Source organism: Glycine max, chromosome 20 (assembly GCF_000004515.6).
Source record: "Glycine max cultivar Williams 82 chromosome 20, Glycine_max_v4.0, whole genome shotgun sequence".
NCBI classification, from domain to species: domain Eukaryota; kingdom Viridiplantae; phylum Streptophyta; class Magnoliopsida; order Fabales; family Fabaceae; genus Glycine; species Glycine max.
In genome coordinates this window covers 20,035,651-20,107,739 of record NC_038256.2, presented here as the reverse complement: position 1 = coordinate 20,107,739, position 72,089 = coordinate 20,035,651, and the positions used below count along the sequence as shown (strand labels likewise).

Here is a 72,089-nt window from a genome sequence, read left to right as displayed (position 1 = left end):
AGGACTCAAAGAGAAACCTAGAATGGCTCTAGAGTAAAGTAGAAAAACTCTAAAAAAAAGACTCAAGAAACCTCTAGTTTTGGCACTTGTTTTCACAATAATTTTCAATTGAAATTTCAGAACTAGGATTGGTATAAAATAGGCACCAATTATAGAACAAATTTTGAACCAAAACAACAAGCACACTTTCCTTTCACTTTTTTTTTTCCTGGACACTGATTTTTCTGCCAACTTGTGAGATTTTTATTATTTTTTCCTTTAATTCAAATCGCTTGGTTCTTTTTTTATAATTTTGGTCCAGATGTCTAGAAAATTCAGTAAAAGTTTCAGCTCAAAAAACGTAGTGACCAATTCCCAGTAATTTATACAAGTTCGTATGTTCAAGCTGCCAGCACCAGCGATTTCAACCTAGAAATCAAGAGTAGTGTTTATGTTGCTTAAGGCTTGGATAGTTACAATTTGTGTTTGCTTATGCTCAATTATCTTGAATAACACAATTCAATAGAGCTTAAGACTTATTTGATTCACAAATCCAGCCACAACTCAGCACCACAACTCAACTTCATCATAGGCATCATGTAGGAATCTTAGAAAACAAAAAAGAGTTCAACAACAAGACTACTTCTAGGAATTGATTTAGAACATGTTATGAACTAAATAACATGCATGAATTAGACTCAAAATTCAAAAGATAGGCTAAGAATGACAAGAATACATGAACAAATGTATCTAGAATTCAATCAACAAAATAAAAATTCAACACAAACTTAGAACATAATGTGACAATTACTATGACTAAACATGACTCTAAGACAACATGGATTAAGTGATTTACACTTAGATTTTTGTGTTTTTTTTTCTAATCAATATTTTGGAAGAAAATTTAGATCTAAGGTTCAGCACATGAATATTATGAATGAAAAATGATAGAACCTAAAATCAACACAAAAACAAGATTCAAGAGTAGATCTACAAAATTTGAACCATAGAAATGCAAGAACAAGTGTAGATCTAAGATTTAATTGGTTTATTTTTTTTTTTTAATCTACTCTAAACAGCACCAAACCACAAGACAATGGAGGATATACATGGAGAATAAGATGAAGAACAAGGAATTAAAGAGAATTCACCAAACAAAAAGATAGAGGAAGCAAAAGAACATCACCTGGATGAAGATGCTCTGATACCACATGATGCAAGCTCCATTGGAGCTTGTAGGCCTAGGATCTTCTTCATCAATGGATTCCTTTGCTTCTTGGAAGATGAATGGCAGCGGAATGGAGAAAGGAAGAGAGAGAGGAGACGCCACTTCAAGGAGAAGATGAGTCTAGAAGAAGCTCACCACCATAGGAGGCCATGGATAAGAGCTTGGAGGAAGAAGGAGATGAATGAAGGGAGAGGGAGAGAAGAGCACGAAATTTTGTGCTCTAAATGAGCTTTGAAATCTGAAGTTTAATATTCAAATGATCAAAGTTGAAAAAAAATGCACACACATGACATCTATTTATAGCCTAAGTGTCACACAAAATTGGAGGAAATTCAAATTTCACTTGAATTTGAAATTGAATTTGTGGAGCCAAAATTTCACTAATTATGATTACTGAATTTTAGTTATGGTTTAGCCCACTAATCCAAGATCAATTCCAAGATTCTCCACTAAGTGTGCTTAGGTGTCATGAGGCATGAAAAGCATGAAGGACATGCACAAAGTGTGACTATATGATGTGACAATGGGGTGTAGTAAGCAAATGCTCACCTCCCCCTCTAAAATTTAATTGGATTGGGCTTCTACCAATTCAATTAAATTTATTTCCAACCACACACATCAAATATCCACTTAGTGCATGTGAAATTACAAAACTACCCCTAATACAAAAACTAGTCTAGGTGCCCTAAAATACAAGGGCTGAAAAATCCTATATTTCTAGGGTACCCTACCTACATTATGGAGCCCTAAATACAAGGCCCAAAAATAATGAAACCTTAATCTAATATTTACAAAGATAAGTGGGCTCGTACTTAGCCCATGGGCCAGAAATCTACCCTAAGGCTCATAAGAACCCTAGGGCCTTCTCTTGCATCTCTGGCCCAATCTACTTGGAGTTTTCTATCCAATGCCCTTGCGGGGTAGGATTGCATCAACTGTGTAGCCAATTGTCCCATTTGATTAGTTAAGCTCTGAATGGAGGCTATGGTCTCTTGTTGAAACTGCATGTTTTGCATAGTCATTTGCCTCACAAGTTCTTCAAGGGAAGGTTGCGGAGGAGCCTCAACTGTTTGTTATTTCTGGGGCTGTTGCTGTTATTGTTGTTGCTGCTGGATTGGTGGAGGAACGTATGGTCTGCTTGGGCCAGCAGCATTCTGAAAATAAGGTTGTTGTTGTTGTTGCTGCTGTTGTGAAGGATTCAACCATCTAAGGTTGGGATGATTCCTCCACCCGGGATTGTACCTGTTGCTGGAGAGGTCATAATTGTTCTATTGTGGCTAATTTTGCTGCTGAGGTTGAGGAGGTCTATTGTAGATGTTTGCAGCATAAGCTTCAGGCTGTTCAATTGCTTCATATTGTTGCACATAAGGGCAAAGGTCTGTGTGGTGGTCGGCAGAGGAGCATAAACCATAGAGTCTTGCGACAGGTAGAGACTTCTGATTCAAGGCCAGCTGGGTTACCAGATTAACCAAGGCATCTAGTTTACCCTCAAGTTTCTTAGTTTCAGCTGATGAAGATGAATTCGTGGCAACTTCATGCACTCCTCTAATGACAATAGCATCATTTATGGCACTAAACTGTTGGGAGTTGGAAGCCATCTTCTCAATTAAATTTATGGCTTCAGCAGGGGTCATGTCTCCAAGGGCTCCACCACTGGCAGCATCAATCATACTTCTCTCCATGTTACTGAGTCCTTCATAAAAATATTGGAGAAGAAGTTGCTCAGAAATCTGGTGGTGAGGACAACTAGCACATAGTTTTTTAAATCTCTCCCAGTATTCATATAGGCTCTCTCCACTGAGTTGCCTAATGCCTGAAATATCCTTTCTGATGGTCATGATCCTTGAAGCAGGGAAAATTTTTTCTAAGAATACTCTCTTGTGGTCATCCCAGCTCATGATGGACCTTGAAGCCAGTCCTTTGCCACTCCCTTTAAAGAATAAGGAAAAGCCTTCAGAAATATGTGATCCTCCTGAACATCTGGGGGTTTCATGGTGGAGCAAACAATATGGAATTCTTTCAGATGTTTGTGCGAGTCTTCACCTACAAGGCCATGAAACTTTGTAAGCAAATGGATCAGTCCAATTTTAAGAACATATGGGACATCCTCATCAGGGTATTGGATGCACAAGCTTTCGTAGGTGAAATCAGGTGCAGCCATTTCCCTTAGAGTCCTCTCACGGGGTGGAGGTTGTGTCATGTTCTCAAAATGTTCAAAACTATAATGCTCAAAATCAGGATGTTCAAAATTACCAACCCCAGAATGCTCAGACTCACCAATAACAGAATGCTCAGGATGCTCAAAAGGTACAAAATGATGTCTAACTAATCTATGAAATGTCCTATCTATCTCAGGATCAAAGGGTTATAAGTCAGATGGATTGCCTCTAGTCATACACTACATTCAGCATGCACAACAAGTTGCCTTCTTATGCAAGTAACAGTGTAGGTTTGAACTACAGCTACCCTCAAATGACATCCAAATGACTTGAAATTTTGAGAGCAACACCCTAAAATCATGAAAAGATGGCACAAAAATTTTTAGGCAAAAATTCAAAGTCTAACTATGGAAACTACCTAAGGAAAGTTTAGAAAAATAAAATAATAAAACTTGAAAAATAAAAAAAAAAACTAGTAAACAGGCAATTTTGGCTAGCTAGAGTCCTCAGCCAGCCTTTGGCGGGCCGCCAAATACATATATAATAATAGTCATTCTAATACCCAGAGCAAAAGTTATGGCCGTTTGAAGTTTTGCTAAACACAAGTTCTCAAATTTTTTGGAATCTCTCAAATCTGGCCACACCAAGTGTTCCTGGTATTTTTCACACAAAATACGAGTCAAAAGAACCTACCACACCAAAATTCAGCCAAAAATAACAACCCTAACTATCAAAACAAAAATCGCCAATTAAATTGTCAACAACAATCACTAATTCAGTCGCTAATGGATTTGCACTACTAATGTGTTTCCCAGGTTAGCAAAAGTGGTCGCTAAATCCGTCGCAAAGCACTATTCACAGCAAAACACAAAACTGAAACAGGGGAAGCGCTGAATAGAAAAACTAAAACAAAACACCACACTAAACAAAATAACAAGACACTAACACAACACTAACACAACACGAAAGCATAAAACAACTAAACATAAAACATGAATCACTAGCTATTATGAACCTTTGGACACTGCTCCCCGGCAACATCGCCAAATTTGATCGAGGCCGTACTCGAATCAAATAAACATTAAAAATGCAGTATCTAGGAAGTGATCTTAGGTCGTCTCCCAACGAGCAATGGTCAACCAAACGTTCATAACAGATAGTAGGAAAATAGTAACGAATTGGGGGGGGTTGTTTGCTTCTGTAAATTAAACAGTGAATAGATGTGAATTAGAAAATATCAGAATTAAAACACGTTGCTTCCCCTTGATTCACAAGCAAGTCTCTTATCCTAGGTTACAAGAGTTTATCCTTTATCAGTTCAACCACTTAATCCAACCTTAAATTAAATTACTAAGCGAAATTTGACATAAGGCATTCATTATGTGATTAAGCAATACATACACCAATTAATCATGAACGATCATTAAGCATGAACATAAATTAAGCGTAGAGACAATTAATCAAGCACTAAGCATGCATGAATTAATAGCAACAAATACAGAGTAATTGGTGAAGAGGAAAAACTGATCAGAATTTAATAGTAATAATAGAACCTCAAAGAGAGCTGTGTTTGATCCTCAAGAGAAAACAAAGCTGGAGACTTAGCCTTCCATTAATCAATAGAAAACGAAATTGTAGTAGAAACGAAGAAAACTAGAATTATTCTCCAAAATGAAAAAGAAACTAAAACGAATTGAGAGTAGCACTCTAAAACTAAAACGAAAAAGAGAGAGAGGAGAGGAGAGAGAGAAGAGAGCCAAAACTAGAACCTTGGTGTTGTTATATAGTTTTCAGCCCCAAAGCTTTCAAATCTGTTTTAAATCCAAGCCCATAAATAAAAGAAAATCTAGATAAGATAAGATAAGATCTAGATGAAATAATATCTAGATGAGATCAAATCTAAATAATATCTAGATAAGATAAAATCTAGATAAGATAAAATTTGGTAGAATAAAATAGTCTACTCTCTTCAAGTCCAAGCCCAATTCTGGATTCAAGCCCAATTGCTTATAATTCTCCTGAAATTAAATTAAAAACACAAAATTAATCCAGTAGGCCCAAATGATAAAACTGCATAATTAATTTGACAATTAAGGCTCATCAGTAATTAAAATGGTGACAAAAAGGGTTAAGAAATATGAGAAAATGATGACACATCAAGAATCAACAACAAAGTCTAAAGAGAGTTAGGCTCATTCATGTGAGGAATCATGGTTTGAGTAGTTTCTCAGTGTAAAATCACTAGGATAACATTAAATAGAGAAAAACACATTTTATACAGCAAGATAAATTTAGTAGGACACTCCCCAATGCTCTTAACTTGATAGTTGTCACTTTTTATAACTTTAAATATTTTGTTTTCGTTCAAATAGGTTTTATAGAACTCAACATTTGCTTCGTTTAATCCTTATAAGTGTTTACATACTAAATATACATGGTCTAGGTGAAACAAATTCCCTAAGGATACAATACTCAGTCTTACCGTTTTATACTACTTGTGCGAATCGATACACTTGCCGACCAGCCTAACTGACCACAACCTCAATGGTGGGCGACAACGAAGAAAGGTGCAAAAGAAGAGGAAACGAGTCAAGGTACTGAGCATAGAAACGAGTAAGGTTTAGAGTGTTTGGATAACAAAGAGGTTTGGTTTGGTTGATGCAAGCAACTACCCATGCACCACTTTAGTGACTTTTTTAATCTTAATCGTTAATTTCGACCCAGTGGCTAAGATTCATTCCTCTCACTCTCTTATGATATGCCATATATATATATATATATATATATATATATATATATATATATATATATATATATATATCTTAAATAAAACTCTGGATCACTTGTCATCCTTAATCACACAAATCAATATTGTGATCACAAGTTATATAGTTGATCATGCGAGGCACCTTTGCATACTTGATAACAAAAAATTGCTTGAAGGATTATTGATTGGTGGTGAGGAAACTATTTTATGCTATGAAGAATTTCTTCTGAATCTCTGAATGGGCTAGAAGTAAATCACTGAGGTATAGAGATTGTATGTGTTATATTCGCCTCTATGTATAATTTCAAGTATCATAATGGATTGATTTTGTCTAGGTTTTATGCTATGTATAATTTCAAGTATCATAATGGATTGATTTTGTCTAGGTTTTATGCTATGTACCCTATTATCTTATAATAGTGGCCTTGCTATGGGTCAAAATTGGATTGATTTTGTGTTTTTATTTGAGAGTATTTGGCACTTCGCAATGTGTAGATTCGTCATTAGTAGAAAGGTGTAATTATTATTGACAATTTTAAACCGCCAACAATTATTCAATGTTTTACTCAAGCATTTTTTTATGGTTTCAAACCGCTAAAAACTATTGCACAAGTATCCAGTCCTTTAGTAGGCATGCATCAGATACATAAGTTTGGATATAATCGAACATTGCTCTAGGCCAAAATTTGACATCTTTTAATTTTAAGAGGATGAAAATCAAATTTTTCAAATTTTATAAGGACGAAAAAAATATTTAGCCAAAAAATAAATATTTCAAGAAAATAGTATTTATTGGGTACAACTTTACTAAAATGTTCTTACTTTCTTTTTGAATTTCAATAAATGTATTATCAAGTCTTTCAAGACAAATTTTCATAAAATTTAGCTTATAAAGAAAAAAGTCTTTCAGGACAACAATATTTATTACAAGGTAAAATTAGAATAGATATTCAATATCTCACTAGAAATTGAAAACGTTTGTCAACATAAGTCAAGTTAGAATGGAAAGAAAGGCTTCAACCCCTATTGTGCTTTTGTATTTGAAGTGGGGGGAGTGGGAACTCTTGCTCTTGACCATGGCATTGACCATGGGTTGAGGAGTTGGCCCTAGAACTTGAATTAATTTATGTTTTATGTTCAATTCAATTGGATGTGTTGTGAATTCCTTAAAGCATTTGATTTTTTTTATGGGTTGACAATTTGGTTGTTCTTGTGATTTTTCCCTTTCTTGGGTTCTTGCAATTGAATGATTATATTGTCCTAACCATGTTATACATAAATTGTTTGATATGCTCTTGATAATGAAGGAATTGATGAGTTAAATCAATTGTAGAATTAGAGCGTCTAAGCCAAAACTGTTAAGTAGAGGCTTGCATCATGAAGCATGGGCCTACATAACAAAGCACGACCATGCTTAACCTAAGCATAACCATGAATAATGAATTTGTGTACCTACCTTCAAGAAGCACAACCATGCTTCACGTAAGCACGAACATGCATAAGAAAAAAATTAGAGTAAGGTTTTAGGAATTATGCACGATCATGCTTCACAACAAAATCACCACTTTGGAATGTATGCACAGTCATGCATAATTATGCATGACAATGATTTGAAATGAGAACAATGCTTGGAAAATGAAGCACAATCATGCTTTGTGTTTCATGGTTGTGCACACCTTAAGGAATGTGGATTAGATGGAGATTCCTTCATTAGAAATGTAGTACTAGATGTTAGCTAACCGATGATTTTGGTCCCACCCAAAAATAAGATTTTTAGATCAAGATATCATAATTTTTATGAGCAAAGGTTGAACTGTTAGAATTACATAGCTAGTTTACATTCCTTCTAAATTTTAATATAGTAAATGATCAAACCGGCTTTTTATGAAATGCATAGATTAGGCTTGGATGGTAGTAGTAAGTGACCTAACCTATGAAGGGAGATGATAGGCTCACTTATGTGTGATGGGAAGTCCAGTGGGATTAGTGTTGCATCGGGATGTGACATGCATCATTTGCATAAAGTCTTCAATTTTTGTGAAGTATGAGTCTGATGGTAGAGGTTATGACAACCTTGATCTTAAGGGTTTCAGAGACCTAATGTGGGAACTCCATTAGCCCATGTTAATCCCAAAGGACTAGGGTTTACTTCGAAAGTTGGGTAACCATAACTTGTCATCGAGTTGATATCATTGTAGTGTAGTGCAACATACACTAAAGGCATTGATGACAATGAAGCTTCTTATAGGTAGACATTTGTGATCTATTTCAATAGTTTGAGTTGGCAACACATGACATATGGAGTAAAGTTAGGATTATATTGCACATGGCATTATATGATTTTTAGTGATTATTGATAAGCCTTTATGTTATTTACAATTGTTAAGGCAATGTATCTATATGTGTAAGAGTATGAGCGTGCTTATGCTCTACCTATTGTTGATGTTATACTTTGAGCACGACTTGAGAACATGTTCTCACCTCTTGCTTTTGCTGTTTGCTTGTGTTTGTTTAGGTTGAATGCCATTTTCAAGTAATATGCTTATGAATATTGAGTAGGATGATGGAGGAACAACTTTTTTATTTATTTAATTATGGTTGTTATGTTTTCCTTTCATAAGATAATAAGGTCTAAGTATTGTGGCATCAAGGCAATCAAAACTTTTATATTTTTAACTATTTTTTTAGTATTGCTTTCATTTGAGATGTATGACTTAGAGTGTCAACATTTATTAATTAATGTTCTTGTTTATAAAGTTTATTAAATTTGGAGTTCAATTTGAGAAAATGATATATATGTAATTTATTTTACCTCTAAGAGAAGTTTTCAAAGAAAATTAACCTTATTTATTTTCTGTAACATTATATTTATTAATTAGCTATGGGTAAAGGGTGTCATGATTAGAATCTTAGAATGGGTTAAAAATGATATAAGATGACACTTGGAAAGTAATGAAATTAAAACATTGTTAGGACATAAATACTAGAAGAGAACCCAGTCTAAAAGACTAGCTTATTAGGTTGCAAAGCCTCAAAGCTTAAGTACCGCATCAAGTATTTATTCTACTCAATGTTGGAGTGCTAACATTGTCACACCCTTTAAATCCAATGTCCACAATGACTTTTACTCTATCAACATTGACTCAATGGTAACCATTTTCCCTTTGACTATGACTTGACTCAAGTATCAATATCGATTTGGCTCCTTAATCTAAATTATAGGTAATCCTTTTTGTAGCCCAATTTTCAATGGAAGCAATAATTATTAAGACTTATGCTTCATTTGGTAGAGGTGAAAGAGGGTGAACAACGAGTGAAATAAACAGTAAAATTTTGTAGGAATCACACTTTTACTCTCTACTTTAATTCAAAACTTTCATTTTGTTTTACTTTATCTCTTTTCTTTTCACTCTACCAAACATATACACTTTTTTTTAGCTTAGCAAAAGGAAATATATTAATGACAAGTACAAGGAGTACCAAAAAGTACAAGTAGTCTAGAAAATACATTTATTCTCCCTCTTGGTTATCTACTGTTTAATTAATGGTCAACCAAATAGATAATAACCAACGGGGCCAAAAGAAAGTGCTAAAAGCAAACACAACCTCCAAAAGAGCCACCCAACATTAAATTAATTGTATTAAATACCCCTTCAATGCTTGGTCCTCAAATTCAGTTTGTCGAATTAGTCCCTCCACCAAGAAAACCTTAAATTTTAAATCACCTTTATTACTATGCATAATTCGCTCCTTTCCACATTTCAAAAGCCACAATTATTAAGGCACACAATGAGATTGGATGCCCATTGACTGAAGGAGAAATTAAATTCAATGTCTCTAACCTTCATCCACCACCATGCAAAATATTTGATGCCTTTAATCAATTTTTGGAAAGAAAAAACACCTCCATTAAACACACAATTGTTCCTTAACCTCCACAAACATACTACACCAACCCAAATGATTTTCCATCTGTCATTCCCACCCTATGTAATTTTGGCTTCGTAATGCTAAAGAAAGTGTTGTTGTCTAGACTCAAGGAGCACAGTTGCAATATACATCCAATTATAGTAGTATTTCCAAATACTATTAGACCTAGCACATGTGAAGAGAATATGGCTAGTTGATTCAAATTGTGCTTTACAAAATGGGTATAATATGTGTTCCTCCACCAAAACTATGTTCCTTTTAAACAAGTTATCACACATGGGTAACCTATTTATCAACACCCTCTAGATCATGAACAACACCTTGGGTGGGACTTTTACCTTCCAAAGATCTTGAAATACTATTAAATCTTCTGTCTGGCCAATATCCTCAAGTCTTACTCTATATGCAGAACTAGCAGAGAATACTTCAGTTTCAAGCCACAACCATTCATTCTTCATTTCTCTAACTGGTCTTATGTTGATGATTTTGTCCTTTAAACCATTTACCAATTCCTCTTCCCATTGGAAAAAAATACCTTCTCCATCTCAAGTCCCAAATCCGCTCCTTGTTGACCCAGCTACCCATATCTTTTATCAGACCCATCTATTGTTCGGATACAAGAAATAGCCGAGGAAAGATATCAACTAATTTCTCTTCACAAGCCCACTTATCATCCCAAAATTTTATTGTGTTACCATCCCCCACTTTCCATTTTATATCCCTCTCAAACCACTTTTGTCCATTGCATCCCCCACACACTTTTTTTAAATCCCTCCACCAAATAGAACTCTCTAATATTTCCTTCTTCTACTAACCCTCTCCAAACTCCATATCTAGACTCCAATACTTTCCCCCATAACTCTCCTTCATGATTAAATAGGTTCCACCTCTACTTAGCAAGCAAGGGTTCATCAAATAATCTAATATCTTTAATTCCTAAACCACCCAACTCCTTAAGGAACACACTTTTTTCCAACTCAACCATGAAATTTTTATACTTTCTTCCAACTTTCCCCATAAAAAATTTCTTTGAAGAGCCACCACTTTCCTCACCACACTAGAAGGCATTTTAAAAAAATATATATAAAAGAGGGGTAAGGAAGACAATATTGAATTGATAAGACAAATTTTCCCCGTGAAAGCTAAGTTTTTCTGCTTCCAACTTGATAGTTTTTTCTTGATTTTTTCTAGCATAGGTCTCCAAGTGGTCTCCGCCCTAGGATTAACACCAATAGGGAGGCCAAGATAGAAAAAAGTAATATCTATAGTTCCAAAATTAAGAAAATCCACCCATCTTTCTACAACCCTCATTTCCACCCTTACCCCCTGCCCAACTTGATTTTAATAAAATTGACTTTTAAACTAGACACCAATTCAAAACATCGGAGAATGCCCTTGATAAAAAAGACATTATTTATTAGAGCAAGTTGACCTCCATCTTATTCCTCCTCACCTCAAATCCTTGGAATAATTTCAACTCATTAGCTTATCTCATCAAAGCACATAGGCCCTCGGCCACAATTGTGAAGAGAAATGGTGCCAAAGGATATCCTTGTCTAAGCCTTTTTTTCATCCCAAATTCACTTGTGGGACTTCCATTGACTAATACCAACATGGTACTATACCTCAAGCAAGCCTTCATCCACCCTACCCATTTCCCTTCAAAACCAAGCCTATGAAGCATGTACCAAAGAAACTCCCAACTGATGGAGTCATGCGCTTTTTCAAAATCGACCTTGAATAGCATGCATTCCTTTTTCTTTCTTTTTTTCTTCATCCATAACTTCATTTGCCAATAACACACTTTAGAGGATATTTCTATTTTCCAAAATGGGACATTGTCTACCATCAATGACACTAGGAAAGACCACTTTTAACCATTGGCAAGAACTTTGGCAACAATTTTATATAAGCAACCCACATGAGAAATAGGTCAGAACTCACCTAAATTCATAGGATCTTCCATCTTTGGTATAAGAACAATGGATGAGGGATTACTACCTCTAGGAAAGACACCTCTTGCAAAGAATTCTCTCCTAAATCTCATGATGTCCTCCTTCAAAGTGGCCCAAAATGTCTTGATAAATTTGAAGTTAAAACAATCAGGGCCCGAGATTTTTAGACCAATATTTTCCCACACTGCTTATTTGACTTCCTCCACCTTGAAACACTCACCTAGAAACCTCCATTGATCTTGGGAAAATTTTTTAAATGGTACCCCATCAATCATTAGACATTCCTAAGAGCCCTCACTATATCTCATTTTTGAAAAAATTCCTTACTTCCACCTTCACCTTTGGTGGATATTCTTCCTATTCCCTATTTATATGTAAGCCCTTCAAAGAACTTTTTTTCCACCTACAATTAACAAAGGAATGAAAAAAATTTGGAATTTCCTCCTCCTTCACTAATCCATCTAGCTCTAGCCATTTGTCTCCAAAGAGATTCATGGTTGCATAATGCATTCCAATAAATTTCTTGAAGCAGAATCCTTGTTCTCTTGTCTTCCTCGTTCAACTCCCTATTGTTAGTCGTCTTATACGACTAACTTTTGTATAGAAAACTTTTACAAAATGTATATATTTTCCCCAATTTATGGTTCTTTTTGTAGGATTGTAAATAAATCTTGCTTTGTTTTTGTCTGTGCTCAGTATAAGCCTTTTGAATGGAATTAATGTCAATTTCTCTTCAATTTCAGGAAAAAAGGAGTTATTTTGAAGAAGTGTTAAAGTTGATGTCTTGCTAAGCGAGCTCAATGCGCTTAGCGAGTGTCATCCGCTAAGCGAGGCATCAACGCGCTTAGCGGATAGAAGGAATCTGGAAGGGAATCTGTCATGCAGGAACACGCTCAGCGCGTCATCAGCTTGCTCAGCGAGTCGTTTGTCACCTTCCAGTCTTAGCACGAGTTTGGCGCTGAGCGAAAGTTCACTTACTCGCGCTAAGCTCGAGAATGGCACTAAGCACGACCTCGAGATCAATGAGCCCTTTGTAAGCCTAACTTGCAAAGAATGAGAAAAGAGGGTCTGGAGAGAGCACTGAATAGTCGTCAGAGCTTGAAGAGTGAAATACACAGAGGCAAAGAGCAGAGCAAAGAAGCCAAGTTTTGATCTTTTAGGAAGATTTGTGAGTTTTTGAGTGATTGTGAGGTTCCTAGAGGTAGAGGAGACATCCCCACTCCTTTGTAAGCAAGCAATTTCTTTTAATTCCTCTTCTTCATTGTAAAAGGAGCTTCCTTGCTATGGAAGGCTAAACCCTCAGTTGGGGATTCTTGCTGAGTAATTGATGTAAACTCTTTCCCTATCTAATTAAGGTTGTTTTATGTGTTCATTGTTTCTATCAGCACTTTATTATTGCATGCTTGTGGCTTGATCACCCATATGAGTGTACTGTTAGGGGCTTTAGCATTGAAAGATGTATCGTCTCCTTAGAACTTGATAGAGCAGGATAAGGTTATCATATGTCTGGACACGGAGTGCGGTAATTTAGCTTTTATTATGATGTGATCATAAAGCTATTCAATTAAGCTAAGTTCAACAAGAGACATATTCGAACGAAGTTTAATTAGAATTAGGCTAAACTCATGAGACATCGGTGTTTAGTACTTGAGCCTTCAGCAAAGAACACAAAAACATCTTTGATTAGAGAAACATCCTTAATTGCATCAATTTGCTCAATAAGAGGACCCAACGCCTTTAGATATATGTTTTCACACTTACTTGCTCATGTTTATTGCTTTGAAATTAGAAGAGAACATACTTTTACTTTCATTCACAATCATGATTACTGTTTGCAAATGCCTGATTATTAAACAAACCTTTACCAAATGAACAAGTTCCCTGAGTTCGATACTCGGTTCACACCGTTTTAATTATTTACTTGACGACCCGGTGCACTTGCCGATAGATTTCGCATCCACACAATCCCGGAGAGCGAAACACCTATCTTCCTCCTTTACGTCATGTATATTATTTTCTCTAGAAATCTCATGGTACTTGCTATGAACATTCCAAAAGTGATCCTTATTCCAAGCTTTTTGAGTTCTTTTAAGCCCTTTAAATTTTTCTTTCAATACAAAATCCCCCCACCCTTGCACCTTCATCTTCCTCCAACACATCTCCACCACACCCTCAAAAGATTTATCATTGTGCCAACAATCAAGCACTCTAAACGGTTTTGGGCCCCAATCAATCACTTTATTTCTCAAAATAATTATACAATGATCCGATATATTTCTATCCAACACATATTGTGCTCAACCTTACCATACATCGATCCACTCTTTAGAAATGAGGAATCTATTGATGCAACTCTTGGCCTTCCTATTTGACCTAAATCAACTGAAGCTCCTCCCCACCACGGAGACATCCATCAAGTCCATATCTTTAATAAACAAATTAAAGAGTCTCGTCTCTACACTATCATAATCTCTTGTATTTTCTCCCACTCTTTCACCTACCCTTCTTATGCAATTAAAATCTCCCACCACACACCATTAATCAATGTCATTGTTGTTTTTTCTCCCTTATCTCCTCCCAAATTATTTTCTTGTCATTTATCTCACCTGGACAATAAACATTGTCTACTACCAATATAGCATCATTCTCCCTTCATCTCCCTTCAACACCCACGTAGCCATTCCCTAAGAAATGATTTGAACATTCAAACACTCATTTACTCCATATTGATACTACACCTCCAGACCTATTCACAAAAGGAACAAACCTCAGATCCACATCATAATCATCCCACATAGCATGTCACATAGCTTCAAATATGACCTCTTTTTGGACTCCTGAATGCATAACATTTATACACCTTCTCCCTGATCACCGTTTATTTTATTTGCATCCGTTTTAGTCCCCCCCCCTAATTTCCATGTCATAATATTCATTTATAACCATCCACGTTACCTTCATGTGGCTTCTTCTATTTCTATTTATTTTCTTCATCTTTCTTTTTTTCCATGGCTTCCAATCTAGTTACCATTGGATGGTTCTTTTGATTAGAAGTAACCCCCATCTTGATCCCTGTTTCCCAAATTCTATTTGCTTGCTCTCTTTTATTCCTAATCCAAAAGGATCTATTGTAGTTCTTAATGACCACATCAGGTAGTCCATTACAGAGCGTGTGTATTGCTAATCTTCATCCTTTCTCCATCCCTAGCTACCTAATTCCTCTAAGTTCGAGGTCAAAAAGGAAGAGAAAAGAAGTAGAGGCTTGGCTAAGTCTAATTTTTAATCCTGATAGAACAATAATAGTGCATCTGATGGAACCAACATCATAAGAGACTCCCAAGTGTTGCTTAGTATGCTTTAGATAAATAGAGTCCATATCCCCCTTCCCTTCGTTGATCTTTCTTGCAGAGTCGATTTTTTTTCCTCCACTTTCCTCATTGTGCGACAGGTCAACCTTCTGATTAGGCTCATTTTCTTTTGGAGCCCTCTCTCTTCAACTATACCCTTTTGCACTCCCTCTCTGATATTGGAGTTATTATGTATTTGGGATTTGGCCCAATACATTATCCATCCTTCTTTGTTTTCCCCTTGAAGACCCCCCAATGTAGAAAACCCAGTTCACCTCCTTGAATTGTTGTCCACAATTTTCTTGTCCGTCCACAATCATCTAGATTTCCTCTGTCCCAATTTGAGAATTCCGATCGGACTTCCACACCCACATCACTATGTATCGATGAATCATCCTCCCTAGAAAATGCGTTTCTCCAAATTCTGCAGTTACAATGTTCGATTTGTGAATTTCCTCCATAATTTTGACCCTGTGTACTCTATCATTTATCTTGATGCACAATGACTTGATGATTGGGTTTTGTGCTAAAATAAGCACCCTGATCCTAGCATACTTAACTCTGGTTATAGTTGAAGTCTTAGAGTCTATCTTAATGCACCTTCCCATCATCCCCACCAACTGTTCGAAGCAATGCCCATTCCATACATGAAGTGGAACTCCTTAACATATCAACCACACTAACTAGTTTCTAGTATACAAATCAGATTGCCATCTTTCAATGGCATTAAACACCTCCTATAATCTCTTTTCCTTGCCTTGTCCATCTCTTTAACTGGTCTTCATCAATGCTAGAAATGAGCACCACATATTCTCTTATGTATCTTAATCTCACTTTGCCTGCTCCCAAAAACAAAGACATTTCTTGCATTTTATCCACCATCTTCAGGTCCTTCATTCTCCCTATCCAGTACTAACTCAACCATTTCATATTTCCTTTCGGTGATGTAATACTTTTGCCCTTCCATTGTACCTCCTCACCTCTTGTCGTCCTAAGTTGCTTAGTTTTTCAAAGTTGTTTTTTGTTTCCTCCATCTTTAAGTGTTTGTGCACAAGAGCTCTGTTGTTTTGTTTTATACTCTCCCTCCCTATTTTCGCCTCTCTTCCCCCCTCCTGATTAGTGTCTTTGTGAGCTACTGCAGCAGGTTGCTGGTATTGTCCTTGTTCCTCCATCTTTCTTTGCTTGTTATGTTTGGGAATATTCACATAGAGTTTGATGTTTCTAATGTGAATATTGTCCAACCTCCTCTCAAGTTCCTTATCATTTTGGGCTCCTTTGAATCTGACAAAACCAAAGTGGTGCCCACTGCTATATATTTCTCCTCTTGGCTATGTAAACTCCTTAGACCTTCCCGTACTTTTGGAAGACTTTTCACATGTCTACCTCACTGAATGTCATTGGGAACTTTGAGAAGTAAAAAGTTGATACATCCGCTTTGTTTGTCCATGTGTTGCCTCTATTGTGCCAACCTCTATCATCACCGTGCCTCCTCTCATTCCCTCATTCTCTCCCATACTCCTTGTACTTATCTCTCTCGGTGTTTCTCCTTATCTCACTAACTCGCCCTCTCTCTCACAGTCCTTCGTGACTCATCTTTGTCAAGGATCACCAAACATATATAACCCAATTCCAAAGACTAATTCACCACGTGACAAAATCTCCTACATGATTTAAGTACCACATTAAATAATTTATTCAATTCAATATAAGACTCGAAACATTTTCACCCATGTTAAGACCCCATTTTCCTAAAAATACTCAAAATACGAGATACGATGGGCTCATAATCGAGAGATCACTAACTCCCAAGTCCCAATTCCCAAGACTCCTCTATAAATACCCATCGTTACCTTAATGAGGTACACATAATTTTCATACTTAATTATCACTTACTAAATTTTAACTTGAGTCTTGAAGTCTCTACCCATAGAATTTAATAAAGGTATACGACACCCATCGTCACCACCAGACAGTATATATTTGGACGCATGCACTCATGGGACCTTCGTGAAGATCAAGAATTCCTTCCCAGCTTGCACCATTATTTATCCCAACAACACATTTAATACACTCCAATGGTTGATAATCCTCTCATCCATATAGATTATAATTGTAACCAAAAAAAATTCACCAATTCTGCTTTCGATCGTTATAGAAGAAGTGGCAGACTTAATTAATTAAGGTCAGGACTTGATTTTGGATCAAAGAAAAAAGCCAGAATGGAAAACTGTCACATGCGGAATGGAACCAGAATCTTGTTACAAGTATTTGGATTAATATTTCCGGAAAGTGTAAAGTTATAATGCTGTATATTAAAATTCAATATTTAAATAAAGACGGTTGAACAAGAGGTATAAGATTGATTAAATAGTAATAAAAACAGAAAAAATTGTGAATTGGATCATGCTAAAAAAATTAATAATTAATATTTATTGATAAAAAAAAACTGTTAGACTATTACGTGGATGCTGCATGATACACATTAATGTTGCCTTTGTTGTCCGGGTTCTCCCTATTACGTGGATGGCGCATGATACTATTAGTTTTTTTTTATTGTATTTTCTTTAGCTAAGGGTGTATTGCATGCCGGAAGGGGATGATTATATATTTTAGTTTAGATAAGGTTTTGCCTCTATGCATACGACAATTCATTTATAAAAAAACAAGAGATATTAAAATACAATGTAAGAAAAAAAATGATTTAGGTTAGATAAGGTTTTGTCTCTCAATAGTTTATATATACGAGAATTCTTTTATAAGAAAAAAAAGTTGAAATCAGAGTACCAAAAGCACCCAAGAATAACATAACATCGGCAAGAGGTACACCATTGGAATAACTAAAATATATATATAATCACCCCCTTATGGCATGTAATACAGAAACGCCAAGATGTACGTTAAACTTAAATTCAAAGTAAAATTAATTAATATCACGAAACGCCAAGATCACCGAAACTATTAAGCCTCCGGAATATCTGCATACCTGTGCATGTGAAGTTATATGAAGTCCAAAATAGGAGAAGCAAACTAATTACAATAATATGCTCACTTGTCAAAACGACAAATGAATATCAACAAAATTAACCAATCAATCTGCTTTATATAGCGAAAACCCACACAAACCTAACAGCCTCGAATTTTTTTTCCTCTTTGGTTGCTCTTAGAATGATTAATCTTATCACAAATATTTGATGTATATAGGTTTGAGAGTACCCCATTACTCTCCTCTAATAAATTCCTTTTCCCTATATATAAATAAAAAAGTTTAGTTAACGCCAAACATATATTATTGATTAATGATGCTTATGAAATGTTGTAGTGAGTTGGTGGGTAAACATAGGCGACTAGCTAGGAAAGAATCGTTCCGACATATGACACCAAATGCTCAGTACAATACAAAATCGAACATGTTGTGTAACTCAAGTTGATCATACATTGAACCTCCCCAAGCCTTCACTTTGAATGAGGTGTCGGTAATAAAAAAAAAACTTACAATCAAGTTAGTGTATTTTTTTTATCAGCAAATATTAAATGTTAATTTTTTAGTTTTTATTAGTAAAGATACTCGTATCACAAGTTTTTCTTCTCTTTTTTCTCTTCATCAAATCAATTTTATATCTTCATGATTAAGTTAATGTGTACCAAAGAGTCTTAAATGTCAAATGAATGAATGTTTACTTCTTATCTTCATGTGTGAATGCTAGGTATAGCTGCTTTATCTCGAAATTTGCAGGTTCTGTTATGATGTTAATTTCTCAATCTTTTGTGTATTTTGCACCTTCTTATTCTTATTGGTTGGTGATTTCTTTTGGAGGATGGACTAGTATTATTTAGAATTTATTCATGGCTATTGAACATGTTAGACTAAACTTTTTAACCTGTACATGATGTTAAAACTACAAAGAAACACAGGTCATTAACAAAATGTAGAAAAACAAAAATCAAATTATACCTCCAGTCATTTCCATGAAAGAGTTGCCTTGTTTTGGTTCTTCCAAGCTCTCTCTCTAGATAGTGTATAAGATGAATTAAAAGAGATGAGCTCATGGACCAAATACATGTGCTATATATAGGCATTCTACCATCAAGAATGCATTTAGTAGCCATTACCACTCATTATTGGTCATTACAACCCATTAGTGGTCATTACCATCCATTAGTAGTCATTCAATTTGGCTTCTCAATTCCAAAACTGACATGCCTTTCATTTTCCAAAATGTTAAGACCAATATTATTACATTCTCCCACTTAGTCCAAACATTTTGCCTCAATACTCAATCTTCTTAAGAAATGAATATACGAATCATAGTGATAGTTCCTCTTATAACGAGTAATATCATCCATGTATTACAATATGCTCAATTTTCCAAGCAGTATACTCAAAGTGGTAATAAAACTTAATGAATAAACCCAATGTTTATTCTTGGTCCAAAACATAATTTTCCTCAAATAAATTAATGTGCACCTAAATATGAGAAAATATCACAATATAAAATTTTCAATTTTAACATGTAAGTATACAATCATAGAGTGGAACCAAGTCTCATTCTTTCTACATGATCCTTAAATTTAAATTGTGGCATGCCCTTAGTTAAAGGATCAACGATCATCAACTCAGTGCTTATATGTTCAATGACCACTTTCTTGTCTTTTACTCTTTCTCTAATGGCTAAGTACTTAATGTCGATGTGCTTACTTCAACTTCCACTTTTTTTATTCTTAGCCATAAAGACAGCAGCTGACTTATCTTCCTTCACTGGAAGTGGCGTCATCCAAATCTCCGTAGCCTATGTCAAACATTCCGCCCCGTAAGGTTCACATCATCTGAAGATAAGTCAGGGTAGACGCCACAAGGATTACCTTGATAAGTCTGAGATTGGTTCAACAAGGAACCCAGAGAGAAACTCTCACCAAATTTTATCAAATGTCAAAAGTCCTTTTATTGAAAACAAAAACCAATACTTATAGTGTATCTGAACAAAAAGATAAAAATAGACATGAGCCTTCCAAACAGTTTGGGCCAAAATTACAATAAATAAAAATTATTAATAAAAATAGAACATGTTTATTATGGGCCTTCAAATTAATCTGGGCCTTCAGCAACAATTAATAGTCTTGATAATGTCTCTACCTCTGGGCCTTCATCCTTCTCCACTCGGGGGCTTTGTCCTTCTCCACTTGGGCCTTCGTCCTTCTCCACTTGGGCCTTTAGCCTATATTTGGTCAGTTTCAGGATTCTTATTATTCCCTCCTTCTTGGAAAACATTTGCCCTCAAATGTCCAGGATCATCATCGGGTTCAAGTACCACTTCCTTCCTTTTCTTGTTGGGTTGCTTGGTATAGCTTTCATTCTTTTTGGAATTTGCACCTTCACTTGGTCATACAATCTTTTCACATACTCAATTTTTGGCCTATGCATCCTTATGCTGAGTCTCTTGGGGCTTGCTGTTATAAGTTGGCATGTTAGGCAATGAAGCTTCTGGAAGGAGATCAACTTGATGTTCTATGCTTCTTGAAGGTGGCAGTCCATGAGGAATCTCCTTGGGAAAGACATCTTTAAATTCCTGCAATAAGGGTTGAACACTAGGAGAAACATAAATAGTTAACTTATTAGAATTATCACTCTCTCTCTCTCTCTTGTGTATCACTCCATCTCTCAAGTGTATCACTCTTCCTTTTTCTATTCCTCGGTGATGCCTCACTATTGTCTCTCTCTTGTTCTCTCTTTTCTCTCCTTCTGATTTGGTCATCACACACTTCTCTGAGGGATAGAGGTTTATGAATAATTTTCTGGTCATGGTGCTGGAAAGAAATCTTGTTGGTGAAGCCATCATGCACTGCTTTGGTGTCCTCTTCAATGTTGGCCCTCACTAGTGCCATCTCCATCTCCTTGTCCTCAACAATCAAACTTCCCTGGGATAACCTCTGGAGTTTCTGTCGCATGGTTCTACTGTAGCTAGTTGGAACATACCTCTTTCACATAACCTTTCTCATCTCAGTCCATGTATCTATCTATCGCCCTTCTTCTCTCTTCATCTCTCTTTGATTTTTCTTCCACCAAACAAGGACATAGTTTGAGAATGTAGCTGCTGCTAACTTCACCTTCTGCTCTTCCGGATAATCATTGTAGGAGAATGCATGTTGAATCTTCATCTACCAGGTAAGGTAGGCGTCTGGGTCACTCTTGCCTTTAAAAGAGGATACATTGATTTTTACTCCCTCAATTTTGTCTTGCCCCTCTATTCGGTTCGATCCATCATTGACCCTTCTGTTGCCACCATAAGGTCTCCCAACATTTGGATTCATTTGGTGCTCTAGTCCTTCTATTCGCCTGTAGAGCTCTTCATTGTTACGTTTCAACAAACATTGCATTTGTGTAGTCATCGCGTCCAGTAATAAGCGTTGAAATCCGTCCTATTGATGATATACACCACCATTGTCACCAGCTCCTTCCATGATTAAGGAACAAAGAATTTTACAGTAATTTAAAAAAAAATTAGGACCTCACCACACTCTACTCACGTGTTTCTCTCTTTGATGGTAGTTCACTTGTGTTTGATGCTCTCAATATAGGCTTTTGTGTAATGTATTCCCTCTTGCCTTTTACCACTCGTGTTCACTCTTAAGTTCCTGGATGGACCAAATTAGTCACACAAGGTAATATAAAATAAAAGGAAAGACAATATAATTATCATAGATTGAGTAACAGATTTGATTTGGGATAACAAGTTGGACTTGATTTGGATAGCAAATTGGATTTGATTTGGATAAAAGATCAGATTTGATTTAGATAATATATTAGATTTGATTTGGATAACAGATTAGATTGGATTTGGATAACAAATTAGATTTAATTTGGATAATAGATATGATAACAAATAAGATAACAGATAGGATAATAAATAAGATAACAGATATGACAAGTAAACTTCAAATGCTCATAACTTTTGCTACGGTTGTTCGTTTGAGGCCCACTATATATCAAAACGCTCAGAATTCAGAGGAGAATCCATATAAGGGGATTTGGTACACGATTTTCTGCCAAAAAAAGCCTCTAACTGCCTCAATTTCGTGTTCAAAGATCAAACACCCACTTTTTTTTCTTCTTTTCTTCTCTTTTTTCATAAATACTGCAACTTTTTTTTAAACTTGAAACAAAACTCAAACAGATTTTTTTTACACAAAGTCTGAAAGACACAAGAAACAAGAACAAGAACAAAAACGTGACAAGAAGAAGAACGAAACAAAGACACAAACAAGAACGCAAACAAGAAAACAAATAACAGAACAAGGACAAAACACGAACCTGGACAAATTACAAAAAAAAAATAATAGGATAGGATAGAACCTGTATCAAGAGCTAAAGCTCTGATACCAGATGATGTGAACCTTACGGGGCGGAATGTTTGATACAGGCTACGGAGATTTGGATGACGCCACTTCCAGTGAAGGAAGATAAGTCAGGGTAGACGCCACAAGGATTACCTTGATAAGTCTGGGATTGGTTCAACAAGGAATCCAGAGAGAAACTCTCACCAAATTTTATCAAATGCCAAAAGTCCTTTTATTGAAAACAAAAACCAATACTTATAGTGTATCTGAACAAAAAGATATAAATAGAAATGGGTCTTCTAAACAGTTTGGGCCAAAATTACAATAAATAAAAATTATTAATAAAAATAGAACATATTTATTATGGTCCTTCAAATTAATCTGGGCCTTCAGCAACAATTAATAGTCTTGATAATGTCTCTGCTTCTGGGCCTTCATCCTTCTCCACTTGGGCCTTCATCCTTCTCCACTCGGGGGCTTTGTCCTTCTCCACTCGGGGGCTTTGTCCTTCTCCACTTGGGCCTTTAGCCTGTATTTGGTCAATTTCAGGATTCTCATCACCAGCCATCATGAAAATGTACCCAGATGTTGATTTATGAGAGTCAACACAACCAGCAAAGTCTGAGTTTGAATAACCAATCACATCTTGAATTTCTGTTTGTCTATACATAAGCATGTAATCTTTGGTCCCCTGAAGGTACCTCATCACTTGCTTAGTAGCTCTCCAGTGGCCAGTACCTGGATTACTCTGATATCTTCCTAACATTCCAATTCCAAAAGCAATGCCAGGCCTTGTGCATACTTGAGCATACATAAGGCTTCTAACAACTGAAGCATAAGGAATGTTTTTCATCTGTTCCCTCTCAAAGTCATTCTTTGGACATTGGTTCAAATTAAACCTATCACCCTTCACAATGGGAGCAACACTTGATGAACAATCTTTCATCCGAAATCTCTCTAGAATTTTGTTAATATAGGTTTCCTGCGATAGAGCCAAAATACCTCGAGGTCTGTCTCTATGAATCTTAATGTCGATGACATAAGATAAATCACCCATATCCTTTATGTCAAAATTCTTAGAGAGAAATTGTTTCACCTCATGTAGCAAACCCCGATCATTGATTGCAAGTAAAATATCATCTACATATAAAACAAGAGAACATATTTTACTCCCACTTACCTTGTCGTATATGCATTGATCCATGGGGTTTTCATCAAAACCAAGTGAAGAAATTATCCCATGAAACTTAAGGTACCACTGACGAGAGGTTTTTTTTAAACCATATATAGATTTATTAAGCTTGCAAACCAAATGCTCACCACTACTAGAGGAGAAGTGTAATGACCCACTTCATCGCTACGATATCACCACTCTAAACCGCAAGAAATTTCAAATTTTTTTAAATGAAAACTCCGTTAATTTGCTTATGAAAAATGAAAGTAATTTTTTTTATATACATTCACCAAGCAATGCACCATTACTTAAGTGAATATATATATATATATATATATATATATATATATATATATATATATATATATATAAGTATAGTAACCTAGTACACATCATTCACATAATGGAAAATAAATTTGTTCATATATATAATTAAATTTGTGATTCACATCTTCAAATCAACAAAAAGAATTACGGAACCATCTATGGAGGAGTTGATTAACAAAACACAACTCTCCCAAAATAATCTCAACGTCATCATGTCGGCTCGACGGCTCTATAAAAGAATCTCACTTCTCGTCCACTACTACTGTCATTCTGCTCCTACAAACAAAGCTTCGCGATCATCACAGGTACCAACCACACGGTACAAAAATTGCGAGGGGTGAGTTTATTATAAAAGAAATTATTACAAAAATCAAATAACCACAATTAATAAGAAAACATTAACAAGTATCATAAGCTTGCACCAACATTCATTAGTCCAATACACACTCAACAAATAGTCATCATCCATCCATAATTCCAATCATTCATGCTCAATATGATGCATGCACCTGACATCAACTCTCATATGCAATGTGGTATCATCCCCAAGGAAATAGCCTAAGCGTGCCCACATGACACTTTCACTTAGGAAAACTAGGCAGTAAGTGTCGAGGTCACCCTGTCGTGCACAGGCAACTCCCCCACACGGTGATCAGCATGAGTCTTAAGGGAGTTTCAAACCGAGTGACATGCCCCCTAGTACAAGTATTCCTCCTCATGAGAAACTACAAGTACTTACTGACAAAGTTTATACTATTTCCATGTCATATGAAGTATGAGACATGGGCACCATCAAATGCACTGACCGTGAATAATTAAATATTCTAAGCCATCCCCTTCCAGAGATGCTTAAAACTCTTTAACCACTATATTTCCCCCACCAGGGACATCCAACAAGGTCACTGCACCCCCCCCCCATGAACATACACAACATACAACGTATGAAACATGGGCACCATCAAATGCACTGACCATGAATAATTAAAGATTCTAAGTCATCCCCCTCCATAGATGCTTAAAACTCTTTAACCACTCTATTTCCCCCCACCAGGGACATCCAACAAGGTCACTGCACCCCCCCCATGAACATACACATCACACAATGTATGAAACATGGGCATCATCAATGCACTGATAATGGATAATTAAAGATTCTAAGTCATCCCCTTCCAGAGATGCTTAAAACTCTTTAACCACTCTATTTCCCCCACCAGGGACATCCAACAAGGTCAATGCACCCCCCATGTACATACACAACATACATCATCAAAGTGTATTTTCAACATCATCAACATTTCATCTCATTATGCTCAACATCAAGATCATTTCATCTCAATGACATTATCAACAATAACAACATCATCTCATATTAACATAATCAACTCATATTGACATAATCATCAATAACAACATTATTTCATATCAATATCATCATAAGCATCAACCTCACCTCGTATCAATTAATGTCATCAATAGCAACATCAACAGTAAGTCACATTCCACATATACATACATCTGTAGTTCATGCCTGAGATTCACACTTCCCAGGTCTTCAGACCACACAAGTCTAATAGTAATGTTATTAATCAATAAAAGATATATTGCATCCTATTAGTCAAAAAACATTATTTTCTTTGAAAACCAGCATGCAACAGGGACAAGCATATGTCCCCACAGTTAGGTTCCCTGACCCCAACTATGGCATTAAAAGTTGTAAACTATAATAAACTCCCCTCACCTATCGTGAGCTCTTCTTCAGTTTCTCTTTGCGTCGCTCAAAGGTCTCCCTCGTTCATGCTCGTCAATCCAAATGTAATGTTCTATGCCAAATTGAAGGAAATTTAATATAGATTTTTGAAACAAGGTTAATGAAAACATTCAGAATCAAATACCCTTATCAAAACAAAAAGGGTTGAGGGGTGTTTCGGATTCTACTAAAAGGAGACATCATTTTGAAATTCCGCTCGTGCCAATGTGATTGAGGTTCAGTGAAGGTCACGAAAATAACATCAATATTATAAAAAATAACTTTTACAATGTCTCATTTTCAAGGGTTTTTCAAAGGAAGTGTAAAAACACCCTATTACAGTACCCAACACACAAGAGACACTAAGAGGAACTCAAACTAACTAGGAGAAGGGCTTAGAAATCAAAATTACCTCAAAGAAGCTTTGAAATGGAGGATCAGGGGAATTTTCTCCACCGAATCCTTGAGGAGGATTCTGAGGATTCTGCTCCGATTAAGATGTTCCTCTTGGTGTAGGGGTTCGACGGCAAGCAACGGCGGCTCGTGGTGGCCACCGGTGGTCGTGGGTGGTGGAAAAGGAGGTGTTAGGGTTTGGGTGGCATTTTGGAGAAGAGGAGAGTGAAAAATCATATTTTTCACGCTGAGGAACGAATGTATAATCTTCAGATCTCGCTTATCTCTCTAAGCGGGAGCCCACTTTTCTCACGTAGCGCACAAATTCTCACTCAGCGCAACTTCCTCTGCACTATGGCTCGCTCACCAAGCCAATTCTCGCTCAGCGCAATTCCTTCTCGGGTTGGAATTGATCTTAGCGCGCCCTTCGCGCTTAGCGAGACATCCATTTTTTTTATTTTCAAAATCCCAACCGTTAGACTGTTCAGAAATGTCTTAGGAAGTTGAAAACAAAATTTGAAGACAATCCAACGGTTAACAAATCAAGGATCATAATTTTACTGGAATAGGTTTAGGTAAAATTTGAAATCTCATAATTTCAACTTATCTCAACAAAACCCCACATAACTCATCATCCACATAAAAAAATTCACACATGGCTAATTCAAGTCATACCTCCACTCATTCAAGTCAACCATATAGTCAAATAACACAATAAATACAATTAAACATCAATTTATAAATAGTAATATTTCAGGGTGTTACAAGAAGCCTTCAGGTTGTTTCATATAAACCTCCTCCTCTAAATCACCATTAAGAAAAGCTGTTTTCACATCCATTTGTTGTAACTCAAGGTCAAAATGAGCAACTAATGTCAAGATAATACAAAGAAAATATTTCTTAGATACTGGAGAAAAAGTCTTTGTGTAGTCAATTCCTTCTTTTTGAGTAAATCCCTTAGCAACAAGTCTTGCCTTGTATCTCTCAATGTTGCCTATTGAATCCCTTTTGGTCTTAATGACCCATTTACATCCAATGGTTTTTGTCCCATTAGGCAACTCTACAAGGTTCCAAACTTTGTTACTCTGCATGGAGTTCATCTCATCCTTCATGGCATCATACCATAAATTTCACTTTTTACAACTCATGGCTTGATCAAAAGTTTCAGGATCATTTTCAGCTCCAATATTATAGTCAGATTCTTGCAAATATATAATATAATCACTAGGAATAGTTGATTTTCTTACTCTAGTAGACCTCCTTAATGTTGCATCAACATTTTCTTGGGGATCATGTTGTTCAACTGGTTATTCATCATTTTCACAAATTTGATGATCAACTTGATCTACTAGATTATCAACAATAGTTTGTGGAATATCAATCATGTGTTGTTCATCATCCCTTTGAACTTGAGGGGTTTGAATTACAACCAATCTTTCACTTGATGTGGAAGGTTGAGACTCTATATAATCAATTTCAGAATCTAAGTCCCTCAATTGATCACTCCCACTAATCAAGTCATTTTCAAGAAACTTGGCATTTCTTGATTCCACAATCCTAGTAATATGATATGGACAATAAAACCTATAACTTTTAGACCTTTCGGCATATCCAATGAAATACCCACTAATAGTCCTCAGGTCAAGTTTCTTCTCTTGTGGGTTATATATTCTCACCTCAGATGGACAACCCCAAACGCGCATATATTTCAAACTCGGTTTCCAACCTTTAAACAACTCAAAAGGTGTCTTTGGAACAGCCTTGGTTGGAACATGATTTAATATATACACTGTCGTCTTTAGTGCTTCAGCCCACAGGGATTTAGGAATATTGGAGTTGCTAAGCATACTCCGCACCATATCCAATAATGTTCGGTTCCTTCTTTCTGCCACACCATTCTGATTTGGAGAACCAGACATAGTGTATTGAGCAACAATCCCATGTTCTTGAAGAAACTTTGCAAAGGGACCAGGTGCTTATCCATTCTCAGTATATCTATCATAATATTCTTCACCTCTATCAGATCTCATTATTTTTATTTGCTTGCCACATTGGTTTTCAACTTCAGCCTTAAAGACTTTGAAGGCATGCAATGCTTCGTATTTTTTATGAAGCAAATAAACATTCATATATCGTGAATAATCATCTATAAAGGTGATAAAATATTTCTGACCATGTGCATCCATATCTGGACAACAAATATCAATATGAATTATTTCTAATATGCTTAAACTCCTGTTAGCACCTTTCTTAGACATGTTGGTCTGCTTACCCTTAATGCAGTCCACACAAGTCTTAAAGTTAGCAAAATCTAGAGTATTAAGTACCCCATCTTTCACTAACCTTTTAATCCTCTTAATGGAGATATGTCCTAATCTTCGGTGTCATAACATAGAGGACTTCTCATTAATATTACACCTTTTAATACCAGTTTGAACATGCATTGAACTATAAGTGACATAATTTTGTAAACCAAGAAGATAAAGATCATCATACAAGATACCATTCCCAACACATTCAGAATTATAAAATAACTCAAATGATGTGTCTTTGAAATTAAAGGAATATCCAAAGAGTACAAGTCTAGCAATAGAAATCAAGTTTCGAGAAAAACTTGGTACATAAAAGGTCCTTTCTAATTTTAAAATAAAACCACTACTTAAAGTTAAAATGCAAGTTCCAATGGCCTCCACATGTGAGCCTAGCTTATTGCTTGATAAAATGCTTTGCTCACTTCCCACTGGTTTCCTTAGGTTTTGCATACCCTATAAAGAATTTACAATATGAATAGTAGATTCAGAATCAATCCACTAGGTGTTAATATTAACACTAACCATATTAGATTCATAACTTACTAATGAGATTGATTTACCTTTCTTCTCAAGCCCTTTCTGGAATTCGGGGCAGTTCTTCTTCATGTGTCCCTTCTTCTTGCAGAAGAAACACTTTGCCACCTTCTTAATATCAGCTTGAGGTGGTATTTTACCATTCGCCTTCTGATTAGCTTGAGACTTAGTTGCTCTGTTCTTCCCATAAGCAGTTGTTAGCAATACACTCTCACTCATCTCCATTACAAGTATTTCTTCTTCCTGAACACACATGGTCATTAATTCATTGATAGACCATTTATCCTTATGTGTGTTGTAGGAAATCTTAAACGACCCATATTCATGCGGAAGGGTGTTCAAAATGAAGTGCACTAGGAAGGACTTAGACATATCAACCTCTAGTTTCTTAAGTTGAGCTGAAATATCTCGCATTTTCATTATGTACTCATGCACACCTTTCACACTGGTGAGCCGAAGAGAGGAGAACATCACGATCAGGGTGCTTGCTAAAGTCTTATCTGAAGTGATGAACTGATCCTCAATGGCCTTAAGCAAGTCTCAGACCTTTTCATGTTGGTCAACAAAACCATGTATTCCAGCCAAAATTTTGGTCTTAATGAACATCACGCTGAGCTGGTTGGATCGCTCCCACCGCTCATATAGCGCAACATCAGTTGGGCTACTTTCATCAGTGATTGCAGGTGGTTCGTCTTTCCTTATAGCATAGTCTATGTTCATCCACCCCAATTGCAGAAGAATTCTCTCCTTCCATATCTTATAGTTATCTCCTTTGAGTTCAGGAACATCACATTGAATATTAGAAAAACTAATAGTTTGAGAAGTTGCAAAATTCAAAGGCTTATGTCAAAATTTGAGGCATACTAATCTTAATTGTATCTTTTACCAATGTAAACATACCATAAAATTGAATCTTGTGACATAAAAATTGTCTGTGGACTAAATTTTTAATTCAATAAGAAACAATTAAACCTTATGATAGAATAATCAAATTATATGCTCAAATTACATGCTCAAATTCATGCTTTACGGGTACAACATGAAAATAATTTAATTTCTATCACAAATATTTACTTTATGATAAAATCGACAAATTATACATACCTCATGATGCCTGTGAGTAAACCATGAAAAATAATATGTCATTTTATCCCAATTAATTATACAAATATAATAAAAATTCATGTGGGATAAAATTCATTATATAAGTACAATTAATTACAATATTATATTTAATTCCTTATATGATCTATAACCAACTTAATATATAATTTTAATCAAAATATAGATGTTGTGGCTAATCTATAATTAATCAAAATTATAAAGATCACTTAGACATAAAACTTAATTATATGAGAAATAAATCATATTATGCATTTCAAGATTAAGATATAATATAATTATGAATAAGATTCTCATATAATTTCATAATTGAAACATAATATTATGCATTTGATTTCATATATATATGCATAGAATAAAATTTTCCAGAATATATTCATGCATAAATTAAATCAGAATTCCATAAATTGTAAAGCAGAACCAAGATATAACATATGAAAAATAAATACATATAAAAAAACCTTTATTGATTTAGTGGTTTGCACGTACTATAGCGGCAAAAAAACATAAATCAAATTATACCTCCAATCATTGCCATGAAAGAGTTACCTTGTTTTGGTTCTTTCAAGCTCTCTCTTTCTCTCTCTAGATGTATTAGATGAATTGGAAGAGATAAGCTCAGCGACCAAATACATGTGCTATATATAAACATTCTACCATCAAGAATGCATTTAGTAGTCATTATAATTTATTATTGGTCATTACAACCCATTAGTGGCCATTACCACCTATCAGTAGTCATTCAATTTGGTTTCTCAATTCCAAAACTAATGAGTCTTTCAATTTTCAAAATGTTAAGACCAATATTATTACAGAACATATATATAAGTTGGAGGAATCTAGACCTTGAAGATTGACACATAACAAAATTAACAAAATGACACTAATAATATGTGAACGAATAAGTTCAAATTTTGTCACATAAAGTCAATGAAATTAAAGGAAAAATTATATTGAATAAGAGCTAGCTATATTAATTGAGATATTTTAAAGTTTGTAATAATACTTAAAAAAAAACGGTTTAATATTTAGAGGAGATTTTTTTTAAAAGTTTAATAAATTATGACCAAACCATTTAAAATAGAAATTTTAATAGTTTAAATTTTATGATGTATAACATTTTAGTTGATTTTTCATATATTGTTAGTGTAAGTATTTTTTTTATTACCAAATAATTAAAAATCATGTTAAAGACGACTTTTAAATCAATTATTGAAAATCAATAATATTATATAATACATAATAATGACACATTTTTTGGTACAGTGATCTTTTTTTTTTGGTACGGGTGATGCGGCAATTAGTTTAGTTTCTAATTAAATTCATACTATTTTTTCTGAAAAAGTATTGAAACGACACAATGTATCACGTCGTTTGCATTTCTTTTTAGTTGAATTAAATACCACCGTGGAATATTGAAAGTTCTAGACATGATAGTTGAAGGTACGTGTTAACCCTGGCCGATACTATGATTAGGCTCAACGGGGCGAAATTAATTAATATTTCAAATTGAAATAAGGGAAAAAGTAGTATGTATTTTACTTTTTAGGAATGTATGAATTATTATAAATATTTTGATATTTAATTTTTATTTCTATGAATCAAATAAAAAAAAGGAAAAAATTACCCTACCCACAAGGAGAAAGTACTCTTAATTTTCACAAACTGTAGAAAGTAAAATAGATAATCATCTAACAAACCCTAATGTCAGAAAGTTTATTGCTATGAGATTATAGCAAAGAGTCACCTTATGCAGCGTTATCCTTACAGATTTTAAGAGATTATTTTTCGATTTAAACTAATCCTTACAGATTTTAAGAGATTATTTTTCGATTTAAACTAATGATAAGCCAAATACCAAAACTCCTTAAAAAAAAAAAACAAACAAACACCAAATTGCAACTTTACAGTTGTCGGTGTGGCAGGGCTCACTCTCATTACGAACTAAATAGATAAAATATATAAAACATCTTACATGATTTTTTTATGAAATGAATAAAATATTATCTACCTTTTACGTCAAATTATTATTTACATTTAAAATAAAAATATATGAATCTTTAATTTAATATATTCAAGTTATATTATCGAAGTCTATAAAATAATAAGTTATATTTTTCCTAGGAGTGGCAAGCTCTTGTCGCGGTGAATATTAAAAGTTTCTTTAAATAAATGAATTTTGTTGAGAAATAAATTTCTAATTAAGTGATCATTTATTTTTAAAAAAATCATGTAAAAAAACTATTTTTGGAAGTCCATGTTTGGTAATTATTTTATTTTTAAAAAATAATTATTTTGATTTTAAAATGTCTTTCACGAAGTTAAAAAAAATTGTTTAAACGTAAGTAATTCGTAAATATATTATATAATGATATATTTTTATGTTATTAATTAGCAGCGAAAATGTGCAAACAAATAATTTTATAATGTTAAATTGTAACTTTTTCTATCAAAACATACACAACTGATTTGCCCTTTATACCGATTAACAGCCAAATGTTTTTTCCTTTATGGTTTAAATCTAAAATTGCTTACTAACTATCCAAATTTTTCACTATTAAACTGATTTTAGCGCCAAGTCTAAAGCAATTTTTTATTTATTAAATGTAAGTAGGGATATTTATGACGAATCTGACTTCTTTGAAATAAGTATATCACCTTAGAATGTAAAATAAGTATTTTTGTTGTTAATAAAAAAACTTACAAATGATATTATATGTGTATATACAAAATAAATAATTAAAATCTGAAGTTCAAAGTTCTGTGGAGGACAAAACTTGGTTGGTTGAAAAAACTCCATTAAAGAGGGTTAACTATAAATTCTCCAGTAAAAATTATTTATCAATAAAGCTTGTAAATACTACAAGTATATGACCTATACGGCTAGTAGATTTGTGTAAGGACACTATGTATTAATGTCATTTTATCGATAAATATTAATTATTAATTATTAATTTTTTATTAGTAGGGGATTGAAACACAATTTTTTTCTTTTTGTTCTTCCTTAACCATACAATTCACCTTTGGAGGGTTTTCATGACTTAAATATTTACATAATTATAACCATAACTAATTATTAACTAGATTATAAAGTATGTATTATAACTATAACCATAATTAATTTTATATAACTAGCTAGTTATAATTTGGCATAACATGATATAACTGGATATTATTTTCAAATTATGAATATATAAAAGGTTATGAATAAACTAATTATATAACCAATCATATCTAAAATCAATTACATAACGGATTATAAATGAATAAAAAAAATTTAAAATAATTATTTCTATAAAACTTGTTATAATTTTATAACTATAAGTAATTTTTAAATAAAAATAAGTTATTTAAAATAACCATAACTATAAAATTAAAATTGGTTATAGTTTTATAATTACTTTTGTACAACTAGTTATATAAAACTAATTATAGATATAGTTATAGTTATTTTGTTAAAACTAATTTTTTTAGCCGTTATACCCACTTTACATCTCATCTCATCAGGTATCAATTTTAGGGTGATAAAAAAATAATAATATGTTAAACATAAGTTGATTTTTCTACTTTTAATTAATTAAAATTACTTCCTTTATCCTTATTCACTTTACATAAATCCAATCCTTTATAAGAAAAACTAGGACTTGGCTTAAAATTTTGACAAACATCTATTTAAACTTAAAATTTATCTAATTTAGACACAAATTAGAGATTATAATGGATTTTAAACACCAATGGTAAGGTACGTAAGGGAATATACAAGAAACCCACTAATTCTAATTAAAGCATGTTTAGATCAGCTTTACGAATTAGGATTGCCATCTTCTTCACGGGCTGAATAACCCCACTTCCACTTGTCACTACATGTTAAAAATGTCCTCTCGCATAGCATTGCTTTTTTCTTGATTCCCCTTGTACTTGAAAAATTGAAATCGCAGTTTTGGACATAACAACTTGGCCCACTTTAATTTCGTATTTTCTTTTGTCACTGTGATCAACTTTGTCCGTGAATCCAAGCTAAAGGAAAGGAGCTCACTCACTCTGGCACAGCGTGGGCCCCGCCTATATATCCTGAACGATTTTTCGGTCCTTCAAGTCAATGATTCATCGCCCAAAAAATGAATAATTTAATTCCAATTGTTAGCAGTGAGATTTAGATTGATTGATTGCCACAACTCTTGTCCGTGATCATCAAGATTCACGAGAAAGAGAAAACCTAGGGTTTGATCATGATATAAAGGCCCCCTCATTGTTTCTTCACTCAAACATATATTCCACTTTCGCTAGTTTAGCTACCTACCCATGGGAAAGATTGCCCTAGCCAATGTCCTCTTGGTCCTTCTCTTGAACTTGAGCACTTTGCTCAATGTTCTTGCTTGTCCCTATTGCCCTTACCCATCTCCCAAGCCTCCTCCAAAAAAGCCTCCCATTGTGAAACCACCAGTTCACAAACAACCAAAACCATGTCCACCACCCAAGTCATCTCCAAAACCACCCCATGTACACCCACCCTATGTCCCAAAACCTCCTCACTACCCTAAACCACCAGTTCATCCACATCCACCCCATGTCCCAAAACCTCACCCTAAGCCTCCACTGCATCCACATCCACCTTATGTCCCAAAACCACCAGTTGTTAAACCACCCTATGTCCCGAAGCCACCAGTTGTGAACCCTCCCTATGTCCCAAAACCACCAGTTGTGCCAGTTACACCACCATATGTTCCAAAACCACCAATTGTGAACCCTCCTTATGTCCCAAAACCACCTGTTGTCCCAGTTAGACCACCATATATCCCAAAACCACCAGTTGTGCCAGTTACACCACCTTATGTGCCAAAACCACCCATTGTTTATCCACCTGTAGTACCAACACCACCAATTGTGACACCACCTATTGTGTATCCACCTGTAGTCCCTGTGCCACCATTACCACCCATTGTGACTCCACCAAACCCTCCAAGTGAAACACCATGTCCACCACCACCACCACCACCAGTGGTGCCATATCCACCACCAGCACAACCAACATGCCCCATTGACAGCCTAAAACTGGGGGCATGTGTGGATGTGCTCGGTGGCCTCATACACATTGGCATAGGCAGCAGTGCCAAGCAGACATGTTGTCCAGTGCTTGCAGGGCTTGTGGACTTGGATGCTGCAGTGTGTCTCTGCACAACCATTAGGGCTAAGATTCTCAACATCAACATCATCATCCCTATTGCTCTTCAGCTTCTCATTGACTGTGGCAAGACCCCACCTGATGGATTCAAGTGTGCAGATAGTTAGTTAATATATATTTAATCACTAAGGTCCCCAAGGACCAAGGTTGTGTTTTTCAACCCTCCCTTTCTTTTTTTTTTTCTTTTTTTTATTAACTAAATTTTCACATCAACTTTATATATGTCTTGTTTTTTTCGTCATGTCATTATTCATCATGTTCCATTTTTTCTTCCTTGTTCAAAGTATACTTATATATATAAAATGAACCTTCAACTTACTTTTGCTTACCCTTACCTTCAAGAAAATAAAATATCGTAAATAAGGGGGAATAGTAGGACTTTTGAAAAATATTGTTAGAAAATGGACTTTGAAAACAAATTAACCACCCTATATTGGGGGCGTATGTATTAGAAAGAAAATATTTTCAATAAATAAAGTCATATGCTTTCAAGAAAATAAAAGTACTACGACTATGATCAACATTTTCTAAGTGTGTCAGTATATAAACACCATGCCAGCTCCAGATTTTGAACGTTGCTTAAAGAAACATTTAACGATTTTTTGTGTTTTTATATGATATTTATTTAGTTAGAACTGGATTCTTCTTTGAAAATATGCTTCTTTTCTTGGGGGCAAGAAAATTAGGGTTTTATTCTTTTTTCTTAATTTTCCTTGAAAGATTAAAATCTATGTGTTATGTATGAAATAATAGTATTCTCTAACAGCAGTTTCTTTTGCCTAATGTTCGCAGGAATTGCATAACTCATGCATGAATAAAAACAAGTTGAGAAGATCGATGTAGTGAAGGAATTCTCTTTCGTTTCTCTTTCATCAAGTTGTTGCTGTATACCAAAGGCCAAGGACAACATAATTGTACTAAGAGGGACAATGTTGGTTTACTTGTTCAGACTGGATAATTTTCTGACATGCCTTGTATACAAAGTCATGCAATATTGCCATGGCATTTATTTAATTATTTTCTCTGTTTTTTTTGTCTATTTCATGTGGTTCTGTGTGCATGTCAGCCTGTGTAAGCTCACCCGTGAGTACGCTGGGAAATGTACAAGTTAGTGAAGTTTTAGATTTTTCTTAGAAATGGATAATTTGTTACGCGTTTTCTCTTTTATTATACATTGCCTTTGTAAAAAAATTCCTTGTGGAGGAGATTGGAAATTGGAATCCCCACAACCTCACGCTCTTTAATTTTTCTTAAAAGAAAATTGCATTATAAGGTACTATAAATAAAGAGTTCTGTACGTTAATCATATACCCTAATCTGGGATGTACGTGAAGAGAAGAGAGTTAGACATATACCTTGTTTTGGTCTGTATGTAAGAAGAAGAAAAAAAAGTAAACCTGTAATAAATAAGTCATAGTAGTATAATAAAAAGTAAAAAAATATATAGAAAAAAGTAGAATAGATAGGTGATAGTAGAGAAAGTTAAAGTTTATAATAATTATTTAGACTATTTTTCATAAAGTTTGTTGAAAATTTAACTAAAAGCTGAAAAATTAGCTCATAGTTAAAGACTAACATGAAGTTAAAAAGTTATTTTATTGAATCACAAGTGTTTGGTAAAATTATCTTTTAAGTAACGGAAAAATGTAAAATTACATAAATAGACATTGTTAGACAATGGATCCATCACTAAACGACCTAGATATCTTTTAGAGTGCGTTTGGATAGGAAATTTTAACTGAGGAAAATAATTTATCAGATAATTTAAATCTTTGTAATCTAAAATTCATTATTTGGATGTTTTTTTGTGAAGAATTTAAATTTTTGGAATTTTAAAACATAATTTTAAACAACTAAAAATGTGAAATTTTAATTTCCTTCTAAACGATGAGAAATTGAAATTCTCTTGAGAGAAGAATCTTCCAAAATGTTCGTGTATTTCCTTTATAACCTTCATCCTCATTTCCACCTTAAAGTTTCCGAAATCTCGTTCTCGAACTTACGGCTCTTCCCTCACGTCGATGATCCTTTTCTTCAAGAAACACCACCTGAGCTCATGGAGCATTGATCGGATGTGGGCGTAAGGGGACACATAGAACTGCACCTACCAGTTAGGGGAGCAGTCGTCGCTACCCATCACGCAGCGCAGCTGCTCGTCGGCGTAGAGAGCCTAGGCCATACCTTGTGTCGTTGACTGAATCTTGTGGTCGGATGTGATGATGTACGCTGCTGTGTCCCGATTCCCCTGTGACTTCCCATGCCGCATCAATATTCTTCTTTTTGGAAGTACACCAACCATCTCTTCTCTTCTTTTTGCATTCATTTTCTTTCACCCTCACAATTTTAATTTTTTTATCCAAACATAAAATTTTGAAAATAAAAGAATTTTAATTGAAGTATTTGAAATTCTTAGAATTTAAAATTTCTCAGAATTTAAAGTTTTCTCATCCAAACACACTCTTAAGGTTTTGATGAAAATCAAGATATAAAATGTGTTAACTACTCTGTAGCATGTATGATGACTGAAAGCAACACCAAGTGAGACTTATCCATAAGTTGATATCTCATCTACCAGAAGCAGGAAGTACTCAGTCAGTCCATACAAACATTTATTGAAATATGAATTTTATTTGAATTATCAAATTATGATAGTTTATATGATTCTATTTAAAAGGAATAAATCTACGAATCAATCTTATATATCCTTTTATGAGTCTAACGGTCATTGAGTTATGAATGATAAATATGGAAGGTTCTTATCCTATCAGACAGAAACACGCAATATCTATTTGTTCCAAGTTACCAGATCAAGTTGCATAATAGTCATATTATTCAATCCCAAAGATATTCTCCACATTACAAGTCCATCTCTTCCTTTAAATATGACACTAAGGATTGAAGAACAACAATGAACACGAACAGAAAAACAAGAGTCATGACACAAGAAGCAAGAGAAAAGAAAAGCATTTGTTAATATATACACTAAGCTTAAGAAAATCCATCCTTTTTTATATACAAAGTACTTGTGAGACATTAGAACTTCATTGTAAATTTACTCACTGAGTGTTGTAAAGAATCTTTGATTCTGTATCAAACTTTTGTATGTGAAAGTCAGGAGTGGATTAGTAACAAAACAATACTTGAGTATTCCTAAATTCAAGGGGAATCTAAGGGTTGTGTCAGTAGTGGCTTGAGAATACTTGTAAGCTAGAAGTGGCTTGAAAGAATACTTGTTGTAATCAAATTTGATTAGTAGAATCCTTTACTTGTTAGTAAAGGAGAATTGGACGTAACTTAAGTTGAGTGAACCAGTATAAAAATAAGTGTTTCTACTACTCTCCTTTAGCTTGTCAAAATATTTTTAAAGCGTATTATTAACACATCTTTGCACACAAGGTTTTCACTGAAAAATAAGTTTTATGCATCATTGGATGACGATCCACTTTTAGTCACTAGACGAGGGTTTTATAAACTTGTTTATTATAAACATCTTCCATTTCAAAAAGATTTTATATTTTGAATAACACATTATTCAACCTCCCTTTTAGTGTGATTTATTGTATTTTGGTTTGCATTAGAGCCTGGTTTCTCAAGTTGAGTATTCTTACAAATACAGATGAAATATCCTACAGTCAAATAGATATGGAAGAAGGATACTCTACAAACAAGCTACCACTATTCAAAGGCATAAAATATGACTACTGGAAGGAACATATGATAGCTCATTTCAAGTCCATTCATATAGACCTCTGGGACGTCGTAGAACATGGAAACTACGTACCACTAGACGATCAGCTGAATGAAGTTTCCAGAACCTCTTGGATAGATGCTCAAAGACAAAGATTTATGTTGAACTCTAAAGCTCGAAACACTCTGTTGTGCACCCTCTCTAAGGAAGAATATACAAAGGTCCACAACTATAAAAGTGCAAACCAAATGTGGGAGACATTAGCTTTGATGGATGAAGGATCATCACAGGTAAAACACAACAAGCTCAGCTTGTTATCACATAAGTATGAACTCTTCACTATGGAAGATGGTAAAGATATACAAGCCATGTTTGGATGTTTCCAAACTATTTTAAATGAATTATGTTGTCTTAACAAAAAATTTGATAACTATGATAATATGGACAAAATTCTAAGAAGTTTATGTAAAAAGTGGAGACCTTAGGTAACAACCTTGAGAACTATGAAGAACTTGAACTCCGTGTCCATTGAAGATCTAATTGGAACCTTAAAGGTTCATGAGCAGGAACTTCAACAAGATGAAGGATTCAAAAGGGGGAGATCGTTGGCTCTACCTGCACAAAAAACATCCTCTACTTGCAAGGAATCTTCATCCAGATCTACATCCAAAAGCACATCCAAAGCTGTCAACTTTGATACACCTTATGATGATGAGTCCAATGATGAAGGCTCAGACGAAGATGATCAGTTATCCTTTATCTCAAGGAAGATAAGGATCATATGGAAGAAAATGAGGAATCAAATTGGAAAGGATCCAAGAAACCACATAGAGAAAGAAAAGATAAGGAGAAAAGCTTCATCATATTCTATGAGTGCAAGAAACCAAGGCATTTCAAGTCAAAATGTTCATATCTTGATAAATTAGCTTTTTGAAGAAGTACTTCATACCAAAGGACAAAAAAGTATTGATGAGCACGTGGGAAGAACTAGACGACAAATCATCCAATGAAGAAACAAAAGAGTAAGAAGAAGCCAACTTCTGTCTGATGGTAAACATTGCATCAGAAGGATCAGATTCAGAATCAAATGAAGAGGTAAATATAAAAAACCTTGAAACTCTTCAATTAGCATATCATGAACTTCTCTCCAAATCATCGATTTTGTCCAAAGCTTATCAAATTTGAGAAAGGATTTCAAAAGTCTTTCAAAAGATTATAAACAACTTCAATGGAAACATGAAGAAAAGATAGATAATTCTTCAAAAATTTCTTCTCAATCATGTGATGACTTTGAAAGCTTAAAGTTAAAGACAATAAAGCTTCACCTTGAGAATGAGGAAATTTGCAAAGAAAGATCTAGTCTATTACAAGACCTTCAGAAGTTGAAAAATCAACTAGAAGGCTTACAAAATGAGTATATCACACTCAACAAACTTCATGATTACCTAAATGAAGAAATGTGTAATCTATTGAAGGAATGTTCACAAGTCCATAAGAATTATGAAAACTTGGAGGCAAGTAAACATAACTTATGGGTTGAATGTGAAGGATATAAGAAAAGCCTAAAATTCTCAAATGATAAACTTGAATAGTATGAGGCTCTCCAAAAGCAACCTCTAGCAGTTGTTACACTTCATCAAGAGATTGAAATTTTGAAAGAGACTTTATCCAAATTTGTTGGAAGCATTGAGAAACTTAACAAAATGTTAAGATACAAAAAATGCCCTATTGACAAATCTGGAAATGGATATAAAGGAAAGAAATATGATCATGATGAAAGAAGCCATTCGTGTAAGATTTAATGACACAAAGCCTGATACAGAAATGTCAAGGCTTGATGAATCTTGCAGACATAAGACTAGACGAAGGCATTGGACCACTGATAGAACAATCTACAGGAACAAACATGTCCAATTAGGTAACAGGATAACCTCAAGAAGAAAAAAAACCAACTAAACAAATTCTAATAAAGAACCATCCAGAGAGTCAAACCATTGGAGATCCCTCAACCAAAGTCCAGACAAGAGGATCTCTCGAACAACAAGGTTACACAACTCTCATTTCAAAAGTGGAACCCAAACATATTATAAGCCATGCAAGAGGAACTTCAACAACTCCTAAAAATGACGTTTGGAAGCTTGTAGTACTACCACAAGGAAAGAAAACAATCAGTGCTAAATGGGTGTTTAGAAACAAGCTAGATGAGGCAGGTAAGATTGTGAGAAATAAGGCAAGACTAGTTTCCAAGGGTTATTCACAATTGGAAGGTATATATTATACAGAAACCTTGGCCCCTATTGCTCGTCTAGAGGCAATACACATTTTACTCTCATTTGTAGCTCATACAAAAATGAGACTATATCAAATGGACGTAAAAAGTGCATTCCTTAATGGACTGATACAAGAGGAAGTCTATGTAGAACAACCCCCGGGGTTTGAGAGTAACATATTTGCACACCATGTTTTTAAACTCTGTAAAACATTGTATGGACTTAAGCAAGCTCCTAAAGCTTGATATGAATGTCTTAGTTCATTTCTTTTAAACAATGACTTTGAAAGAGGAAAAGTGGATACAAATTTGTTCTGCAAGAACTATGACTCCCAATTTATATTAGTTCAAATTTATGTTGACGACATTATATGTGGTGTTATTTTTGAACCTCTTTGTGAGGATTTTTCTAGGCTAATGCAAAATGAATTCAAATGAGTATGATGCGAAAGCTGAACTTCTTCTTAGGACTACAGATAAAACAAACCAACATTGACATCTATATGCATCAAACCAAGTATGTCAAGGGACTTCTCAAGAAGCTCAAGATGGAAGACGCAAAAGAAATGAAGACTCTTATGCATCCAACAACATGTCTTGGATTGGACAAGGAATCCAACAAAGTGGACACTCACAATACAAAGCAATGATTGGGTCCTTACTATATCTAATTTCATCCAGTCTTGATATATTATTCAATGTTGGACTATGTGGCAGATTCTAACAAGACCTAAGGTAGTTCACTTAACTGTTGTCAAAAGAATATTTAGATATTTAATTGGAACTCCTAATCTTGGTCTTTACTTTAAGCATAGCAAGGAATTCAAGTTGATTAGTTATTGTGCTGCTAACTATACTGGTGAGAAAATTGAAGAATAAGCACTAGTGGAAGTTGCCACTCTTTGGTGGAAACCTAGTCACTTGGATTAGCAAGAAGCAAGGATCAATAGCACTACCTATTGTAGAAGCTAAATATATATCAGTAGCAAGTTGTTGTACTCAACTGATATGGATAAAGAATCAACTAGAAGACTATTGTTAGGTCTGGACGAACATTCATCTCCTCCACCTTGGATTTTGATGGATAACAACAAATATAAACTATTATTGTTCTAATGAGTTTTTGACAACTAGACCGGATCAATATGTTAAAGGACTTAACAATATTCAATATCATCCACACTGCAAGAGAGAATGCTCTATTTTATCTAGTATCCAACACGCTAAAACCAGATAGCATCCACCATTATGAGAACCAGTGTTATACATTATCTTTTCATTAACTCTCGTGTCCAGCCAGTAAGAAACCCAAAAAGACTATGATAGATAAAAAAGGGAAGTACACATGTTCTACCTTATACAATTTCAATTTGCCTTTCTATATTTTGAATTGCTAATGTTTGAATTTAAAAACAGGACAATATAGAATAATATACAAGGTATTCATGGAATATTCCCTTAAAGGTCATTTTTGCTACAAACAAGGATCATATGGCGTTGTCTATAGTATGGTTCATTCCTCTCAAATTAGAGAATGACAAGTAGGCTTATCTTTTAGTATTAGACAATGGCATTTTCAAGGAATCAATGTTGATCCTGTAATGAATCCTTCACTAAAATCTATAAAAGGAAGTCTCCATCTAGAATGCAAATGACTAAAAATCTTACAAGAAAGCAAGAAAATATTTAAAGTAAAACTCTAATGAAATCACCAGACGACTAATATAAAATTTTCATTTGTTTACTCTTTACTAGGCAAAGTAATTTTGTATTTGAGCTTAATTGTTTATTCACTCATTGAGTGTTACAGAATACTTGTATTCATCTAAACTTTTGTTTGTGAAAGACAAGAGTCGCTTAGTGTTAAACAATACTTGGGTTTCTTAAATTTAAGGGCCTAAGAAAGTACCAAAAGTGGTATTATGAGTACTTGTAAAACCAGGAGTGGTAGGTTAGAATACTTGTTTTGTAATCAAGTTTTGATTAGTGGAATCCTTTACTAGTGACTAAAGGAGAACTGGATGTAGCTAAGGTTGAGTGAAATAGTATAAATCAAAGTGATATCAGTTTATTAATCATTCTTATAGCACTCTCTATCACATTTTTAACAACAAGTATTTATTTGAATGACTTGACACATATATATCTTCAATGGATGACTTGACACATATATATTTCACTATCTATATCTGCTTTAATATTGCAAAAGTTTATATGTTTGATATACACACTATTCAACCCCCTTAGTTTTAGTGTGTTTATTGTTATTTCAGTTGGTATCAAAGCTTGGCCTTAAGAGTTGAGTATCTGACAATACTAAGGAAAAGATCCAATATATCAAAGAGATGGAAGAAGGATTCTCCACCAATAAGCCACCTCTTTTTAGAGGCGTAAAATATGATTAATAGAAGAAGCATATGATAGCCCCTTTGAATTGATTCATACAGATCTATGGGATGTGGTGGAAAATGGGGATTATATTCCATATGATGATGAACTGAATGAAATTCCTAGAGGTCAATGGATGGAGGAACAAAGACTCAGATTTATGCTAAACTCCAAGGCTTAGAATGTGATGTTGTGTGATCTTTCAAAAGAAGAATACACCAAGGTACACAACTTTAGAAGTGCCAAACAAATGTGAGACACTCTGGATGTAACATATGAAGGAACGTCACAAGTAAAGAGGAACAAACTCAATCTCCTCACTCATAAGTATGAACTCTTCTCTATGAAAGAAAATGAAGACATACAATGTATGCTCGGATGCTTTCAAACCATTCTTAATGAACTAAGATCCATAGATAGAACTTATGATAAGTATGATCATATTGACAAAATTTTGATAAGCTTGTCTAGGAAGTGGAGAGTGCAGGTAACAATCCTGAGAGCATTAAAGAATCTAGGTTCTATGTCCCTTGAGGAACTTGTCAGTATCCTCAAGGTTCATCAACAAGAACTTTAGCAAGACAAATGACCCAAAAGAGAAAAGTCTCTAGCTCTCAATAGTCAGAAGAACAAAAGGCATCATCGTCTAGAGAACAAGTCTTGAAAAGTTTATCCAAAGCTCTTAAAGTCAATTATTCATCTAATGATGAATCTGGAAAAGACTCGGATGAAGATGAGCTAACCTTTATTTCTCAAAATATCCGTAAGATGTGGAGAAACAAAGGAGGCTCCAATTAGAAAAATTCCTTATGAAGAATGCCCAAAGAAAAGAAAGATAAAGATAAAAGTTCCATGATTTGCTATGAGTGCAAAAAGCCTAGACATTTCTAGTCTGAATGCCTAGAAATAGAAAAGAGTTAAGATAAGAAGAAATTATTCAAGAATAGAGGGAAAAAAGGTCTTATGAGTACTTGGGAGGACCTGGATGACTCCTCGTCTGATGAAGATGATGAAGAAGCCAACATATGCTTGATGGAAAATATAACTTTTGAGATGTCTAAATCTTATCAGGAAGATGAGGTAAATTTCCACGACCCTGAATCTCTTAGTAAAACTTATCATGAGAGATTTTATCTAACTCATCAATTCTCTCAAAAGCTTACAAAAACCTATGAAAAAGATTTCAAGAATCTATCTAAAGATGATTTAAAACTTGAGAAAACCCTTCAAGATGGTTTCATTGGATGAGTCCATTCAAACATGTGAAGCTTGTATAACTCTTAAAAAAAAGAATCCAAGTCGTGTCTTAAGATTGAGATAGGTTCCAGGGAAAGAGTTACTGTGGGAAAGGCTCTTGTTGACCTGGGAGCCAGTATTAACTTAATGCCACTCTCAATGTGCAGAAGGTTGGGAGAGTTGGAGATCATGCCCACTAGGATGACTTTACAACTTGTTGACTGCTCCATTACCAGATCATATGGAGTAATTGAAGATGTGCTGGTCAGAGTAAAACATTTTAACTTCCCGACATACTTTGGGGTACTGGATATCTGTGAAGATAATGACATTCCTGTAATATTGGGAAGGCCATTCATGTTAACTGCAAGCTGCATAGTGGATATAGGGAGAAAGAAGCTAGAGTTGGGCTTTGAAGATTAGAAAATTGATTTTGATTTATTTGTTGAAGACAAGCCTGCTCCAGAACAAAATTTTTGCTTACAGGTAATGGAAGTGGGTAAGGAGGTTCTGGAAGTAAGAACCAAAACGTGATTTCGCCCATTGAGGTAAAAGCGTCAAGCTAATGATGTTAAAGAAGCGCTTCCTGGGAGGCAACCCAATTTTAATCTCTTATTTTTTTATGCATTGCATCATGTGGAACTTGCTTCATAATCATTACATTGGGGTATATCAGCTTGTTTTTGAATGATAGATATAAGGGTTTCAATTTCTTAAGGAAGGGACTGAAAAATAACTTAGAGAATTTTTTCTGAAAACAGTCCTTTCTCTAAGCGCAAGCCTCGCGCTAAGTACATCTTTGGTCATGTGCTAAGCCGAGAGTTTCTAGCGCTTAGTGCTCAACCCTTGCATCTCAGGCTGATTTGGTCTGCTAAGCTGGCCAAGGGTGAGCTAAGCCCATTTCAATTCGATTTGAATTAGGCTAAGCGATAGCCTGCTCGCTAAGCGCATTGCACTCATTGGCTCAGCGTGACACGTCATGGCTAAGCTCATTTCCTTGCGGCCAGAATTGGGTTTCATTGAGCTAAGCGAAACTCATGCCAGCTAAGCTCAATTCCTTGCGGCCATAGTAGCGCTAAGCAACCCTCAACCACTAAGCTCCTATCCCTCTGTAATCAAGATGCATTATTTTAGCTAAGCCGGCTGAGAGCCAAGCTTAGCGAGAGTTACAGGTATTTTTGTTCTGTAGAACTCGCTAAGCGTCCATATCTTCGCGCTAAGGCAAGCCCTTTCTCTGGAAATAATAATAATAATAATAATAATAATAATAATAATAATAATAATAATAATAATAATAATAAAATATTAATTTTGAATTTCAAATGTTGGCTAAGCGTGCCGGTTCCGCTAAGCGACACCCTTTGAGAAACCAAACGTCTCTCTAGCTCGCTTAGCGAGGCAATCCGCTAAGCGAGAGGGTCAAAATTTGCTTAAGTGAGTGTAACGTTAGTTACACTCACATTTGCCCAAATTTATTGAACATTGTCAGCATTCTCTCTCACACCCAACTTCGTGCATTCTTGCTTTTTCTGCATCTTCACGCATCTTCTACTATTGTCAAAGATTCAAATAAGTTTTCCATTCCCTTTTTTCTCTTTTATTCAGTTAAACCTTAGGTTAGAAAACCTTAGATTTAGCTTTTGATTTTTAGGGTTTGAATGTTTTTAGAAGTAGTTAAAGATTAGGACTTTATATATGTTTGTACTGTATAAGTCCTTTTGGTTGGTTTGCATGTTTGATATGCCTTTTAGAGACTAAAAAAAGTGCAAGAAAACGAACTGCATTTTCTGCATTTTTTTCCTGGAAAACGCGATGAACTCGCTAAGCAAGTATGCTGCGCTAAGTGAGTTCATCAGTATTCAATGAATATATGCATTTTCGGAAGAACTCGCTAAGCGTGCCTACCATGCTAAGCTAGTTCATCTTTTGAGGATGAACACTCATCCTCTTGCTGAGATGCCTGTGGCTAAGCGAGGCTGAATCGCTAAGCCCAGGTAACTTAGTCAAATTTTTTGTTGGAAGCCATGCGCTAAGCCAAGCCTACCTGAGCTAAGCGCATTTCATTGCAGCAAATCCCATACTTAGTGTAGTTTTTGAAGTGTATGGTGCCGCTAAGCGCGAACTTTGAGGAGCTTAGCGCAAATCCTTGTGGCAACAGTTAGGTTTAGTGGGTAGTTTCCAGCTAAGCCAATTATGCAGAAACTGAAATTCTGCAACATCCGCTAAGCGGCCCCACATGTCGCTAAGCGGTAGTGTGTATTTTGTGAAGGCTAGCTAAGTGGACCATGTCTTGCTAAGCCGCCAGTGCCTTTTTCAGTTTTTGAATTTGAATAACTTGTGCTTTGATTAACTGTTTGGTTCCTTTAATTGTAGATGGCTTCTAGGAAACACAAGAGTAGTGATTCTAGGCCACAAGCTTAGTATGATAGCAGAAGATTCCAATCATTGGAAGCCTGGAACCGATATACCGACAACATTTTGCTGGAACCGATATACCGACAACATTTTGGACCAGAGGATCCTTTTGGAAAGGAATGTTAAGATTTATCATACTGAGTTCGACGAGTTTAAAGCAGAGTTGGAGAGGCGAAACTTTCACAAACGCCTCGCCAACCTTCAGGAAGGGAGCATAGATGTGGCGGTGGTTAAAGAATTTTATGCAAATTTGTATAGTCCAGATGACCAAGCTCCCAAGTGTGCTAGAGTAAGAGGCCATTTAATCAAGATAGATGCAAATAGCCCGAATGAGGCTCTTCATACTCTAGTGTTACTAGAGGAGGGGGAATCTTTACCCACTTACTCTAGATTTTGTAGATTAAGGTCTGATCCCAGAGACATGGAGGCTAGCCTATGAATTCCGGGCAAGGGTTTTATTCTGAATGCTGAGGGCCATCCATGGAAGCTCCTCAGAAAGGATCTTACTACCTTGGCCCAAACATGGAGTGTCTTCTCTTACTCTAACCTAGCTGTTGGATTGAGTGGCCTCAGAATAATTAAGAAGGGGGGGTTGAATTAATTATTCCTAAACCTTTACTAATTAAAAATTTACTCTTCTAAGGCATTTACTAAATTGTTAAGAGAATGAGGAGTAGAAGAAAAACTTAACAGAAATTAAAAGCGGAAATTAAATGCACAACAGAAAGTAAAAGAGTAGGGAAGAAGGAAACAAACACACAAGAGTTTTTATACTGGTTCGACAACAACCCGTGCCTACATCCAGTCCCCAAGCGACCTGCGGTCCTTGAGATGTCTTTCAACCTTGTAAAAATCCTTTTACAAGCAATGATCCACAAGGGATGTACCCTCCCTTGTTCTCGTTGAACCTAGTGGATGTACCCTCCACTAGAACTGATCCACAAGAGATGTACCCTCTCTTGTTCTCAGTCAAACCCAAGTAGATGTACCCTCTACTTGTACCACAAAGGATGTACCCTCTAATGTGTTAAGACAAAGATCTCAGGCTGTTAAACCTTTGATACTTTGTGAATGGGGATACAAAAGAATTCTGAGGCGGTTAGTCCTTTGAACACTTTTGTATTAGGGAAAGGGAAGAATCAAAAGAATTCTCAGATTGTGTCATTTTGAATTCCTTGACAAGGGAGAAGGGAGACACAAAAGAATTCAGGCGGTTAGTCTTTTGTTCTTTTGGAAAGGGAGAAGATAGACACAAAAAGAATTCAGGCGGTTAGTCCTTGGCGAATTCTTTTTGGCAAAGGGAGAAGAGAATGAAAAGATGAATAGCACAAGTTTTCAAGGTTTGGAAAACCAGAAAACTTCATAAAGCTTTTGGTACAAAGAAGAAGAAGAAGTTCAAAGAGATTTAGGGCTTGTAAAAGATTGATTGAATAAGTGTTCAAGATTGAATAAATTAATTAAAATGCAAAACAAAGCCTTGCTTTTATAGACTCTTCATGTCTGGTCAAGACAACCATTTAGAAGAGTTATAACGTTTAGAAAAACTTAAAACCAATTTTGAAAAAGTCAAAAACCTTTTGAAGAGTTACATCTTTTGATTTATTCAGAAACAAACACGGGTAATCGATTACCAAATCAGTGTAATCGATTACACAAAGCTTTTATGTGAAAGGATGTGACTCTTCACATTTGAATTTGAATTTGAATTTCAATGTTCAAAGACACTGGTAATCGATTACCAAAACATTGTAATCGATTACAACTTTTTGAAATCAATTGGAACGTTGTAAATTCAATTTGAAAACTTTTTCAAAACAATTTTGCTACTGGTAATCAATTACAACAATCTGGTAATTGATTACCAGAGAGTAAAAACTCTTTGGTAAACATGTTTTGAGAAAAATCACGTGCTATTCAATTTTTGAGAAAAACTTTTCATACTTATCTTGATTGAGCCTTCTCTGATTCTTGAATCTTGAGTCTTGAACCTTGATCTTGATTCTTGAGATCTTGAACCTTGAATCTTGATTCTTGAATTCTTCTTGATTTACTTGAGTTGTTCTTTGATTGATCTTTGATTTACTTGAGTTGTTCTTTGATTGATCTTTGATTCACTTGAGTTGTTCTTTGATTGATCTTTGAGTCACTTGAGTTGTTCTTTGAGCTTTTTGTCATCACCTTTGTCATCATCTTTTGTTATCATCATTGTTATCATCAAAACACCTTTGAATCACCTTTGATTCACCATGAAGCTTTGCTTCTACACTAGCTCCTACCTCCCACACCTCAGATTTGAACATAGACAGAGCTAGGCTGGTCTATGGCTTAATCACAAGGATGGACATGAACATTGGCGGTTTGATCTCTGGACAGATAACCATGATGGCTCAGTCCAACTCTTCTCGCCTAGGCTTCCCAGCTTTAATCACAACCTTGTGTAGGTCGAGGGGAGTTGGATCTGATGCTCTTACTTCTTACGAGAGTTTGAGGCCGATCATTAACTTGGCCTATATTACAAGGAACTGTTGGAATGTGAATGACCAATCAATTAATTTTCTAGGGGCAAGGAAGACCAAGCTTAGAGCAGCTGATGTTCCCTCTTCCTCTGCACCAATAGTTTGCATCCCTTCATCTTCTACTCCAGCTCCACCTCCAGGATCAGTCGACCCATCTGCCCAGAGCTCCCAGACTTTAGATGCTAGGTTGCAGAGCTTGTTTAAAGGACAAATTCTCATTATGCGTAGCTTGCAAGAATTGGCCCAGCAAAGGCCAATCATGAGTGTAGAGCAATTCATTAAGAAGGTGGCCTGGCCCAGAGCTCAACCTTTGTTTGTTAGGGATAATGGAAGCTTTACAGCCCAAGCACCTCAGCGACAGGAGCCAGAGCCAGAAAACAACCAATCCTCTGCAGCCACCATCCCTGGAGTTGTTGATTTTTCGGAAGGAAGATTAGAGACAAGATTCGATGAGGTTGCTTATCCTGGGCCAGTGCCAGTTCTAACTTATCCACCATCTCCAGTGGTGGATCCATCTTCTCCAGCACCAGAAGCAGCTCTCCCACTTGCCCTGTTATTATTATAATTATATTGTTTTTAGTACCTTTTAATGATTATGCTTGCATAGTATAGCAATTATATGGTTTTTAGTACATATGAATTAGTATGTTTTGCATTACACTTTTTGTTGTGAGAAATTTTGAAAATCCTGAAGCATATGGAACAGTTTGACTTGATTTTGATGATAATGCAGTGAAACACTTTTATCTTTTTGTGAAAATTGGTGTATGAATTGATTTTGGTTTGAATGCATGTTTATCATGGATTTTATGTTTCTTTTCATGAGTTTGAGCAAGTATGTATGTTAGACAAAGAAAGAACAAGTATGTAAGTTTGTAATTAGAATTGTTAGTCAATAGACAGATTGATTTAGAAAGAAAAGCTTGAACCATAACCGGTGAGAGTGTGACCTTAAACTGTGAGTGAATGACTAGCTTTGAGTAATGGTCTTTGCATCAATCTCTGAAATCTAGAATGAAATGTATGAATGAGGACATGATGAAGTCCATAATTGTATATACAAGCCAATTGACCAAAAAGCCTACCTTGAATTATAATTGTATCCTTTGCACCCTCTGTGAGCTGAATTACATTTTCAAAATTGAACCCTGAACTTAAATAATTATCTCCAGATACCTTGTTTAGATTCTAGGAGAGCATATGGCTCAAGGCAAATTGACCCCAAATTTGGGGGAGTGGAGTTGATTGGGATGTAAAGTAAAAGGTAAAGCATCAGCACACACAATAAATAAGTTGTGTTAAAAAAAAGCAATCAAAGAAAATGTGTGGCATTGTAATAAGGTCAAAAGCAAAATTAAAGTGAAACGCTAATGAGTAAGTTAATTGTATTGAAAAGAATATTTGGATAAGTCTAGGATTTGTGCTCTCTTAGAATCTAAGCCTTTGAATCCTAGAAAAACCAATGATTTTTTGTAGCCAAACCTCACTACAAGACTATAAAAGTCCTTATGATTCTATTTATGCATTTATGACTTGATGACATGAGATGAAGTTCAAAGATTGGATCTCTTGCTAGTTGTTATTAATGAATAGCTTAAACACCTATGCTTGAGTGAAACAGAAGTTGTGAAACTGTGGTTTAAGCTACTTTCCTTGATATCTTTTTGATTCCTAACTTTATCTAATTGTATAGGTTACATTTTATTCTTCTCTTTGAATAACTACATGCTTTGTCAAAGACAAGTGATGAGGGCATTTTTCTTCATTCTTCTATCATGCAATCAATAACTTTTGTTGCATACACCTTTGTACAGAGTCACTGCATGTTATTGTCACTTGGGGACCAATGAATTGTTCTATATTTGCTTGAGGACAAGCAAAACTGCAAATTTATGGGAGTTGTTAGTCGATGAATACGACTAACTTTTATGTTTAAAACCTGTGTAAATTGCATCAAACTCCTCCAATTTATGGTTGTTTTGTAGTATTGTAATTACTTTTTGTTAAAGATAGGTAATAAATACTTAGTATTTCCATTTTGTGTGTTTAATAATCAATTCCTCTCAATTTCAGGTTAATTAGGCAAGTTGTAAAGCGCTGATTTTCATTCTCTCGCTAAGCCAATCTGTTGGCTTAGCGAGGCATCCACTGAGCGCACTACTCCTTCGGCTGAGCGCGAGGAAGAATCTGGAAGAAGGATGAGCTGTGCATGTTCGCTGAGCGAAGGGTCATCCAGCGAAGTGCACCGCTTCAGTCCATCCGCTGAGCGAGATAAGCATGCGCGAAGCCGAAATCCACTAATGAGCGCTAAGCGGTCCAGAGTTGCGCTAAGCGCGTAAGCACGAACAAAGCTACCTATTTAAGCCTGAAATCAGATTTTGGAGGGGAGTTTGGCCTTTTCTTGAAGCTTCTGCATGTCTAGGGTTTTCTAGAGAGAGAATGGTCCAAGTTCCAGAGAGTTTTGAGATTTTGTTGTGTGAAGACTAGCGGAGAATCGAGCTTGAAGAGGAAGTCGTCCTGAGAGCATAATATGAGTCTGTGAGTGATTGTGAGGTTCTAGAGGTGGAGGAGACATCCCCACCACTTGTATATCTTCAATCCTTCATCTTTCTCTTCTCTTTGTTGTAAAGGAAGCTTTCTAGTTATGGAGAGCTAATCCTCTGTTGGTTCTTCCTTGTAGGTACTTGATGTAAATACCTGTATATCTATTTAATGATGTTTTGTGTGTTCACTGTGCTATCAAAACTTCATTCTACCATGCTTTTGCCTTGATCACGTAGATGCATGTGTTTTTAGGATCATTCAACAGTGGAAACTGGTTTGATTCTTAGAACTTGATAGGACGGGGCTAGTTTATCGTATTATCACGAGGGATCGGGGTACGATAATCTAGTTGTTGTATGTTTGTCTTAATGCGGTTCTAGTCGAGTTTAGTCCAATAAGAGGAATCTGCGGACGATGCCTGATCAGGATTAGGCTAGACTATCATGAGGAATTGGGCTTTAGCATTTCAGGAGACTCCATAGAACACATGAGCATTGTTAAGTAGAGAATATCCTTTTTACATCAAGCATCTATTAGGAAGACCAACGTGTTGTCTACTTGTCTTTACGCATCATTACTCACGTGATTTTCCTTTTAATAGTTAGTTTACATACCTGTGAATAATCCACATATCTCTTTTCATACTAAACACCTATTCACTGAAGTAGCTTTACCAAGTAACACAAGTTCCCCGAGAGTTCGATACTCGGTTCTTACCATTTTATACTACTTGCGCGATCCGGTGCACTTGCCACGACCGAACAGCTGCTACAAAGGATAAGCATTGCTTCAAGATTAATACAAGATTGCTTCAATAAACAAAGCCTTGCTTCAAGATTACTTTAAGATCAAGCCTTGCCTCAAAACAAAGTGTTTCCAAGACATGCAAGGCTTTGGTAATTGATTACCAAGCAATGTAATCAATTACCAGTAGACAAGTTTGAAAAATAGTTGTCAAAAAGGGTTTTGAATTTGAATTTTGAACCTATAATCGATTACCAGATGTTTGTAATCAATTACCAGCAATGGAACTCTGGAAATTCAAATTCAAAAGTCATGACCCTTCAAAATATAACTGTGTAATCGATTACCAGAAACTTGTAATCGATTACCAGTGAAAAAAATTCAGAAAAAGCTTTTGGAAAAGATACATCTCTTTAAACCATTTTGAAAAGGCACAAAGGGCCTATATATATGTGTGTCTGATTTCAAAAAGCAAGAGAGAGATATTCCAAGAGAACTTCATTGCCAAATGCTCTCTCAACAACTCTTGGGCAAACACTTGCAAATTTATTGAAGAGTAATTTTTCTTCTTATTCAAAGAGATTGATTAAGGGACTGAGGGTCTCTTAAGTTATAAGGATTCCTAAACACAAGGGAAGGGTTGTCCTTGTGTGATTCAGACTTTGTAAAAGGATTTTTTACAAAGAGAGTGGAAAATCTCAAGTGGGTTGCTTGAGGACCGGATGTAGGCATGAGAAGTGGCCGAACTAGTATAAATCGAGTTTGCATTTCTCTCTTCCCTTATCTAATTTATTTTATTGCAATCAATTTTGTCTTGCATGTTTAAAGAACATTATTAAATTGATTGTTGTTTCTTCTTCTGCATTCTAAGCCTATCATTTAGAAGAGGGCTAAATGTTTGTTAGTAAGACTTAATTCACCCTTTCTCTTAAGTTATTGAGGCCACTTGTCCAACACTATCTGTCAAGGAAAATCACTGGTTATGGCATAAAAAACTTGGTCATGCTAGTTAGAGGTTAATCTCCAAACTACAGAGAAAAAAAAACCTTGTAAGAGCTCTACCAAGTGTTAGAGATAGGGGGAGCAACATGATGACCAAGTTTTGGAGCTTGAAGAAGTTTTGTCTTTTTACATGCCCAACTCTTTGAGTGACATTTGTATTGATTGTTACATCTTAGTTTCTATCTTTTCATATGTACGTCATGCATCATCATGTAAAAATAGGAAGATTGTTTCTAAAGTTAGAAACTTCTTCAGTGCATAAAACTTTTTATTTTAATCGATTACAAGGCTAGTCATAATCGATTACACAAGTGTTTGTAGCTTGCAAAAAGATTCTAGTCTTGGTTTAATCGATTACTAGTTAACTGTAATCGATTACATAGTTTAGGTGAGACCATGCCTGGTTTTTCATGAGTCTCTATTTTAATCAATTGCCAGATGATCGTAATCAATTATTCCGTTCTTAAAGGTGTTCCCAGAAGTTTTTCTAAAAGTTATAACTCTTCTAAATGGTCCTCTTGACCAAACATGAAGAGTCTATACTTTTGGGCAGAAGCGGTTAACACCACATGTTATATTATGAACAGAACCTTAATCATACCCATTCTTAAGAAAACCCCATATGAACTTTTTAATAATAGAAAACCAAATATTGCTCATTTACATATTTTTGGATGTAAATGTTTTGTTCTAAACAATGGTAAAGAAAGCCTAGGAAAGTTTGATGCCAAGGCAGATGAAGGTATCTTCCTTGGGTATTCCTTACATAGTAAAGCATTTAGAATAAACAACAAAAGAACCATGACAATTGAGGAATCAATACATGTTACTTTTGATGAAACTAATATCACCTCCTCGAGAAAGGAGTTTGTTGATGATATTGCAGATACTTTGGAAGATACTCAAAATGAAGAAAGAAATCTGAAAAGAAAGAGAGATGATGAAGACAAGAATGATCAAGATGACACAACACAAGAAAACGATGATCTTCCCAAAGAGTGGAAAACTTCAAGAAATCATCCTCTTGACAACATCATCAGTGATATCTCAAAAGGGGTAACAACTAGACACTCTCTTAAAGATTTATGCAATAATATGACATTTGTTTCATTAATAGAACCAAAAAGCTTTAAAGAAGCTATTATAGATGACCATTGGATAGTAGCTATGCAAGAAGAATTAAATCAATTTGAAAGAAATGATGTATGTGAATTAGTAGAAAAACCTTCAGATTATCCAATCATAGGAACTAAGTGGGTATTTAGAAATAAATTGGATGAAAATGGTATAGTAATTAGAAATAAAGCTAGACTTGTAGCAAAAGAATATAACCAAGAAGAAGGTATAGACTATGAAGAAACTTTTGCACCTGTAGCTAGATTAGAAGCCATTAGGATGTTATTAGCATATGCATCCGTTATGAATTTTAAATTATATCAAATGGATATCAAGAGTGTTTTCTTAAATGGTCTAATTCAGGAGGAGGTATATGTGGAACAACCTCCTGGGTTTGAAGACTCACAAAAACTAGACCATGTCTATAGATTAAAGAAGGCACTTTATGGCTTAAAACAAGCACCTAGGGCTTGGTATGAAAGATTAAGTAAATTCCTATTAGAAAAAAATTTTAATAGAGGGAAGGTAGATACCACCTTATTCATAAAAAATAAGGATAATGATATCTTGTTAGTACAAATTTATGTTGATGATATAATTTTTGGATCTACTAATGAATCTTTATGCAAGGAGTTTTCTATTGATATGCAAAGTGAGTTTGAAATGTCCATGATGGGTGAGTTAAATTACTTTCTTGGACTACAAATCAAACAAACAAATGATGGGATCTTTGTCAATCATGCAAAGTATTTCAAAGAACTCATTAAGAGATTTGGAATGGAAAAACTCAAAACACTTGGTTACTCCTATGAATACAAGTTGTTATCTTGACAAAGATGAATCCGGTCAACCTGTTGATCCAAAGCAATACAGAGGTATGATTGGATCTCTACTTTACTTATCTGTAAGTAGGCCAGATATTATGTTTAGTGTATGCATGTGTGCAAGATTTCAATCAGATCCAAAGTTTTCACATTTAATGGCAGTAAAAAGAATCATAAGATATCTATTAGGAATAGTTAGTTTAGGATTATGGTACCCTAAGAATTCTTGATGCAACCTAGTAGGATACTCAGATTCAGATTTTGATGGATCAAAAACAGATAGGAAAAGTACTAGTGGTACATGTCAATTCATAGGGTTTGCACTTGTTTCTTGGAATAGCAAGAAACAAAATAGTGTAGCATTATCCACAGCAGAAGCAGAATACATTTCTGCTGGTAGTTGTTGTGCACAGATTTTGTGGATGAAGCAACAACTATCTGACTATGGAATAGTATTAGATCACATTCCCATAAAATGTGACAACACAAGTGCCATAAACATATCTAAAAATCCAGTTCTTCACTCTAGAACCAAGCATATAGAAATTAGACATCATTTTATTAGAGATCATGTTTTAAAAGGTGATGTTGTTTTAGAGTTTATTGATACTAAAAATCAACTTGCAGACATCTTTACAAAACCACTAAGTAAAGATACCTTCTATAACATTAGAAGAGAGTTAGGTCTAATAGATGTTAGTGACTTATCAAAATAAATCTCTATTATTATTATGGTATTTGAACAATTTACTATTCCCTTATTTGCATGGTATGGTTGAACAAGTATGTTATATGACTATGTGAGTTTTCTATATATTTGATCTAGTCATATTTCTTGCTTCATGATTAGTTTATATTTTTTTTTCATGATTGGTTTATATTCTTCAATGTATGCCTTGTGAATGATTAATAGTATATGTTTGTCTTATACTTGTTATGCACTTTGGCTTTTTGTTGATGCCAAAGGGGGAGAGAAATAAGGATTAAATCAAGAACTCACATGAGTAATCAACTTAATTTTATTTTAAGTGAAGCATAAATTAAAAAAAAAGGGGGAGAATATGGAGAATTAAGTGAGAAATCAACTAGGAAAAAGAATGTGTATGTGTTTCTTGATTTCAGGGTTGTCATCATCAAAAATGGGGAGATTGTAGAAGCAAAGCTTCATGGTGAATCAAGAATGATTCAAAGATGTTTTGATGATAAAAATGATGATAACAAAAGATGATGACAAAGGTGATGACAAAAAGCTCAAAGGTCAATCAAAGAATGAGTTCAAAATGTTCAAGATGGAATCAAGAACAAAATAAGACTCAAGAGGAAAAGATGAAGAACACTTCAAGATTCAAGAGGAAAGTTGAATTCAAGAATCAAGATTCAAGTATCAAGCTTCAAGAATCAAGATCAAGATTCAAGATTCAATATTCAAGATTCAAGAATCAAGAGAAGACTTAATCAAGATAACTATGAAAAGGATTTTTCAAAAACTGAGTAGCACATGGATTTTTCTCAAAACATGTTTACTAAAAAGTTTTTACTCTCTGGTAATCGATTACCAGATTGTTGTAATCGATTACCAGTAGCAAAATTGTTTTGAAAAAGTTTTCAAATTGAATTTACTATGTTCCAATTAATTTCAAAAAGCTGTAATCGATTACAATGTTTTGGTAATCGATTACCAGTGCCTTTGAACGTTGAAATTCAAATTCAAATGTGAAGAGTCACATCCTTTCACATAATAGCTTTGTGTAATTGATTACACATATTTGGTAATCGATTACCAGTGATTGTTTCTGAATAAATCAAAAGATGTAACTCTTCAAATGGTTTTTGACTTTTTCAAATTGGTTTTAAGTTTTTCTAAAAGTTATAACTCTTCTAAATGGTCCTCTTGACCAAACATGAAGAGTCTATAAAAGCAAGGCTTTGTTTTGCATTTTCAATCTATCTTTTCCAATTCATTCTTTACACAAGCAATTTTTCCACATTGATTTCTGAGTCTCTTCGAACTTCTTCTTCTTCTTCCTTTTGCCAAAAGCTTTCCAAAGTTTTCAGGTTTTTCCAAACCTTGAAAACTTGTGCTATTCATTCTTTTCATTCTCTTCTCCCTTTGCCAAAAAGAATTCGCCAAGGACTAACCACCTGAATTCTTTTTGTTTCTCTCGTCTCCCTTTTCCAAAAGAACGAAGGACTAACCGCCTGAATTCTTTTGTGTCTCCCTTCTCCCTTGTCAAAGAATTCAAAATGACACAGTCTGAGAATTCTTTTGATTCTTCCCTTTCCCTAATACAAAAGTGTTCAAAGGACTAACCGCCTCAGAATTCTTTTGTATCCCCATTCACAAAGTATCAAAGGTTTAACAGCCTGAGATCTTTGTCTTAACACATTGGAGGGTACATCCTTTGTGGTACAAGTAGAGGGTACATCTACTTGGGTTTGACTGAGAACAAGAGAGGGTACATCTCTTGTGGATCAGTTCTAGTTGAGGGTACATCCACTAGGTTCAACGAGAACTAGGGAGGGTACATCCCTTGTGGATCTTTGCTTGTAAAAGGATTTTTACAAGGTTGAAAGCAATCTCAAGGACCGCAGGTCGCTTGGGGACTGGATGTAGGCACAGGTTGTTGCCGAACCAGTATAAATACTCTTGTGTGTTTGTTTCCTTCTTCCCTACTCTTTTACTTTCCGCTGTGCATTTAATTTTCGCTTTTACTGTCTGTTAAGTTTCTCTTCTACTCCATATTCTCTTAACAATCTAGTTAAAGCCTTAGAAGATTATTTTTTTTAATTAGTAAAGGTTTAGGAATAATTAATTCAACCCCCCTTCTTAATTATTCTGAGGCCACTCGATCCAACATCAAGCAAAGGTTCTTGTGTGTGATTGATAAGGTTGTGTCTCTCTTTGACTCCAGTTTTCTGTATGGTTTACATGTTGTTAGCATATGAGTGAATTTCTGAAGGCATGCTAGAATAGTTTTTTCTAGTTTGGGTTAAGGGTAGATTTCACTTAGGCTCTTATTCATAAAGGACCCTAGGGTTGGGTACCTTTATCTCTTTTTCTGGGGTAGCAATTGAGATTGGTTGTGATTGCTTGTAAGAATTCTATATGCATAATGAAAATCTAATTCGGTTTGGATTAGATAAGTGGGGTAGCTTTTCTAGAGATAGAGAGTGAACTAGTATAAAAATTGGTGTACAACTTCTCTTGATCTTATCTATCTTTCTCATTGTATTCTAGATCAATTTGCTGAAGGTTAAAAAAAAATATCTTTTTGAAAAAGAACTTTAACTAAAGCATTTTGTGTTAAGGGTGCTTGATTAAATATTGGTTTTAACAAAAGTTTGTAATACGATCCTTGGAAAAGAAAGTTTTTTAAAACTCTATTTTTTTGTTTGATTTGATTCATAACCAATTCACCCCCTTCCTCTTGGTTTGTGAGTTCTATCATTTTTTTCACTAAGTCATATAAGCATGATTTACTTTGTGAGGCATGTTAAAAAGAGAAATTATGACACCCTTTACCCCACACATATATGTACTAATAATAATTAAAAGGAATAAGAATGCATATTTAATTAAAAAATTTAAAACACATTTAAATAAAAACATTTCAAAAAGGTAAAAGGATCACATTTACTTAGTAAAATATAATAGGACTTGTTCAAATAAATAATAAAATCATCTCAGCTCAAAATAAGGCTACCCATTCTGAATGAAAAGAAGTCACACTAAAGCGAAAACATAAAACCACTATATTATTGTTCGCTTCCGGCAAGTGCACCGGATCGCACAAGTAGTATAAAACGGTAAGAACCGAGTATCGAACTCTTGAGGAACTTGTGTTATTTGGTAAGCTATTTTAGCAAATAGGTGTCTGGTGTGTAAAGATAAGTGTGAATATGAACAGGTGTGTAAACTATTTGTGCAAAAAGGAAAATCACGCGAGAGAAATGATGTGTAAAAACAAGTAGAAAACACGTTGGCCTTCCTAATAGGTGCCTGATGCTAAAAAGATATTCTCTATCTAACAATGCTCATGTGTTCCTATGGTGTCTCCTGAGATACTAAACCCCGATTCCTCATGATAGTTTAGCCTAACCCTGATCAAGTATCATCTGTAGATTCCTCTTGTTGGACTAAACTCAACCAGGACCGCATTAAGACACATATACACAACTAAATTATTGCACCCCGATTCCTCGTGATAGTACGATAACTTAGCCCTGTACTATCAAGGACTTTAGAATCAGACCAGTTTCCACTGTTGAATGACCCTAACAAAGCATGCATCTATGGGATCAAGGTAAAGGCATACTGGAGTGAAAAGCAGATAGCACAGAGAACACACAAAACATCATTAAATAGATAGAAATATATTTACATCAGGTACCTAAAGGGAAGATCCAACAGAGGATTTAGCTTTCCATAACTAGGAAGCCTTCTTTACAACAAAGAGAAGAACAAGATGAAAGATTGCAAAAATACAAGTGGTGAGGATGTCTCCTTCACCTCTAGGATCTCACAATCACTCACAAACTCATCTCAAGCTCTCAGAACGGCTCCTACTTCAAGCTCTAGTCTCTGCTGATCTTCACATAGCAAAATCTCTCAAAACTCTCTAGAACTTGGACCTTTCTCTCTCTAGAATCTCTAGACATGCAAAGCTCTGAATCCCAGCCCAAACTCCCTCTCTAAAATCTGATTTCAACCTTAAATAGGTGGCCTTGTTCGTGCTCGTGCGCTTAGCGCAATTCTGGACCACTTAGCGCATATTAGTGAATTTTGGCTTAGCGCGTGCCTTTCTCGCTTAGCGGATGGACTGAAGCGGTGCGCTTAGTAAGATGAAGCGGTGCACTTAGAGCACATGTACAACTCATCTTCTTCCCGATTCTTCCTTGCGCTTAGCGGACGCTCGCTAAGCCAGTGGATTGGCTTAGCGAGAAAGTGAAAAACAACATTTTTCAAAGCTTGCCTAATTAACCTGAAATTGAGAGAAAATGATTATTAAACACACAAAATGGAAGTACTAAGTGTTTATTACCTATACTTAACAGAAAATACTTATAACACTACAAAATAACCATAAATTGGAGGAGTTTGATACAATTTACACATGTTTTATACACAAAAGTTAGTCGTATTCATCGACTAATAATTATTCATGGAATTATAACAAATGAAATAAAACCTCATGCCCCAATGGCACATTTATCAAAGCATTTATCTGGCACAGGCTAAGGCTCTCCATCTCCAGCATAGAACAAAATGACATTCAACCCAAACACAAACACACATTGGGAATGAATTATCACATTTGTACAAAATAAAACACTAGAGCAGGTGAAACATATAATACTTAGAGCTGAATTTACATAAAGAACCTCGCTACACAAAATCACATACATTATTGACACTTATTCAAGTTCACACGCTCTAGAAAACAACATCAAAACATCAGTCGTTAAACTCAATGAAAGTCAAACACAAGCATTATGCAACAGATACACTAGCTTAAGCCTACAAGCAATGTGGTGTTGGGCCTCAGAATAAATAAGAAGGGGGGATGAATTAATTATTAATGTGTCTTGAATAATTAAAAAATTTATCCTTCTTAATGTTACTAGATTCAACTAGGATTTTACTACAAAGTTAAGAAAGTAAAGACCAAAAATCGAAACTTAACCAAAAGTAAAAGCGGCAATTAAAAGTACACAACGGAAATTAAAGAGTGTAGGGAAGAAGACAAACACAAGATTTATACTGGTTCGGCAACAACCCATGCCTACATCCAGTCCCCAAGCAACCAACGGTTCTTGAGATTTCTTTCAACCTTGTAAAATCCTTTACAAGCCAAAGATCCACTAGGGATGTAGCCTCCCTTGTTCTCTTTGAACAACCAAGTGGATGTACCCTCCACTTGAATTGATCCACAAGAGATGTACCCTCTCTTGTTCTCAGTATAACAACCCAAGTAGATGTACCCTCTACTTGTACCACAAAGGATGTACCCTCGAATGTGTTAGGACAAAGGATTCTTAGGCGGTTAGTCCTTTGAATCTTTGTAAGGGGAAACAAAAGATATCTCAGGCGATTAGTCCTTTGAAATATTTTGTTTAAGGGGAAGGGAAGAATCAAAAGAATTCTCAGGCGGTTAGTCCTTTGAATTCTCTTGGAAAAAGAGAAGGGAGACACAAAAGCATTTAGGCAGTTAGTCCTTCTATTCTTTTGGCATATGAAGAAGAGAAGAAAAGATAGATTATAGATGATTATGAAATTCATGCCATGGTCACATATTTATAATCTCTTGATGACTCAAGTGAAAGTTTGTGACTCTTGGCAATTTCTTTAAAACTAGTCACTTAAAAATTTGTGACTTTTGAAAAAATCTTCAGAAACAAGTCACTTGAAGAATTGTGACTTTTGGAAATTTATTTTTCGAAATCAGTCACTAGTAATCAATTACACATCAACAGATGTGACTCTTCATTTTTAATTTTGAAAATCAAAACGTTTAGAAGCTCTGGTAATCGATTACAAGTATTGTGTAATCGATTACACAAGTTTAAAATGATTTGAAAATGTTTAAACACAAGTTGTAACTCTTGAAATTTGAAATCTTAACGTTTTAAAACACTGGTAATCGATTACTACCTTCTTGTAATCGATTACCAGAGAGTAAAACTCTTTGGTAATGATTTTGTGAAAACTTCTTGTGCTACTCAATGTTTTGGAAAACTTTTTTAGTACTTATCTTGATTGAGTCTTCTCTTGATTCTTGAATCTTGATCTTGATTATTCTTGAATCTTGATTCTTGAAACTTGATTCTTGAATCTTGATTCTTTGCAATTTGCTTAAATCTTGATTCTTTGGCATCATCAAAGTAACCTTGGAAGACATTGCTTCCACAATCTCCCCCTTTTTGATGATGATAATCTTGAAATCAAGAGAGTACATACAATTTTTGTTCTACCGTTTACTCATCACTTTCTCCCCCTTTCTTTTTGAATTTATGGTTAATTTTAAAGCTTTTGAAAATATAATATCTTGATTTCTAAAAATACCCATTTTCTCTCCCCCTTTGGCAACATCAAAAAGTCCAAAGTGCGTAAAACATACATAATTTAAAACATACACAAAGCATACTTTGTAAAACAAACATAAAAGATTCTAAACCATACATGAAGCAAGTCATGAATAAAAACTAAATTGAAATGCAAATCACTTAGTCATATATCACAAAACATAAATATCATGTTTAGTCATAATTAACTAAGTGTTCAAATGTCATAATAATATAGCCAAATACACGACTAGAAATCAAAATACTATTAATAATAGTAATGTCTAAATTGATGGTGGTGGTGGAGGTAAATCAAGGCAGTTGCGATTGATGGTGACATCTTCTTCAACCTTTGTGATCCTTGAGTTCATTTCGTCGAATCACGTGTCCACTTGTCATTCCAAAGCATCAAACCTTTCACCAACAAAGGTTTGAAGTCCATTAAACCTGTCCAAAATACTCTGAAGGAGAGAAGAGTCCCCTTCAACTGGTAATTGTCCTTCATCATCATTTGGTTGAGCACCCTTTTTTACCCACAAGCCATCACACTCTTTGCGGTAACCAAAGGACGCAACCACAACAGCACCGATCAAGAAAGATCTCTTGATTGGAACATAAGGTTTAGAATCAAAAGGAATGTTAAAATGTTGAAGGAAAAGAGTGACTAAATGTCGATATGGTAAAGGAGCATTTAATCGCAATGTCTTATGCATGCGATACCAGACTACATGTGCCCAATCAATTTGTCGGCCGGTATGAAAGGCCAACATGACTACAAGATCTTCTTCAAAAACCTGTGCAAGGTTTGAAGATCTTGGGAGTAAGATACGAACAATAAGATAGTGAAGGATGCGGGTTTCAAGAGCCAATGAACTGGCAAGCAGCCTTCCGGTCATATCCGCTTGGTTGGTGCAAATCAACCGACGGGCATCATGCACAAAAAAATCAAATTTCTAATCATCGTCCAGTGCACCTTCAAATTGTACACCGTCACTAGACAATTGGGTCAAATCATAGAAGAGGGACTGGTCAATGACCATCTTTATCCCATAAACTTCTGAAATCAAGGTACTTTCTTGAATTTCAAGATTAGAATAAAAAGCTTTTACCAATTCAGAATACACAGGAAATTTTAGAGACATAAAGGGAATGAGATTTGACTTTTGAAATGCTTGAATGCATTCGAAAATATCATCAGAAAATAAATCCATATCTATGAACTTAGGGTCAATGATAGAATGAGAGGAGAAAAGGTTTGTGTACCGTATATGTTGTTCTTCCGACGAGAACAATGAGGAGGAGGAAATGGAGGAAGGAATTGGAGTATCCTGAATCTCGGAATGTCGTTGGCTTCTACTCGAAGAACCTTTGTGCTTCTTTGATGGTTTTGCCATTTGAGAGATTTTTTTGAAATTTCAATCGGTTGAAATGAAAGAGAATGAAAAAAGATGTTTTGGGCTTTGTGGGGAGTGATTTGGATAAGAAATGAGTGAGTTATGGCAAAAAGAAGAATTAGGAACGAGGGTTTCGCGAGAGCAATGGATGTTTCTAATTTAGAAATCTGAATTTATGGGAGCAGGGACACATTGTAATCGATTACAACATTTGGTAATCAATTACACTCTTCCTAACTTGCTGTAATCGATTACAGTATTGTAGTAATCGATTACCAGAGTGCTTTTTAGGAAAACTAAGTGCTGAATGAATTCTTAGAGTGAAAGGATTTGAAAAGGAGTCAAAGTATCTTATAAAAAAAACTCTTATATGAAAATAAACATATATAACATAATAGATTTTAAAAAAAACTTTATGAATGATCACATATCATACAAAAATCATGCAAGAATCATATGTACTATCAACTATTTGTTTTAATATAAGCACATAGCAATCAATCAAGACAAAAAAAAATTGTTAGTCATCATATAAACAAGTTAATTCAAAGAAAAAAAAATTCAATCAACTAAATTTAAAAGAGAATGATTTTGATGTTACCTTTTTCATGATTCAAGAGTCTAGATCTTTGAAGGTGGAAGTCAGACTTTTGCTTTTTGCTTAATCTTCTTGAGAGATGTTCTCATCGCTTTCATAGTCCTTGGATAGAAGGTTGATCTCCTTCTCCGAACTATCGGATGAGTCATTGTTATCCCAAGCAATATACGCCTTCTTGAATCTTCTTTCTTTATAGCTTTTCTTCTCATTCTTCTCGGGCCATGACTCATTTGAGGGGCAGTTTGTCTTTATGTGACCGGGTTGATTACAATTGTAGCATTTAAGTGTAGGAGAAACTTCTTGGGATCTCTTCCCATTTTTGAAGTTATGACTTCTCTCCATTCTTCTATTTTTGACAAATTTATGAAACTTCTTCACAAAGAGTGAGAAGTCCTCTTCATCATCAGATTCTTCTTCTTCTTGTATTGAGGAGGAGGCTTTGAGTGCTATGCTTCTTTTCCTTTTGTTGGTCTCTTCATTTTGGTTGAGACGTTGAAGTTCCATTTCATGTTCCTGCAATTTGCCAAAGAGAGTGGCAAGAGACATAGAGGAAAGATCTTTACTTTCAGAAATAGCAGTTACCTCGGGCTGCCATTCCCTACTTAAACATCTTAAAACTTTATTAATTAAATCTTCATTAGGGAAGATTTTTCCTAAGGAGGCAAGATGATTGACTATGTGTGTGAATCTTTTCTACATACTTTGGATGTTCTCATTAGGGTTCATCCTAAATAATTCATATTCATGTGTAAGGGTGTTGACTCTAGATCTTTTCACATCAGTGGTGCCTTCATGAGTAAGTTGTAGTGTATCCCACATCTCCTTGGCATTTGAACAGTTTGACACTCTAAAATATTCATCTATTCCTAGGGTAGAAGTGATGATATTTTTAGCTTTAGGATTGTATTGAATTTTTCTCCTATCTTCCTCAAACCATTGATCTCTAGGTTTTTCTAAAGCACTCACATTGGTTTCACTAGTACTTTTATTTACTATGGTAGGGATGAAAGGTCCTAACTCTATTGCTTCCCAAATGTTGTAGTCTATGGATTGAATGAAAATTTGCATACGAGTTTTCCAATAGTGGTAACCCTCACCATTAAAGATAGGTGGCCTATGGATGGAGTTTCCTTCCGGAAACAGAAAATTTGAGGAGGTCATGAATCTTGAAGTTGTGAAACTTTTCTCAAGAAACCTGCTCTGATACCACTTGTTGGATCAAGTGGCCTCGGAATAATTAAGAAGGGGGGATGAATTAATTATTAATGTGTCTTGACTAATTAAAAAATTTATTCTTCTTAATGTTACTAGATTCAACTAGGCTTTTACTACAAAGTTAAGAAAGTAAAGAACAAAAACCGAAACTTAACCAAAAGTAAAAGCGGAAATTAAAAGTACACAGCGGAAATTAAAGAGTGTAGGGTAGAAGAAGACAAACACAATATTTATACTGGTTCGACAACAACCCGTGCCTACATCCAGTCCCCAAGCAACCAACAGTTCTTGAGATTTCTTTCAACCTTGTAAAATCCTTTACAAGCCAAAGATCCATAAGGGATGTACCCTCCCTTGTTCTCTTTGAACAACCAAGTGGATGTACCCTCCACTTGAATTGATCCACAAGAGATGTACCCTCTCTTGTTCTCAGTATAACAACCCAAGTAGATGTACCCTCTACTTGTACCACAAAGGATGCACCCTCCAATGTGTTAGGACAAAGGATTCTCAGGCGCTTAGTCCTTTGAATCTTTGTAAGGGGAAACAAAAGATATCTCAGGCGGTTAGTCCTTTGAAATATTTTGTTTAAGGGGAATGGAAGAATCAAAAGAATTCTCAGGCGGTTAGTCCTTTGAATTCTCTTGGAAAGAGAGAAGGGAGACACAAAAGAATTCAGGCGGTTAGTCCTTCTAGTTTTTTGGCAAAGGGAGAAGAGAAGAAAAGATAGATTATAGATGATTATGAAATTCATGCCATGGTCACATAATTATAATCTCTTGATGACTCAAGTCAAAGTTTGTGACTCTTGGCAATTTCTTTAAAACTAGTCACTTAAAAAGTTGTGACTTTTGAAAAAATCTATAGAAACAAGTCACTTGAAGAATTGTGACTTTTGGAAAATTTTTTTTCGAAATCAGTCACTGGTAATCGATTACACATCAACAGATGTGACTCTTCATTTTTAATTTTGAAAATCAAAACGTTTAGAAGCTCTGGTAATCGATTACAAGTATTGTGTAATCGATTACACAAGTTTAAAATGATTTGAAAATGTTTAAACACAAGTTGTAACTCTTGAAATTTGAAATCTTAACATTCTAAAACACTGGTATTTGATTACTACCTTCTGGTAATCGATTATCAGAGAGTAAAACTCTTTGGTAATGATTTTGTGAAAACTTCTTGTGCTACTTAATGTTTTGGAAAACTTTTTTAGTACTTATCTTGATTGAGTCTTCTCTTGATTCTTGAATCTTGATCTTGATTATTCTTGAAACTTGATTCTTGAATCTTGATTCTTTGCAATTTTCTTAACTCTTGATTCTGTGGCATCATCAAAATAACCTTGGAAGACATTGCTTCCACATGTGGTATCATTTGCAATGAAAAACCTCGTCGGACACTTAGGAGTACATGACAAGACATGCCTCACAATGGGTAAGTCAGGTCACTCTCACTAAGTAAAATCATAGGGAGACCAGTCAAGGTCACTCTGTCTTACGAGAATGTTCCAACCATGTGAGATCGGCACATGCTTAAAGGACCACTCAAATCGAGTGTATTTACCCCTAAGGCCTAGACTCCGAGAAGTCCATCAGGGCCTCTCCCTCCTGATTCAGGTCCAACCTAGAAAATATTTTAACACATAAACTCTACCTATAAACTATGCAATACACACAACTACTGAATTGTTTTCAAAATCTCAATTATTTTCAAAAACTATTTTAACTTGTCGCGCCTTAAGTGATTAAACTCGTTGGGTCCCCACAGGGGAACCCATCACAACTCGTTGCGCATTAATTCGTCATCCTTAAAGGGTCTTACAGTTGTGTCATTGCACAGTTCATAGCTCACAACTTATTGCATACCACATCTCAATTTATCACTTAATCCTCCCCATATTCATTTATACATCTTCATTACATTTATAACAATGTTCATAGGACACAACATACAAATATGCATATATCACAATCAACCATAATGTTTCCAATTCCATGACAATAAGCATTTTCAAAATCATGCTATGATAACACCATGATGTCCTAAATATCAATTTATAATATACACGTATGATAAAAAACATATATATATATATATATATATATAATTAAACATATAATAATATATTATGATAACTATCACATTAATATTTAAGAATATTCATTTAGGACCGAGCCTTGAAACATATTAATTTATACTACAAGACTTGAAACAACTGTCAAAATAATTTATAATATTAAACATATCAATTTACACAAAAAAAATCAGATTGCTTACATATGTATGTGTCATACCCTACTTTCGTCCGGGGGCAATTGTTTGTCAACATGCGGACCTTAGCTGACCAATTTGAGATGCTTAACACTCATCACTGTGTAATCCATAAAGTTTCACGACGTTTCGAAAGGAAATCAGCCAAAAACACAAAATGGGGGGGGGGGGGGGGGTTGAACTAATCAATTTAGGGGGGCGTACCTAGTCCTGGCCCATCTGGAATATTCTGGAGGGAGGTTGCTTCAGGTGGAAGCTACCTAGCTCGCCTGGGCAAGCTGGGTGGCAACCACCTCCCTCATTTTTGCTATAAAATGGCATTTGGGGCAGAGGGGAAGGGGTTCAGCACCCTGGGTATTCAGAATTCACTTAAAATTAGTGAGAAGAAGAAGAAAGAAGGAGAAAATCAAAGTCGAGGCGCTTCTGGGACGTTTCCGTGATCAATTCCGTGGACGTTCTTCGTCGTTCTTCGCCGTTCTTCATCATTCGTCGATCTTCAACCGGTTAGTTGTTGATTTTGAAGCTTTGAATTCATTCTATGCTCCCTTAGGGGTCCATTCTTGCTTTGTATGCTTTCATCTTCATTCTTCTACTTTCGGTATTCTTTTCTTTCGTTTTAAGCGAGTTTTGACCGAACGTTTAAGCTGTAACCTCACTTAATCTATGCACCCTCAAGTTGTTGACATCTTTACAAAACTATTAACCGAAGAAGGGTTGATTTTGTTTAGAAGTCAACTTAGAATGAACTTTGTTAATGAATGATTTAATCTCTATATGTCACCCATTGTTACATCCAAGGGAATACTCTCCAATGGACTTTAACACACACTCACAACATTCAATATATGGATGACATATCATGCATTTATTATTTTATATAAAACGTAGCATTTTCATATCAAAATGTTGTAACCCTTTTTTTTTGAGTTAGTTTTACAAAGCGAGCCTAATGATTGCTTTTGAAAAAGCCCACTATAAAACCTTAAAATGTTTAAAATGTTGAAACTCACTACTCTAAAAAAATTCATCTTTCTCTCTGAAATTCGAACCCTAACTCTCAAACTCTATATAATGGCCACCTCTAACTCCCTTGCTGCTGAGATATCCCAACCTGGAAATCACCATTATCCATACAGACAATGAACCAACCATTGATGTAGAACACCTCTTCAACATTTAGGAACCCAAAAAAGTGGGTCTAAAGCTCAACAAAACTCTTCGATTTTGTGATGCCAAGCATTTCTTTAATGAGCCATAAACAATATACCCTGAACTCATCAAAACTTTCTGGAGGAATGTTGAGTTTGTCCACAAGAAAATGATAGCATCCAAGGTTCTGGGAGTCAAAGTCGTGCTATGAAGCGACTCTATCGCCAAGGCACCAGGATGCCTTCGTGAAGACAGTAACTATCAAGAACAATGGGACAAGAATTATGATTCCCATGTTACAAGGGTGCTCTACCAGAAAAATGTTGAAAATGTTGGAGATCAAAAGACTATTATGTATAATCTTATATACGAGAAGGCAAAGATTTGGGCCAACATTCTGAATAAGAGTGTTCTCCAAAAAGCAGGTTCTAAAACAACTCTATTAGACATCCACAAGTATGTTCTTTTTTACTTGATGTAGAATCTCTCCTTTTGTAACACCTCAAATTTTAAACTAAAAATATTGCTTGATGTCATACCCTAATTTCGTCTGGGGACCATTGTTTGGTGGAATGCAACTTTCGTTTGACCACTTCGAGGTACTTGGCACCCATCGTTAGGCAATTCTTGAAGTTCCGAGACATGCCGGAAATCAAAAGGAAGCATTGTTACGCAATCCGTGAAATTCTGTAGCATGCTGGAAATCAAAAGGAAGTATTGTTACGCAATCTGTGGGTTTCCGTAGCATTCCGAAAGCTAAAAAAAGGAGTAATTACATGGCCCGTAAGGTTCCGTAACCTTACGGAAAGAAAACAAGTGTTGTTACGAAATTCGTAAAGTTTCGTAACGTTACGAAAAAAGAATCACCAAAAAAAGGCAAGGGGTGTACTTAGTAAAAATAGGGGTGCAAATAGCAACCAGGCCTACTTGGGCCTTCCAGGATGTTCCTCCATAAGGCGGTTGCTTATGAAGGAAGCAACCTAGCTCGCCTGGGCGAGCTGGGTGGCAAGCTCCTCCCCTATTTTCCTATAAATAGGGGGAGGAGTGAAGGAGAAAAATGTTCAGCCCTCCTGGTATTTTGAGATCACTTGAAATTAATGAAAAAAATTATTTCCGTGAAGAAAATTCAAGCCGAGTCGCTTCCGTAACGTTTCCGTGGGTGATTTCGCGAAGATTTTCAACCGTTATTCGACGTTCTTCATTCGTTCTTCGTCGTTCTTCGGTCTTCAACCGGTAAGTTCCCGAAATCGAACTTTTCGATTCATTCTATGTAACCTTAGTGGTCCTCATTTGTTTCGCGTACTTTTATTTTCGTTTCATTTACTTTCTGTACTCCCTTTTGACATGCTTTAGTCATTTTCTCGCCTAATCAAAAAATAAAATAAATTTCCACCGATAATTTGAATTGTAATATCCGTTAATTTTTGTTAAAATGAAATCCGACCGTTCGGTCATACCGTAACCACGTTGGAAACCAAAAAGAGGTAAAATAATAATATAATAATAAAAAAATATCTTTTAGTAAAATAAAACAAAAAAAATCAATCAGACGTTTCTGTTTGGGATTTCTCTTTCTTAAATCGAATCGACTAATAACCAAAGTGAAACTAAGGCTAAAATCAATTCATAAACCAAACTTTTGTCATCGCCTAAAAAAGCCATTTTCAAAGGTCCAACGCCTTGAAATGGTCTTTTCCGCTTTTATTGGTTAAGTGTAGATTTCTAAAAAGCCTAAAATCAATACGTAACTTTGTTACCACTTTCAAAAATAAAGAAATCATTAATGGTCCAATGCCTTAATGTTTTCTCACTTTTCAAAAGAATCGAAAGATTGTCTAATGGTCCAACGCCTTAAATGACCTTTCATTCAATAAAAACATATTTTGCAAAAAAGATAAAAACAATTTAACCAAATACTTTGTTCACAAAAGAACTACGTAGGTATGATTTTCTCATCACAATTGAGGAATACGTAGGAGCAAAGGGAAACGCCCTTGTCGACCACAAAAAGATAAAAATATAAAAAGGCATAAAAAAAGACATAAGAACGTAAAAAGGGAAGATAACATAAATTGAAGTCATATTTGCACATTTGATTAAAGGCTGTCGTCTCTTGTGATGGACGTGTGGGGTGCTAATACCTTCCCCTTGCATAAATACAACT

The 72,089-nt window shown here is 35.1% G+C and overlaps 1 protein-coding gene and 1 non-coding gene across 2 annotated transcripts; both read left to right on the top strand.

Moving 5' to 3' along the window:
* Positions 1-2,935: 2,935 nt before the first annotated feature.
* On the top strand, positions 2,936-3,042 carry LOC113000839 (small nucleolar RNA R71). The gene has a single exon (XR_003266160.1). It is a non-coding gene; the product is annotated as a small nucleolar RNA R71 (small nucleolar RNA).
* A 31,426-nt stretch (positions 3,043-34,468) lies between these two features.
* On the top strand, positions 34,469-36,655 carry LOC100792715 (36.4 kDa proline-rich protein). Its single transcript, XM_006605526.4, has 2 exons — positions 34,469-35,634; positions 36,281-36,655. Exon 1 carries the CDS (start codon positions 34,609-34,611, stop codon positions 35,593-35,595), a length of 987 nt encoding a protein of 328 aa, XP_006605589.1. The 5' UTR covers positions 34,469-34,608; the 3' UTR covers positions 35,596-35,634; positions 36,281-36,655.
* The last annotated feature ends 35,434 nt before the right edge of the window (positions 36,656-72,089 follow it).

Excerpts from the sequence above, each read along its gene's own strand:
- LOC100792715 (XM_006605526.4), top strand. The coding sequence starts at position 34,609 with ATGGGAAAGATTGCCCTAGCCAATGTCCTCTTGGTCCTTCTCTTGAAC.